The 72,089-nt window shown below is 37.2% G+C and overlaps 2 protein-coding genes, 1 long non-coding RNA gene and 2 other non-coding genes across 6 annotated transcripts; 2 read left to right on the top strand and 3 right to left on the bottom strand.

Annotated features, from left to right (window-relative positions):
- Nucleotides 1-32,564: 32,564 nt before the first annotated feature.
- Nucleotides 32,565-34,071, top strand: LOC145092569 (small ribosomal subunit protein uS7). The gene is made up of 5 exons (XM_079030520.1): nt 32,565-32,719; nt 32,865-32,972; nt 33,179-33,450; nt 33,548-33,751; nt 33,849-34,071. The coding sequence occupies exons 2-5, from the start codon at nt 32,886-32,888 to the stop codon at nt 33,901-33,903; spliced, it is 618 nt and encodes a 205-aa protein (XP_078886646.1). The 5' UTR covers nt 32,565-32,719; nt 32,865-32,885; the 3' UTR covers nt 33,904-34,071.
- Nucleotides 34,072-36,239: 2,168 nt separating this feature from the next.
- On the bottom strand, nt 36,240-39,286 carry LOC145092553 (tubulin alpha-5 chain-like). Of its 2 annotated transcripts, XM_079030508.1 has the most exons (5): nt 38,966-39,286; nt 38,518-38,735; nt 36,857-37,565; nt 36,595-36,715; nt 36,240-36,509 (listed from the first exon to the last, which is right to left on the bottom strand). In XM_079030508.1, exons 1-5 carry the CDS (start codon nt 39,076-39,078, stop codon nt 36,348-36,350), a joined length of 1,323 nt encoding a protein of 440 aa, XP_078886634.1. In that variant the 5' UTR covers nt 39,079-39,286; the 3' UTR covers nt 36,240-36,347. The 2 variants fall into 2 exon arrangements, with proteins under 2 accessions (XP_078886634.1, XP_078886627.1); XM_079030501.1 differs by having other exon boundaries at nt 36,240-36,715.
- A 2,946-nt stretch (nt 39,287-42,232) lies between these two features.
- LOC145080617 (U6 spliceosomal RNA) lies at nt 42,233-42,337 on the top strand. The gene has a single exon (XR_013695216.1). It is a non-coding gene; the product is annotated as a U6 spliceosomal RNA (small nuclear RNA).
- An 11,693-nt stretch (nt 42,338-54,030) lies between these two features.
- Nucleotides 54,031-57,430, bottom strand: LOC145092544 (uncharacterized). The gene is made up of 2 exons (XR_013702570.1): nt 57,127-57,430; nt 54,031-54,192 (listed from the first exon to the last, which is right to left on the bottom strand). It is a non-coding gene; the product is annotated as an uncharacterized LOC145092544 (long non-coding RNA).
- Nucleotides 56,707-56,833, bottom strand: LOC145080868 (small nucleolar RNA snoR138). Its single transcript, XR_013695445.1, has one exon. It is a non-coding gene; the product is annotated as a small nucleolar RNA snoR138 (small nucleolar RNA).
- Nucleotides 57,431-72,089: the final 14,659 nt, after the last annotated feature.

The raw sequence follows: 72,089 nt of genomic DNA, 5'->3' as shown, positions 1-72,089 counted from the left end.
TTATTAACTAATTAAGGTGTTTAATTAAAGAGGTTTAATAAATCCATAAAAGTTTAGGTTTAACATTTAAGTAAATTAAAAGTATAATTGTTAAATTGAACCACCTAATATTTTAAAAGTGTAAAATACACCCTATACTATATATAACATTAAAAGACTAACATTATATATATATATATATATATATATATATATATATATATATATATATATATGTATAACTAAAAGTCAGTCTTACCGTTAGTAGGCCTCATTCACGAAGCTGGTCTATAAGGGGTGTTTAAGGAAATTGCCTATAAAATGGCGATTGAATGGGTATCCACTCTTACCCACCGCACTCTTGACTAGTGGAGGGTCGTTAGCCGAACGGGTAGGATAGGACGAAACCTTCCATTATAAGTATAATGAATTATAAAAGTAACTAAATGTTTTCAAAAATTCCCAATCTTAGTTACTTAGGCAAAAGTGAATTGATGCAATTCCATGAAATTACACTTTGTGCCCTTGCGAAGACGTTAGTGGAGCGTGTGTGGTTAACCGGCACACTAAATGGGTCTAAGCAAAGGTAGCAAAGGGTGACTCAATGTTTGTCATAGTTCGGTGGAGCGTGTGTGGTTTACCGGCACATCGAATAGGTGACTGTAACATGTGAGGGCACCATGTAAGTTTGCATGGTTATTCACACCCGCTTTGTGATCCTCGGCATCCCAGTCACAAACAAGAGGGGCATATCGAGATTTAAACATGCCATTGAAAGTTCAATGAATCTCAAAGGATCTAGGAGTTTTCATAAATTTAAAACTTAAATTTCTTTTTTCGTTTTTCATGGTGGAAATTAGTGAATCGTCATTCACTTACCTTCAAATATTCTGCAACTAGATTACGGCATCCCTTTTCTAGGTTGTAGCGTATTGTGTTGGGTCCTAGCCTTGGAATTTCATTTGGGTGATCTACCAAGGACTCAATCTATCAACTAACTTGAATTCATTTTTCTCCCGTATTGTAGATGTCAAAGTTCGACAACTATGGTCTTCCCAAATCTCGTGGAACAAGCATTCCACATGAAGATGATATTCCACGATTTGATCGAGGATCAAGAAATCATGCTTCACTTCCTCCTCCTCCTCCAATTATTCTCCCTAACCCACAAGATTGTAAAATTGAAAGGTTCAATATCACTCAAGACCTATTGGCAAGTAAACATAAAGAAGGAAAGTCGGTGTGTGCACACGTCCTAGGGATGAAGTCGCGCATTGATAGACTAAGAATGATGGGATCCGTTGTTAGTGAAGAGATGGCTGTTGATTGGGTTCTTCAGTCACTTCCCAACTCATATAGTGAGTTCGTAAGAGAGTACTATATGACGAACCACAACGTGACCCTTATAGATCTCACCTATATGCTTATTGCTGCCGAATTAGCAATGGTTTGGCGCAATAGAAAAGCAAAGTTGATTGGTGAATCTACCTTCAAGACCTCTATGGATATAGACAATGGCAACGAAAGACATACAATGATCGAAAAGTTTGATCATAAGAGAAAGGCAATGTCTGAAGTAGTTCCATGTGTTATTCCAAAAGAGTCAATTTGCTTTTATTGCCAAGAGAAGGGGCATTGGAGACGAAGTTGCCCTAATTACCTAAGAGATCTAAGAGATGGGAGAGTCAAAGGTATGACTGCGCTTTAGGTAAAAATCCACTATCTAACTCCATTAAGTTCCTATTTATTGATTCTTAATACATGATGTAATAAGATTACATTTAAGTGTTTTGTAGGGTCGGTGAAAAGAAAGGAAGCTTGATAAGAGAGCAAGATGAATCTAATCACAAGAGACGGATCTCGATTGCATGGACTTGAAGATTAGATTTTGAGCTTAGAAAGTAATGATAGAGTTGTTAGAAATTTTCTTTTGTACATAGTTTTCAATGGATTTTGCATTGTAAGGACAAATTTTTCCGCTGCTTTTATAAATAAAATAAATTTTGTTCGACTTATTTATTTATTTCCTTACAATGAAATCGTTATGAAAATTGATGTTCGAATATTTCTACAACGAATGGATATGATTCTTAGTTATGTTATTTATGTAAATGTCAAGAATTTACCAAATAGGGAGAGTTTCTCATCGCCCAAAGTTTCAATTGGACAGAAACTTGGAATCATGCAACGTGGATGCACGATGAATGAGAAATTTCGTATTTGGAAATTAGACTGATTCGTTGACAAAGTGTCAAGTGAAGGACTAAGAGACCGAGCACACAAAGTTGCGTGTTGATCAAGTCCACCATAAGAGTAACAAAGATATTCGTCATGATTTACTAAAGGTTTAGTAAATATGATTATACTTACAAGATTAAGTGTAATTCTGAATTGATTAAAGGGTTTAGATCAATAGCAGAACGAATAAGAAGAATCAAGTAGGCAGAAAGATAAAAGTTTCTCCATTCTAAGAAGAAGGGAGAGTAGCTTTTATGCTTTATGATATGTCTTAGTGATTAAGAACCATATCTCAATTGATCCTCTAAGTGAGTCTTAGTACAATTGTATGTCTAAGAAGAGGAATCAAGAATTGAAGAAATGGTTAAATCAATAAGTCAATCATACTTCGTTCCAATAACAAGTCTTAAAGTTAAGATTGTGACAATGAGTGAAAAGTATTAAAGGTTTATAACATTCATCAAATGTGGGAAGTTGTGATGTCTTGAATAAGACAAAGGCCAACTAGTACCAATTTATGAAGTGTTTTAATAAAAGCTACACTAACTCTTGAATAATTGTTTGTCAAGCAATGGTTATTGACAAAAGAATCGTATATGTCAAGGAGTTAGTGGGAGTCTTAATGGTCTTGAAAAGTTTCAAGAACAAATCAAATAAACCTTATCGATCATCACTAGCACACGAGTTGAGTTTTACAACCTATCGTGTTGACATTATTTTGATTCTGTGCCAATCCAATCGAGTTAATTATGTATGTGAGTTCTATGAGTTCTCATTTTGAACGCATAAAAGGCAAAGCACCTTAATCAGTGAAAGGTACATTGATAGGAAAGGGTGAGCTGCCTAACTACTTGGAAGACATGGTGGGCAGCTGTGCTACCATAAAGGCAAGAAATCGAGATCAAGAAAGTTCGATCCATAAGAGTTTGAATTTGTCGTAAACCTTGGTTTTGACAAATTCACATGGATAGGAACACATACACCGATCAAATCTAAGTGTCATAAGATTTCCTCCTTCATGAAAATGATTGTGAGGAAATGCTTTCACTAAGAAAGATTTTAAGAAGATAGTGATTGTAAAATTGCATTCTCGAATTCAATTATGGTTACGGTATCCCTTTCCATAATTTGAATTGTGAGGTTTGGCAATTAGTCTTAATTGGTTAGACACACATATGAACTATCGAAGGCAAAGGTGTATAAGTTCAAGAAGCATTGATAAAGGATTATCAAAGCACTAAGTATTAGAAACATGAACTTAAGGAATTCAATAAGTATTGTTTTCTGAAAGTTAAGATGTTTATGAATACATGTCGAAGCTAGTGGGAGCATAAGTGTTATGTTTTTATAATAATCATCATGATAGTGGGAGCATAAATGTTATGATTGTATGATTATTAAGGAAAGTATTGCAAGGTTAGCAATATTAATTATAGAAAACAAGAGTCATGCTTTGCAAAGTTGTAAGAGTTGAAAGGTTGTTTTGCTATAATTAAGGGAGAGAATATTATGCTTCATTTCAAATCTAAAGGATTAGGTTGAGAAATGTTAATAAATTTAGTCAAAGGTACATAGTGTGTTCTTAAAATTTCGATTATGATTACGGCATCCCTTTTCACAATTCGAATTTTGAGAACATAGCAAATAAAACATTATGCGTCGTGTCCCATACGCTTCGGGTATAGGATCGACTGAAAATGCTTAATGTTTGACCATTCTAAAATTTTCCAAATGTCGAGCGCATTTAGAGGGAAAAGGGACTAGAATTGGTTTTGATTAAAAACAATTAAACAACTATCAAAGGACAATCCAAAGTTCGACGAGGATTGGTCGCTTGTGAATAGTTGGAAGTATAGTATTGGAAAATATGGAAATGTTTCCATATTGGATGGACCGTATCGACATCATTACGAATAGATAAGATTCTATTAAGAAAGAGTTGTCATATGGAACATATGGAAGTGTGTCCATATTGGGAATTGAATATTGAGAAATCTATGATTAGATTAGAAACTTCTATGCAAAAGGATGTTCAAAGAAAGTACTTTGAGTGAGAGACATCACATCTATGGAATTGTCTTGTAACAATCTCCGATATAAGACTTTGTAATATCATTGGCAAAAGTCTTTGTGACTTTGGTGCAGTGACATTACAAAAGAGATCATTGCATAAAATGTTAGAATCTAGCATATTATATAAGTAGCAAGAATTTGATATTCTTTCACTTATGAAAAGGATTTGGAGTTGTGAAATGAGAATGATTGGAAGTGTGTTCAATGTGATCTATTTCACAAAGTAAGAACCATAGGTAAACATTGTGTGCATGCTAGGAGCATGGGACAAGTGTTGTAATTCAAGTAAGAAGTTGATTACCCGAAACGACAAATAATGAGTAATCAATATGGTGATAAATAAAAGGTGTTTTATTTATGCTCAAAGGGTTGAGGCCATATGGGATTAGTATTATTCTTGTGTTTCACTTTGCATGTTTTGACTTCCAGAATAATTGAGTTTATTAAGAATAATCGAATTATTCGAACGGGCCACAGTCGTTCATATGTTGGAAGTAGATATGAATGAAGACTGTCGTGAATTGGTGTGTGGATTGTCTAAAAGAGTATTAGACATAAGCAAATGTTTGTTGCAACGTTCATGAGTGCTTATGAATGTGATTTGAGCATTGGATTAAACCCACGCTCACTTGGATCACTCCATGAAATTGTATCACGAGTGATTGGTGAGACGATAACATCTTATATTCTTGAAACCGAGATGTGTGAGTTGTATCTTGCGAATCGGTTGCACATTGATAATATGTAAACGCACCAGTAACTTGGTGTTATAAAACGTATTGTTGTGTGTAATTCGGTGCGTGAGTGCAAGCGAGCATTGTATCAAAGTTTATCCGTTCCTTTTATCCAAAGTAGGATAAAAGCGATATCTTTGGGCCCCTCGATGGTTTAGTGATGACAAACGTAAATGCTCAGTCGGGCTAGGGCTAATTTGATTTGTTCAATTAGTCAGTCGTCATAAATCGGAATCGAGATATAGTACAAAGAGAATGATTTGAAATCATATCTCATATGATATCTAGAATGGAGGAATATATGATCCCTTATCTAAGGACACGCGTATTTGATATGATCAGAGTTGACAGCGGCTTTGGAAAGCTACGATTGCAGATCGAGATCTGAAGTCATATGCATAATAGTTATTAGACTTATCCAAGTGGGAGACTGTTGGATTAGTGTCTAAGTCCATAACTATTTTGGTATGTACTTGACCCGATGGTGCATGGTCCTTTTGGGTTGCCTTCACCAAAGCAACTTGATTGGAGAAATGAATAAAGAGAGAGAGGATAATATGATTTATTAATATGTTATAAGAATAATATATTAAAGGAGAAATCATATTTGTTTAATTAATATTGGTCGATAATTAGTTTTGTGATCAAATGTAATTAATTAAACTAGAGGGGATGATTTGTAATTATGTGATAGTTACAAAATAAGGTAAGAATTATCTTATAAGTATGGTGGACGAATTTAAGGTTGGAAAGCCTTAGAATTCGAGTATGATAAGGATTCAAGGATTATCTTATTGGTTGCTTAATGGATAATCAACTAGATAAGGATAATGACTGAAACCCTATCTCTACACCTATATAAACAACCCTAAGGTCATGAATTCGTGTATCCCTTCCCAAGAAGTCCTAGATACGAATTCTAACCTCTCTCCTCTCTCCTTATACCTTCTCCACTTGCTTATGGTGTTTGTAAGCCATTAGAGGAGTGACACTTGTGACTCTCAGCTTTTCAAAGTCAATTCAATGAGGAATTGGATTGTTATTGCTATATAACAATTAAGGTATGTTCTTAAACCTATTTACATGTGAATTCTGATTTCCATATGCTAGAATTAGGGTTCAAAGTCTTGGATTCAAAGTATGTACAATAGAGAAACCTAGATCCAAGCATTAGGGTTTGTATGAGCACATAGGATGTCTTATGACCAAAACCCATCAAAAACTTGGGGATTCGCGACTCGACTCGGCGAGTCAGATGAACGACTCACCGAGTCGGCCACATGCAAATACTACACACGCGGTTCTGCTTGGATCCAACTCATGCTATACATAGATCTGGGTTTCTAGGGCATAGATAACACGTAAAGTTTCCAACTTTACGTGTAAATAATCACTAATGAAGGTTTTAGGGTTTCAAATGCACCAAAAGAGTAGATCTAGGGCTTTAATGCAATATGGCTCCATAAAGGCAGTAGATCTAAGCTCCTGGAGCTCAATCATACCCAGATCTAGAGGCTAACAACTTAATACAAACCATAAGGCACAATCAAGGTTGGAGAAAAACTCAAGAAGGACTTCCATGGAGCTAAAAAGGACTATAAGCATGAAAACAGAGGGAAAACGAGCTATACCTCAAGGAAATCACTGAGATCACACAAAGATGCCTGGCCTCCTTCTCTTCTTCTTGATCTACTCTTCTTCCCTCTCCAAATCTTCAAGAAAACACACCAAAATGCTTCAAACTCACAAGGAACAAGGCTTGAACGAAGTATAGGGCTCTGAGGGTGAAGGGGGCAAGCTTGGGGGAAGATAAGAGGGTTTAAAAAGGGTGCAAACCCTTGAAATTTAGGGTTTCATCAGACAGAGGGGACTCGCTGAGTCTAGAATATGGACTCGCCGAGTCGCCAACTTAAACGTGTTGCGGATCCCGTCTCTACTCGGCGAGTCGGACCTACAACTCGCCGAGTCCAAGGCTAAAAAAATGAAAAACACTAGATAAATTTTACGTACCAGGAACCAGGTGCTACAGATCTCCCCCACTTATTTTAGACTTCGTCCTCGAAGTCTGCTGCTCGATCCTGAAACAGCTCGGGGTAATGCTCTATCATTTCTTCCACCGGCTCCCAAGTCCACTCGGACCCCTTTCGGTGCTGCCACTACACCTTCACCAATTCCACCATCTTGTTCCTTAGATCCTTCGACTTTCGGTCGAGGATTGCGACTGGGCACTCAATGCAATTCAGGCTGTCATCAACCTGTATATCCTCTAACGGCACCACCACTGAATCATCCACGAGACACTTCCGCAACTGGGAGACATGGAAGGTGTTGTGGATCTGGCTGAGCTCGGCTGGCAGATCCAACCTATATGCCACCTTGCCCACCCGGGCTACAACCCTGAACGGTCTAATGTATCTCGGGCCCAACTTGCCCCGCTTCCTGAATCGAATGACGTCTTTCCAAGGCGACACTTTCAGGAGGACCATATCCCCGACCTGGAACTCCAGGTCTGATCGACGCTTGTCGGCATAACTTTTCTGCCGACTCTGCGCAGTCTGAAGCCTGCTCCGGACCTGCTGAATTCTCTAGGTATGAATATTTATTTTCGGGTATACCCGAATACCCGAATTCGTTTTTTAAATAATACCAAATATACAATGCAATCATGGACGCACACTTTAAATAAAACAAAACTCTTCATTTCCTTTTTATGAACGACGACTCAACAGTCAATGCAAACTTGCAAAGGGAATACAACGCTGAAGCTGAAGTCCTGTACCGTCATCACAATCCTCAGTTTCTCTCTATCGCATGTAATGGAATTAAAAAAGTACATAAGATATTATAATGATTTGTATTATTATTATTATAGATGTACTTGTTAATTGTATGAAGTATTTTCCTACCCAATTTTTTATTAAACCAAACAACATATAAAAAAGTATATCAATAAGTGTCATTTAAGAAATTTTCGGGTATACCCGATAATTACCCGACCCGACCTCAAACCCGAATACCCGAAACCCGAAAACCCAAATTATAATATTGACCAGGTATCGGGTATTACTTTCTTAAGGAAATACCCGTTCTACCCGAAACCCGAAAATTTTACCCGTTCGACACCCCTAGTATCAATAACGTAATGACCATAACCGTTAACAATGCTAGTGCGAATGACAAAGCAATCGAAATTCTAATGAAAAAGCTACCAAACTTGGACAATGGGGGGAAACAATTACACGTAAGGTGTATGGCCCACATCCTTAACCTTATTGTTAGGGATGGGTTTGATCAACATCAATCTAGTATCAAGTGCATGCAAAAGGCCGTTAAATACATTAGCAATTCTACACAACGGATTCAAAGGTTCAAAGAATGCATGAAAGAGCTAAATGTGGAATCCAAAAAGTTTTTGTGCAATGATAGCCCAACTCGATGCAACTCCACATACGAGTTATTGAAGATTGCGGTGGAGTTAGAAGGTTTTTGGCATGTTTGAAGTCAAAGGTAATTTCATATTCCATTCCTTTTTTTTTAATATTTCAGCATGTTTGCAAATTTTTAGCTAACTTTGAAGTGTCATAACGTCTTCGTTATTTGTCCGATTAGCCCAATTTTTTTTCCAGCTTGTAGTTTACAATTTGAAAAACAGTTTACACTATTTAAACGCGTTATTTGGTTGTATATTCAGTGAGTTACAGGCCTCTAGACATTGGATATTATATTTGAGTTTTTATGTTTCAATATTTTTTCAAATTTTTAGCCAACTTTGAAGAGTCATAACGTCTTCGTTATTTGTCCGATTAACCCGATTTTTTTTCCAGCTTGTAGTTTTCAATTTGAACTACAATTTACACTATTTAAACACGTTATTTGGGTGTATATTCAGTGAGTTACAAGCTCCTAAATAAGGGGTATTAAAGCTGTTTTTTTTTTTACAAAAATAAACACTAACATTTACTTTATTATAATAGATCCTACATTTGTTTGAGACGTTTTGACCCCCTCTGTAGCACCTGGTTCTTGGTACGTATTATCTTCTTTAAAATATTTTGTATTTTGGCCTTGGACTCGGCGAGTTGAAGGACCAACTCGCCGAGTAGAAGTGGGATGAGACCCGAAGTTTAAGCTGTGGACTTGACGAGTCGAGTCCCGGACTCGGCGAGTAGGCCCTGTCTGGCCCTAATACGAGGGTTTGCACCCTATTTAAACACCTTAACTCGGACTCATTCGTCCCATTTTCTCCCAGAAGACCCCCATAGCAAACCCTAGCCGTTATTAAAGCAATATAAGGCACTTGGAGTGATTTTGGTGCTTTTGTGATCCAAGGAAGGAAGGAAAAGCTTGAAGGATCAAGAGGAGGTTTGAGGGATCCGATTTTGAACATCATTTGCAGTCTTCAGAAGGTATAAAGTCTATACCTTGTTTGCTCTTTAGATAGATCCCATTTTGTGCAGTTTTATGGCTTTTCTAAGCCATTTTGGTCACCAACCATGTTTGCAAGCATGGTTGGGGGTTGATGTTTCGGATCTAGGTCCTTAGAGGGGTTATAAGGCAGAAAGATGTGGCTTTTGCACTCAAAGAAGGCCCTATGAATTGTAAGAGCTTGTTTTAGGACCTTTTGAGCCCAAAGTCCCATGCAAGCACGTAAAGGTTGTAACTTTACGTGCTAGATCGATTGTTGAAGCATAAATATATCTTTTGATCAAGGGTTGTACATCAAAAATCGAAGTGTTAGTGAAGGGATGTGACCGACTCGATGAGTCCATTCTTGGACTCGGCGAGTCCAAGGTTTCTGTCCCATTCAGTGAGGGTCAAAAGGACCCAGTTGAGTGTGGAAAGGTTTTAGGGAGTCCTGGGGAGTGACCCAACGTTCTGGACTAAGCCATTGTTCTAGAAATTCATGGGACTCGGTGAGTGCATGAGCAGACTCGGCGAGTCCAAGGCAATCTTCTTAAGGATGAAGAAGAACTCGACGAGTTGTTCATCAACTCGACGAGTCAAGGACAAAACTTGTTCATCAGATGAAGGTGAACTCGACTAGTTGTTCATCAACTCGGCGAGTCAGATGAGTTTTCATATGATGTTTATATGAGAGAAGAACCCGTCGAGTTGACGGCCCAACTCGACGAGTGGGGTCATGGATGAGGACAAGTAAAAGGATAGGGACTCGGCGAGTTGGCGAGCCAACTCAGCAAGTCAGGTCAACTGGAAGTTGACTTTGACTTTGACTTTGTTAGCGGTAAAATGGTCATTTTACCCTAAGAACAATTAGCAGTGTATGACTAAGTGTTTTGTGGGAATTATAACTAGAGGATTTCCGGAGCAGCAGCGGCAACAGTGAGAGGATTCCCACACAGTTCAGCAGCTACTACGAGGTGAGTTACCTTCCAGTAGCGGTGGGTCTACGGCCACAACGCCGGCCCACCAGTTAGGGGTGTTCAAAACCAGATATCCGAAAAATTCGGATAGTTGATTATTGATATCCGAATCCGTATCCAAAATTTCGGATATCCGAAATTTCGGATACGGATTCGGATATTAAACCGGATATCCGAATTTCATTAGTTTTAAATAAAGAAAATAAACCCTCCAAGAACAAGAACGTTTCCATGCATTTGTTAGGTATAATAAGACTTCATTTGGTCCGGTTAAATGCAAGTTACCTCATGATACCTGAAGATCTTGAGAAATCAAACTCAAATTACTAAAATCAACATAAAAAAGGTAACATTTATACCATCCTCACTTTGCGTACCAAGTAAAAATGTTAATAATTTGTCTTTTTGAATTTTAAATGAAAAAACTCAATGCATTAAAACTATTTTTAATAATTTTTTTATATTATATATTTCGGATATCCGAAATATCCGAAATTTTCACATTTTAATATCCGTATCCGAATCCGAAAAACTGGATATCCGAATTTTCGGATATCCGATTTTTCAGGTATTTTCGGATCGGATTTTCTGATTTTTCAGATCGGATGTTCGGATGCGGATATTTTTGACCACCCCTACCACCAGTAGGAATTGTATGTTAGATGATTGTCTTTGTGATATCATATAGGTTTGCTACTACCTGATATGTTATATGCTGGCATGATATGTTATATGTGATAGTAGTAGAGTTCGGTTGTTAGGACCGAAGGGTAGGTCAGACACCCCAGATATGTATAACAGTACGTGATGATATGTTTATATGCTGGCATGATATGTTATATGTGATAGTGGTAGTAGGAGGGGAATAGTCTCCAAGTTCGGTTGTTAGGATCGAAGGGTAGTTTGGGCACCCCAGATATGTCTGATAATATGTTTATGTTATGATATATGTGATAGTAGCAGTAGGGGGTGGAATAGTCCCCAAGGGTCAGTTGTTAGGACCGAAGGGTAGGTCAGCACCCCATAATGGCTTGACACGGGTAGGACGGCACCCCATAATGGCTGCATGGGTAGGTCGGCACCCCAGAATGGCCGTACGGGTAGGTCGGGCACTCCAAAATTGCCCGGCAGTATGTATGTTATGTGATTGTATGGTATGTGGTACGATGGGGAACTCACTAAGCTTCGTGCTTACGGTTTATAGTTTTGGTTTCAAGTACCTCTTCAGCTAAGGGGAAGGAGTTGGCGCGGTAGCGACACATCATACACACACATTGTTTTCCGCACTATGAGTTATTCTGGGATTTGTACTCTGACATTATTATGTTTTTACGATTCGGTTTTCAGACACGATACATGTTTTTATGAAATTATATGGTCGATTGATATTATGTTATAAATATTTTGCAAATCAATTAATCAAAAATGAAATTTTTGGACGTGAAAAAAATTGGGTCGTTACACCCTCAAAATTAGATTTCAACATTTGTAGATCTATGGTTGGGTTTCTTGAGAAATTCAAGGTGAAAACCGATATAGTATCGACGTCAACAAAACCGATGGCACATCGGTTTTTTGGAGAAATATGTGATGTATACAAACACATTAAGGAATGGGCGTCTAGTCCCCAATTTTGTTTGATCGGGAAGGACATGATTGATAAATACGATAAGTATTGGGGCGATCTTGAAAAATTAAATGATTTTTTGTATTTTGCGGTCATATTAGATCCACGGTTCAAGTTTGATTTTCTTCAACAAACTTTTGAGAAGTTGATTAAGTTGAAGAGTCCACAAAAAGATCCTATGCTCAACTCGGAAGTCATTTTGAAGGCTAAGGTCTTAATACGGGGTCTTCAACAAAGATTTGAGAAATTTTTTTATTTCTACAAATCAAAGTTTGACAATACCAACTCTTCTCAAAATCAAACACATGGTCATGAAGATGTAGTTGTGATTGATGATGAGAATGACTTCGTGGGTGATTTAATAGTACAAATTGATTACCCATCGGCATCAGTGGAAACGGAGTTGACACGATACCTAAACGAGCAGTCAGTTAAATACAATAAAGATTTTGATATTCTACTTTGGTGGAAACAAAATGCATCTCGTTACCCTATTGTATCTCGTATGGTGAAAGGTATAACTTTATTGTTTGTATACTTTTTTATATAATTATATTTTAACATTTTCTATGTTTATGCTGATAGATATTTTGGGATTGCAAATCTCTACCGTGGCGTCAGAGGCGGCGTTTAGTACAAGCGGGCGGATATTGGATCCATATAGAACAAATTTGTCTGCAAATATAGTAGAGGCTTTGGTTTGCACTCAAGATTGGGTAAGGAAATCAAGAAAGCAAATTGTGAACAACATTGATGAAATTTTGAAAGACGATGAGGTCGCGAAAGCTTTAGAATAGGCGATAAAGAACGGAGATGGAAAGGGAAAACAACAAATTAATATTCCCGAATAGTTAATTTGTGTTTGAAAAATGTTATTTTGGATATTGGATAAAAACTTACGATTAATATTTTAATTTGGGTGTTGAATGTTTAATGTTTAACTTATATACTTATAGATAGATTTTTGGGTGTTTAGTTTTTAGTGTTTAATTTGTTTCCTTAAAAGATTTGTTACGAAATCATAAGCTACAAAAGTCATACAAAATACAATATTTATTCGGGTTATATACTTATAGATAGATTTTTGGGTTTTTTGGATGTTTAATTTTTAGTGTTTAATTTGTTTCTTTAAAAGATTTGTTACGAAATCATAAGCTACAAAAGTAATGCAAAATATTCGGGTTATTCGGGTTATCGACTTCTTAATCATCTTGTTTATGTTATTTAGGTTATTCGGGTTATATACTTATAGATAGATTTTTGGGTGTTTTGGATGTTTAATTTTTAGTGTTTAATTTGTTTCTTTAAAAGATTTGTTATGAAATCATAAGCTACAAAAGTAATACAAAACATTCGGGTTATTCGACTCCTTAATCATATTGTACATGTTATTTGGGTTATTCGGGCCGGAACCGAACCGAACCGAATAATACCCGAACCGAACCGAATAATACTCGAATCAAACTGAACTTGTATCGCTTATTTGGTTCAGTTTTCGGTTCATACAGTTACCCTTATTCGATTTTCGGTTTATTCGGGTCGGCTCGGTTCGGTTCGGTCCTGACCCAAATAACTTCCCTATTTTGTAGTATGTCTGTTGCGAGGCATTTCTTGTACCGTAAGAGAGTCATTAGTGGGGACTGAGATGGATGAGAACAAGGATATGCCTTAGTTGAGTATAGTAAGGTATATTTTAGCAACAGCTCCAATTAACCAAGAGGAGTATATCGGGGCGACAACCCTCATTGTCTACGTTGTATATCGACTGTGAGAGCGAGGTCTCTTGCTTTTATGATAATTCACGTGATAGAATGTTGGTTGAGGAATCGGAGATGAGGTGTCTGTGATAGTTCATTATTTTCAAGTTGAGAATCGTAACTAATTCGGGACAATTGAGATGTCCAGTGGTGTGTCGGTATGAGATTTTTAGTGCTTAGAGGCAGTCACATTGAGAAGTTTCCAGGGTTTCCATCTGAGATTCGGAATACTTGGAGTTTCTTGGGCTTATTCTGACAGGTCATCGAGTGTTGCGTGGTACGCCCCAAGAGTCGGGTATGGTATAGCAGGGGAGCCCGTTGTAGTGTGGTCTATGGATATGCCAACCGGTGATGGTTCGAACCCTCAGTAGGGGAGAACCGGGTAATCTGTAGAGGATCGTCAATTTGTGTAAGTTGCGGCTTCAAAAGATTTGGTTATAGGGATCTGCGGTCCGAGAATAGAAGACTTGGGTCTAGAGACATACAAGGTAAGTATAGAGCGAGATGATGCATGTTGTATGTGCTTAAGAAAGGATGAGTATATCCACGGCAGGTAGTTGTTGGTCAGGGATCTTAATGTGGTTAGGGTTTCTTCGGGTTTGCTGATGTTCGAGTTTCAAGACGGTTAGGTCGTTGAGGTCAAGTTTTGATTGCTGAGAGATTGATAGTTCGACGTATAGATTGTTATTGTACTCCATGAAGGGCAACAACTGATTTTTCAATCAACTTCAGACTCGGTATGAGTAGTTTCACATGGGTTTTGATCAGTAGAGGATGGGGTTTTGGATTGTCGTCAATGCGTTCTTAGTCATTGACGATTCCTCCGTGCTTCAAATTATGAGATGGAGTACTTCAAGGTTTCGAGTTGTGTAAGTGGAAGATCTGTGGTCGTGGCAATCTATCATGAGATTTTGTGATGGTGTATCGAGGTATCTGATACCCTAAATTGTTGGATTATTATAAGACTTGGGTTTGTCAGACGACGAGTGGGAGCATCAAGCGACTATATTTCCAGTTGTGAAACCATCAGGTAATTATCGTCAGGAGTAGTGAAGCTTAATCTGGGTGGGTGTACGCACTTATCTATGATGGGTCGTGGAGCATGAGTTTAGTGAACTCAGTATATTGATGGCTTGATGACGAGATTGTAGGGTGATAAGAGAGTGGACGGATCCAGGTGGGAGTAGGGATGAGCAACGGGCCGAACCCTGGTGGTTGTCGAGGCCAACAAAATTAATAACTCTAAATATTACACACTAAAATAGTGTATAGTGGTAAAGGGATCGAATCCACGGAGATTGGTTCAATTTTATAACTCTATGAAAAAATCTCTTTGTAAAAATACTTGTAAAATAATAATAAAAATGGGGGGGGTGGTCTTTTGAAATACTTGAAATAAACTAGAATTAAACTAAGATTTAAATAAACAATTTAAACAAAAATATGAGTTTGATGTAAAATCAATAAGAGAAGGATGGTTGACTTAAGGTTTCCTCACTTTAACTTTTGATGAACATATCATTAGAATCCAATGGTGCAATACTTGATTTAAATCCTTAATTTGGATATAGTAATCCAAGAAGATTGAGATTACATAGACTTTTCTTAGTTGTTAAAATAGTTAGAGAAGCTCATAACAATTTCCTTAGTCAAAGTCAAAATTTCCATTAAGCATGTAATTAGTGAAAACCAACTAGCATTACGAACCAAAAAGTCATCAAATCCAAGAGGAGTCAAATGCTTTCACTATCATGTTGGAGGAAATGCTTTTATAATTGTGTGAAGCAAAAACAACACAAAATCATTTGTTGCTAGCTAATTTGAGGATCCCTTACTTAATCAAGAAATTAGCCAAACTAATCACCACAAACACACATTTAAACTCATGAATAAAAACATACAAGTAGTGATAATATGTTAAAACACAAAATATTCCCATCAAGATTTAAGAACAAGTTCACGGATTCTTTAACATTCAACAAAAGTTCAAAGGATTCAACAAAAGTCAACCAATATTTGTTTTGCCAAACATGGCTAAACTCAAGAAAACAAAGTTAGAGAAGACTGTACCAAACATTTAACAAGAATCAAGAGGTAAAAAGATGATGTTCTTGAGGTGTTCTTGGTCTTCAAAAGTCTTCAAAACTCCAGAGAGAATGTTAAAAAATCGGAGGTCCAAGAGTATGGAAAAATGGCACACCAACCTTCCCCATATAGCTCAAAACAAGAAATCCCGGAAATGCCCCTGCAGGGCCTTGCGCGACCCGCATGCTGTTGTGCGGGTGGTGCCTGAAATGGGCTTCTTTGAGTTTTTGGGCCTCCCAGGCATATCCCATTGGCCCAGATCGAGTCCAATAAGCTCCTAGCCCACTTTTCTTCGAGTTTTCTTCAATTTAAGCCCAATTTGGCTTCTCCAAATGATCCAAACTCGCCCGATTAATAATCTATGCATGCTTGAATATACTTCTGCATCTTACAAATTTAAAGTTTATTTCTCTCAAAGCCTTCAAATAATCATCAAGCTCTCTCCATGCATCATCTCCACCACCCATCAAGCCTAAGATCCTTGTTGTCCACCGATTCCCATCGCTTTCCATACCTCCCGAACATACCCGCTGGCCGCTCCACTAGTCTCCACGAAATATGCAATAAAGCTCATGAAACTAGAAAGTACCCGAAATAATCATAAAATAACAAAAAGGAAAATATGCATGGAAATTAACTAGATTATGGATAAAATATGCTAAAATAAACTATAAAAAGAAGTAAATAAAATGAAACTATCAAACCCGGACCGGACCGGCCCGAAGACCGAAAATCATGAATTACCTTACCCAAAACCGGAGCGTTTTTGGGTGTCTCCGGTCCGGGTGCGGTCCGGTCTGGTTTCGAGTACTAAATCAGGTTTTGGACCGAATTAGATTTTTTTTAATGTTGTTTACGGTTGCAAGTTTTGTTTGTCATGTTGTTCTTTAATCTCTAGCATACAATTTTAAATTATAATCTTACTATATAATATCCATCATTTGTATTTTTTGTTTTTTGAACTGTTCGACCAAAAAATACATAAATGAAGGTGAATGTAAAGGTAATAAGTAGCAAACCAAATTTACCAAAATAATAATAACCAAACTATCATTGTACCAAAATAGTAATATCCATGTAGTAAACCAAATTACCATTATACCATATCAAACAATTTATGAAAAAAAAAAAACAATTAAACTTCAATAGGCTTCATTCCTTTCCCTTTATCTTCTTTTTCCTCCATCGTCGCTTTAATCTCTATATATTTAATATCAAAACAAAGTGAGTATCTAAATTTTTTTAACAAACAACAAATAAATAATAAGATAATTTAAAATTACAACCTAACGCTATGCTATCATCCTTTAATATGTCTTCATCATAATCTATAATGAGTTTGCGTGATTTTCTTACCCAATCTTGTGTACATACTAACGCTTCAACAATCGGCGTATTCAAACATGTTCTATATTCATCTAGAATTCGACCGCAAGTACTAAAAGTGGATTTCGATGCCACAGCCTTCACTTGTATGGACAAAATATCTAACAACATACCATCATACAATTATAAGTTTAACAATTTACAACTTCATCAAAAGAAAAGGAAATTAAATAGTAGAATACTTTTTGTCATACGAGCGACGATCGAAAAACGCAATGTGTTTTTTCCACCAATCTAGGATGTCGAAATTTTTATCAAAAATCACTCTAGGATCATTTAAATATATTTTCAATTCGTTTTCAATTGTCGTCAACGTGTCTCCTTGTCCCATTAAGAAATTGTCCAAAAAATCGCTACTTACATCACAACTTACAACTTCTTTTACTTTTTGAGACGAACCAACATTTGCATATTTCTTCATATGTTTTAAATAAAATTTCCATTCTTTTTTCAATTTCCCGCACCGTAGACATCGTCTTCAATTTTATGGTGTTATCATACAATATGTTTTCTTCCATTTTTGTGTTTTTGATCATCTTCTTGATGACAACTGACAAAAAGATAGACTTCATTTGGGGGTCCAATAATAAGGCAAAACACGTGAAATCCATTCAAATTTTCTATTGAACCCCAATACTTGTTGTATTTGGTACCCATGTCCGAGATCATATGACAGATATGCACTATTGTTGAACACATTTCTAGATTTTGGTCAACATCTATAATTTCCCGTAAAACAGTTTGTACTAACGGTTTTGATGAAGCTGACAACATCTCTGCATTACAAGTTTACAACCTCTTCTATCACTTCGAAAATCGGTACGTTGCAGAACTCTACTCGATCTGTAACATCCCAAAATTCAAGACTAAAAATTTCATTTGATAAAACATTACGTTAAGCAAATTCATTGTTTTCAAACATAAACAAAGTGTTACTTTCCAAAATACATATTCGTTATCAGAGTAAACATTCCCAGGCTGTCTAAGCTATGGTGTGTGCCATGCGATCATCCCGAGCTCCATCACCCGCTACCGGAGGTACCTGAAACCAAAACTGAAAACCGTAAGCACGAAGCTTAGTGAGTTCCCCGCCCTACCACATACCATGCATAACCACATACTGCACATACTGGTTGCGCCCGTTATCCTGGGCCTCGCCCCCTACCTCGGGCCTCGCCCGCTACAACGGCCCCGCCGCTCCATGCCCCGCCTGGCTTCGAGCCCCACTCGGATACAGATCTGTTTCACGTAGGCCTCGCCTGTCACATGGCCTCGCCCACTAACATATAATAGCACATAAACATCTCACATAAGCTAAACACATACTAACGGATCTTGTCCTAAGGCCTCGCCTATCTCTGGGCCCCGCCCCTGACCTGTTACTGATGAGTCACGGAACCCCGTCCATGCTCCTACTGGTAGTGAGATACGGGCCCAACCCACACTCACTCTCTTCCTGACTTGGGCCTCGCCCCTGCTCTGCTGCTACTGAGATGTGGAACACCATCCACACTCTGCTATTGGTGAGATACGGGACCTCGCCCACTCTCACCTCCCTACCAGGCACATACAAGTATCACACAGGCAACAAGTATAAACTATCACATAAACCATTCCTTGGGCACCCGCCCGCTAACATTGGACCTCGTCTTGGCCAACATACTAGCATACGATGCCTGGGGCTAACCCCCGGGTCTTCTACTCATGTCTACATGGGCCGACATTGTGGCCATAGACCCATTCACACAAAGGGAAACTCACCTGATACTGCTGAACTGCTGCTGCTATTCCCTTTGACCGCTACCTGACCACTGACTCCAAACTGCTGCTCCACTAGCTCCCCGAGCTACCAAAATCAACATAACATTTAGTCTAACTGACCTTCAAAGGTCAACCAAGTCAACTCTTGCCAAAGTCAAAGTCCTGGTCAAAGTCAACCTTCCAGGTCAACCCTACTCGTCGAGTCCACTTATTGACTCGCCGAGTCCCTATGCTCAAAGTCCTTCCAATCACGACTTGACTCGCCGAGTCTACTGATTCCCGAATCCTGTCCTGTCCAACTCACTGAGTCCTTGCTCGACTCGCTGACTCGAGTCTTAACTCGAAGGGTTTGGGACTACACGACCCGACTTGTCAAGTCCAAGAACAGACTCGCCGAGCACAAGGCAATCTCCAACCAACTCGCCGAGTTGTTCATCCAACTCGCCGAGTTCATGTCCATCTTCATCCGACTCGACGAGTTGTTCATCCCACTCGTCGAGTTCCTCCTCATCTTCAAGCTACTCGTCGAGTCCACTCGAAGGACTCGCCGAGTCCATTAAGATCTACTTACATGCAGAGGACTTTCGAGTCATGCATGGACTCCAAACTGTAGATCTACCCTTCCCAAGCCTATTCCCCATGTAAAGTTGCAAACTTTACGTTCAAAGATGGAGATCTAAGCAAAATACAACATGAACTAGGGTTTAAGACCAAGAGGCTCCAAAATCCACCCAATGGCTGATACTTTACGGGATTCTAAACCAAAACAAGCATGGATCTGAGGTAGCAACCTCAGATCTAGACCTCAAGCTCGAAATTGATCTTAGACATGGCTTAAAAGCCCCAAAACTCATAACCAAAGAAGATCTAAAGGAGAGAAATGAATTAATACCTTCAAATACTCTGAAATGTTCCCCAAACTTCGGATCCAAGGCCACTCCTTGATGCTTCAAAGATTCCCACTTCTTCTTCTTCTTTTAAATCACTCAAAAATGGCTAAAAGCTTGAATGAGCACAATGGAGGCTTAGGGTGCGGCGTTCTGGGTGTGAAAGACAGTAAAGGAGCCCTAGGAAGAAGAATGAGGCGATTAAATAGGCTCCAAGCCCCGGATTTAGGGTTTTCCTCGAACAGACCAGACTCGCCGAGTCACCTTGGCCGACTCGCCGAGTCGGTCACTTACTCCTCGACTCGGATCCCGCTCGGACTCGCCGAGTCCCTCCTTGGACTCGCCGAGTCGACCCCTAAACTTAGGGTTTTCTTTCATTTCTTGGCCTTCAAAACTTTGGGTGTTACAACTCTCCCCCACTTAAATTAAACTTCGTCCTCGAAGTTTGCCATAGCCCACCGCCTGCGATCCGTCTCCAATACCCACCAATTATCCAAACACCAGCCGCCTACCTGCGCTGGTCTTCCACCTGGTCATTATGACTAACATAAACCTCGCGGTTAAACCTAGGGTCAAACCTGACCCTGAACAACTTAGAACCAGAACTTACTCAACCGACAATCCTTCTGGTACTCACTGAGTACTGCACTGAACCCATAGGGGTTCTCCACTTCCTTCCTTGTGCGATTTCCTTGCCTTCCCAAGGCAATGCTCCATAACCAACTATTCCCTCTGCCACTGCGAAGACCCTGTCTTCACCGATTCTATTACTCCCGCTACTTCCAGTACAGGTCATTATCGCCAGTATCCACTAGGCATTTCTTTCTACTACAATTTGGTGTCGAGCACCACATGATCAGCTAACTGAATTCCACCATATGCTGCATACTCGCACTACCACTGACTGGCAATTCTGCTATTCCTTGTTTGACTTCCTGATGAACTGAGACCACCCTGGTCCCTACCAACCTACCAATGACTGGATTACCGGCTCCCACCGGTAGCTAGTCCCAACACCACCAATAGTCGCTCCCAGCGACTTCCAAAGAACTTCGATCACCTATAACTGCTCAATCTACTCTGCCATTCAGGCACTACAAACCTGGGATTCTCGATCCCCTAACTTGACACTAAGGTCCCTACCAGGTCCCACCTGTGCTGCTAAAACTCACGGGCCTCGCCCACGGGTCCTACCCGCATCTATCCTTCTATTCCCACTAGTCTAATCACTCTCGCTCGGGCCTCGCCCACGGGTCTCACCCAACCACACTACTGAGCAACCCTGCTCCCAGGTCTCATCTACACTGCCAATCTCATATGGGCCTCGCCCACGGGTCTCGCCCAACTATATCCTGGAGCGGCCTCTCCCAAGGTCTCACCTCTCTAGGGCTATGCAGGCAACTCCATATCATTCTCATCCACTACCCATTCCTGATCCCTATCTGATCACTAGGAGATAAGGGCCTCGCCCCAACTCCGCTAACAAAACTACTAAGGAATGCTACGGCTTACCCGTAGTCTTACACCACCACCCAATGCTTACTGCTAGAACGAAGGCACCCATGTGCCATTAGCTCTCAAGATCCTCATTCCGACTCCCTCGAGTCCTACGGGCGATCCACAACCTGAATTCTCAACCATAACTAACCATTACCATCACACGCACTAGCTGATGGGGAGTTTCTCAAACTCCCAACCCTGATATCCTCAATCCATCAAACGCTGAACTACTTCTCTTCCTTCTCGGAGGTCACATACTCATTTTGGGTCTGCGTGCTCCTCTCTGGGCACACCCGGAGGATTCTCCCCCACTTCGATCCTGCTTACCCCTTGCTGCTCAATACTCAAAAGAGATCCCGATCTTTGCTACCATTCCATAACCCGTCTACTGAGGAACCCAAGCCCGCCATAGCTAGGGATTTAGCCAATCCATCACAATCACTGCACCACTCTGAACTAGCGAGACGTACCAGATCTCTCCCAAGCATGCTACAGTTACTGCATCATTCGAAACCTTCTTCAATAGAGCACATCCCCTAACTACCATACAAAAATCCAAGGTATGCAGATGACATATAACTCGATCACAATCAACCACTCAAAATAAAACACTTTTACCGATAATGATGCAGAACCATAACAATAAAATTATGCACAAATAAAAGAACTGAAAATGGGAATTTGCATACCTGCAACGTCCGGTGTTGCTCGCGTCTCCAAGGTCGTCATGTGAAAAGCCCTGCTCCCTGCCGCAGGTGCCTCTACCCGGCCCTGACGGCCATCCGTGATCCTCAAAGTTGCAGGGGCGAGTGCCATCACCCGTCCCGCTGAAAACAAACTGGGACACTGGGCCTTCTTGTGGCCCCGCTGGTTGCAGTGAAAACATAGCAAGTCTGATCCCTGCGCGACGGTAACAGTACAATCCCTGCTGAAATGACCAGTCCGACTGTGACATCCCCAAAATCACGGCCAGAAAAGACCGATTTTGTTTATGCTTTATAAAAATCAGAGTACTTCATTTTATAAAAAGGTTGCGGAATTTGTTCCCAGAAAAACATGGTAAATACGTTATTAAAACATTTTCGAAAAAACGTATTTATTTCATTTTAAAATGTTTGGGATGTCATCGTTAATACCGAAACATAAGCATAAGCAGAACTTACAATGATTTACACTAGTGATCTACATCTCTTTTAAATCTCTCAGTGTAATGTCACTTCACTTCGTCACCTGTGATATACATAAACTGAGTGGGTCAGGTTGGGAAACCTGGTGAGTACATAGGGTTTTCAACCCACAATAATATAATTATTATGTTCAATCAAACAATCAACCCAATTACCCATCCCCATTATCTTCTTTACTCTTTAAGGATTTAACCTAAGAGTCATCTATCCTGCATTCGTTTATTCCGAAGTCCCTTACTTCCAGGGTTATAGGACTGGCACTAAATCCATAGCTGCCAATGTTCGTTCATAAAGCACTAATTCCATAGCTGCTATAGTCTATTCATCGGGTACTAAATCCATAGCTACCAGTCTTTATCTAATAGGTACTAAGTCCATAGCTACCAATGTTCAACAGGTACTAAATCCTTAGCTACCAGCGTCTAACTAATAGGTACTAAGTCCATAGCTACCAATTCCCAACAGGTACTAAATCCATAGCTACCAACGTCTAAAAGGTACTAAGTCCATAGCTACCGGTGTTCGTCTCATAGGCACTAAGTCTATAGCTGCCAATATATACTCACGTCATCTTCTATCTCTCATCATTCATCTACCCATCTCGTACCCAACATATTCGTATATATAAAATACGTATACAGTTTAAATCCTTTAAAACATGTATAAAACGTTCATCCAACATAGACAGCAAGTATTCAGATAATATGCACACATAGCACGTAGTTTATATAAAATACTTCATATCTATGTGTAAGATGAAAGGGACCATGCACTCACCTGAGTAGGTGGTGACTCAGTACTCGGACAGCGCTTCGATACTCTCAAAACGATATTCCTTCGATAAAACCTAGTACCAATACCACTAGGGTTTAGTTTAACGATAACCGCGACAAATTCATTAGTCCGAGTATTATTAAGTGTTAATAATACTCGATATAATTCATTTTAATAGCCCAAATAATTATTTTAAGGACCTAATAACATTCCTATAATTATATGAAAGCTATATTAAAAATTGCGTAAGCGTAGCACACTTACAGCGAATTTTATCGAAAACCGGAACTTAATTGGAGCAGCGTTTCGAAACCGAAAAACTCCTTTTTCTCGGGACTCCGGGAGCCTCGGGGCTTCCCTAGGGTGCTAAGGGGCTTAACTAGGGTTTAGGGGTGGTTTGGGGTTGTAGAGAGAGAAAGTAGTGAGAGAAAGAGTTGATTTTTGGTGTGAAAAACCGGCTGCCCTCGCACCCCTTTTATAGGTGCGAGGCTTCGCACTACGCGGGGCGTTCAGAAGGTTACGTGGGGCGTAACTTCGGATAAGGGTGCCAGATGGCGAGACCTCGGTGGTGCGTCGTGGCTTCTTCTGGACCGAGAATGGCTAAGCGAACGCGGCGCGTACGAGACCGAACGCTGGGCGTAGCGAGGGGCGACGCGTCACTCATCCGAGGCGACTTCAGCGATCATCATCGGACGGCTGGGAAAGCGCCACGTCAGCGACTTCGTATTAGATCTCGCAAAATCGAGTACAATCTTTAAAAATTCGTAACTTTTGCGTACGATCTCCGTTTTCGACGTTCTTTATATCCACGCGAAGGTGGGAACGTACTCTACAACTTTCGTTTAGACTCCGTCAGCTAATTTTGGCTCGATTTTAAATTTTATATTATTAACGGGCCGGGACACGATTGGTCCGTTAAATCCTCATAACTTCTTCATCCGACATCCGTTTTCGCCCATCTTTTTCTCGTTACGCTACTCTCAACAAGATCTTCGATTCTCGTTTAGGTCGTGTCGGCTAAAAACCGCTCGATCAAATATTCGAATTTCGGGCTGTACACTGCTAGTCCGAAACTTCGAAAAATCATAACTTCTTCATACGAAGTCAGATTTGGGCGTTCTTTTTATCGATGTTCTTAGTTTAACATATTCTACGACTTCCGTTTAGATCGCTAAGGCTAAATCTCGCTCTATCGTAAATTTACTATTTACGCTTCCCGGTGCCGTGCCGGTTTTGCCGTAAAACTTCGACGGGCCGTAACTTCTTCGTTATAACTCGGATTTCGGCGTTCCTTATATGTACGGAAACCTTGTGACATACTCTACAACTTGGTTAAGATTATTTATTCTAAATAATCTTTTGTCGAAAAGTCATTTTCGACTCCTATTGCCTCTAATTTGATTAGCCCGGATTTGCGGGCGTTACACCGACCGCACTTGAAACAGCCAGACTCACCACCGCTACCACTCCTGCACGCGCCCCCGTGCGCCCTGCCACACTTTCCGCACCGACTGCGGTCCTGATGATCCCTCGATCTCGAATCCGATCCCTTGGGCCTTTTGCCCGAACCCGTAGCTACCTGAACCTCATCCGACTTCCTCTTCCGGATTTGCTCCAAATCAATTTCCCTTTCTCTAGCCCGAGAAATCATATCTTCCAGTGTCTTACAGCTGGACTTGCTCACGAACTCCCTGATGTCATCCCTCAACATCTCATGGTACCGAGCCTTCTTCATCTCCTCATCCGCGACATATTGCGGTACAAGAAGAGCCCTCTCCCTAAACTTGGCGGTGATCTCCACCACAGTCTCAGTGGTCTGCGTCAAATCCTGAAACTCCCGTGCCAACTGCTGCACCTCAATAATTGGCGAAAACTCCACCCTGAACCTGGCTGAGAAATCACTCCAAGTCATCGCGTGGCATCATCCCCCAGAGCATGACCAATCTCCTCCCACCAGTCCCTCGCTCTGTCCTTCAGAAGACAGGAGGCGAGTCTAACCTTGTCCCCCTCGGGACACTTGCTCGTACGAAAAGCGTTGGCAACATCAGCCAACCATCTGCTGCTAGCAATGGGGTCCCTAGCCCCATGATAATCTGGCGTCCCGCAGGCCCTGAACTCTCGAAATGTCAAGGTACGCGCTCCCAACAAAGCCATCATCTCGGTACGGAAGGCTCCCAGCCTCTCATCCAAGATCTCCAGTATACCCTCCTTGACCGTGCCAAATCACAGGAGTCTGAGCTAGAATATTGCGCGTAACCTCAGCTGATATCAACTCTCTCATCCGCTCCTCGAGCTGCTCGGCCCCTGAACCCGAGCCCGATCCCTCTCCGGTGCCTGATCCGCCCGCTGGTCTCTCTCGCAACGTCACCATGCTGAAACATATAACACAACCACTATCAGAAAACTCCTCACTGCTGCGAGACCAAACACACCCCTTACTAGGTTCCCGGTCTTGTCTTGGCCCTTCCCGAATCAAGTATGGATCCTCTGCTTTCAGTAGTACGGGCGCATACTACCTTCCACATCTATCCGTACTTTCCTCAGGAATTGCTTTGACTCCACCAGGTCCCTTATCCACTACTACTGCTCCCAGCACTATCTCATCCTAGGCTTACACTAGGGAAACCTCTGACTCAACTCAAACAGTCCTCAGCTGTTGAAGGTCTCCTTGTGATGCCAATTAGCCATCACCTGGATACCATCACATGTGACGAGGCTCAGATAATCCTTCAAGTAAAAGACTCATCCCTACAACGGTTGGACTCAAACAAGAGCTGCGCAATAGGACCAAATCCAACACTCTGAGATTATTCAACCCTGATCACATGTGACGTGACGTATCCACCTAATGGCTAACTCCCATCACTCAAAATCCCACGATGCACAAAGCAAGCAACATTCGGACAAGGGGAAAATCTAACCACAACATACTCAAGCAATCATATCCAAACAACAAGAATCTGAACTAACATGCAACACAACTCATAAACTCAGGCATAACCTAAACAGGCTATCCTACTACTGTCTAATCAGCACTATCATGCAACTCAAACACATATAATAGGCACATAAGGCATCATTCCTAGATCCTTAGTCCTAATCTAGTATACTGTTCTATCAACTGATAATCATAACATTAACTTGTATGGGTATTTTGGGATACTTACTTGAGCTCAGTTGATTGCATGCACCACACCCTTTTTCTCTTTTCAGAGTTCTTTTCTTTCTGAATTATTTTTGCCTTTCTAAAACTGTTTTATTTCCCAAAACTCTCTTTTTACAAAACTGTCTTTTCATTTTGAAAACTTCTATACCAATCCCTCAGTTTGAGTTCAGACACGCTCGAGAGCATGTCCGAATCCCTCAAACCAAGGCTCTGATACCAACTTGTAACATCCCAAAATTCAAGACTAAAAATTTCATTTGATAAAACATTACGTTAAGCAAATTCATTGTTTTCAAACATAAACAAAGTGTTACTTTCCAAAATACATATTCGTTATCAGAGTAAACATTCCCAGACTGTCTAAGCTATGGTGTGTGCCATGCGATCATCCCGAGCTCCATCACCCGCTACCGGAGGTACCTGAAACCAAAACTGAAAACCGTAAGCACGAAGCTTAGTGAGTTCCCCACCCTACCACATACCATGCATAACCACATACTGCACATACTGGTCGCGCCCGTTATCCTGGGCCTCGCCCCTACCTCGGGCCTCGCCCGCTACAACGGCCCCGCCGCTCCAGGCCCCGCCTTGCTTCGAGCCCCGCTCGGATACAGATCTGTTTCACGTAGGCCTCGCCTGTCACAGGGCCTCGCCCACTAACATATAATAGCACATAAACATCTCACATAAGCTAAACACATACTAACGGATCTTGTCCTGAGGCCTCGCCTATCTCTGGGCCCCGCCCCTGACCTGTTACTGATGAGTCACGGAACCCCGTCCATGCTCCTACTGGTAGTGAGATACGGGCCCAACCCACACTCACTCCCTTCCTGACTTGGGCCTCGCCCTTGCTCTGCTGCTACTGAGATGTGGAACACCATCCACACTCTGCTATTGGTGAGATACGGGACCTCGCCCACTCTCACCTCCCTACCAGGCACATACAAGTATCACACAGACAACAAGTATAAACTATCACATAAACCATTCCTTGGGCACCCGCCCGCTAACATTGGACCTCGTCCTGGCCAACATACTAGCATACGATGCCTAGGGCTAACCCCCGGGTCTTCTACTCATGTCTACATGGGCCGGCATTGTGGCCGAGCACAAGGCAATCTCCAACCAACTCGCCGAGTTTATGCCCATCTTCATCCGACTCGACGAGCTGTTCATCCCACTCGTCGAGTTCCTCCTCATCTTCAAGCTACTCGCCGAGTCCACTCGAAGGACTCGCCGAGTCCATTAAGATCTACTTACATGCAGAGGACTTTCGAGTCATGCATGGACTCCAAACTGTAGATCTACCCTTCCCAAGCCTATTCCCCATGTAAAGTTGCAAACTTTACGTGCAAAGATGGAGATCTAAGCAAAATACAACATGAACTAGGGTTTAAGACCAAGAGGCTCCAAAATCCACCCAATGGCTGATACTTTACGGGATTCTAAACCAAAACAAGCATGGATCTGAGGTAGCAACCTCAGATCTAGACCTCAAGCTCGAAATTGATCTTAGACATGATTTAAAACCCCCAAAACTCATAACCAAAGAAGATCTAAAGGAGAGAAACGAATTAATACCTTCAAATGCTCTGAAATGTTCCCCAAACTTCGGATCCAAGGCCACCCCTTGATGCTTCAAAGATTCCCACTTCTTCTTCTTCTTCTTCTAAATCACTCAAAAATGGCTAAAAGCTTGAATGAGCACAATGGAGGCTTAGGGTGCGGCGTTCTGGGTGTGAAAGACAGTAAAGGAGCCCTCGGAAGAAGAATGAGGCGATTAAATAGGCTCCAAACCCCGGAATTAGGGTTTTCCTCGCACAGACCAGACTCGCCGAGTCACCTTGGCCGACTCGCCGAGTCGGTCACTTACTCCTCGACTCGGATCCCGCTCAGACTCGCCGAGTCCCTCCTTGGACTCGCCGAGTCGACACCTAAACTTAGGGTTTTCTTTCCTTTCTTGGCCTTCAAAACTTTGGGTGTTACACGATCACATGCAAATAAGGTGTCTACAAAAAAAATACGAACGTATTAACATCTAGAACACATAAAAAATGCACTCTTTAACAAAAAAAAATGCACTTAAAACAATTGTATTTTTTTAACAAAAAAACAACAATATTAATAAAATCTCACACTTTAACAACTTTTATTTGTAAAAATCAACAAAAATAGCACCATTTATAAAACCCTGCGATTTATATATATAAAAAAACACTAAAATATCACTATTAATAAAAAGTGCACTTTAACAACTTTAATTTGTAAAAAAACAATAAAAACATCATCATTTAAAAAAAAACAACAATTTTTATATAAAAAACAACATGTTTTAACCATTAAAAAAACATGTTGTAACAAAAAACAACAGTATTTTTATTTTAAAAAAAATTGCACTATTTTTTTAAACTGCACTTTATTTTATAAAAAAACATTTTTAACTTTAATTTCATATTCGAAAAACGCATCTTTTAAGTTCAAAGCACTCTTTAACTACTAGAACGTCGAATTCCACCTCGTTGGACACTCTCCACATAATATCTTATCCCCTTCTAAGTCTGAATCCTTCATATATTTTTTAAACTTCAAAATTCTAGCGGTTGAATGTCTAATGTATTTCACCGCTCTTTGAACACATGACACGTGGGTATTTTGATATTTTAACCCATCTCTCACAACCAAGTTCAAAATATGAGCCACACATCTAACATGAAAATGTTTTCCACCTTCATACAAGTTGGGAAGTCTGTTGATCGAGAATTCCAATGCTTTGTCGTTTTTAGTGGCATTGTCCATGCTTATAGTCATTACATTTTTTATCCCCCACCCATGTATGCATTCAAGTAACAAACGTCCCACGTCTTTCCCCATATGAGTATCTATTGGTCTAAAATTTAAAATCCTTTTATGCATGACCCAATCGTCATCTATGAAGTGTCCCGTAACAACCATGTAATTAGTTTTTTGACACGATGAAGTCCAACTAATAGTCGACAAGTGTATCATGTTGTGTGGATTAGCAAAGAAAGTTAACAATTTTTTCCTTTCTTCAACATAAAACTTGGTAACATCACGACTAATTTTATGTCTAGATGGTATTTTGACTTTCCCGTTTAGAGCATTTGTGTGCTCTATAAAAGCTTCATTTTCCACAAACTTAAACGGGAGTTCACCTACAATAAATAAGTTTATCATAGCTTTTTTAATCCTATCTTCATCGTGTTTCCATATGGTGACACTAGTACCCTCACCAAAAGGTTGTTTTTTAAATTATAAAGTATTTTGCCCTTTAATATTATCCGGATTTTGTTGGCATTTTTTGCATGTCTAAGTAAGCTAGAAGTTCCATTTATGTTTACATCGGAATTAAAGACTTTAAAGAAATGCTTACACTAAGATTTATTGGTTTTCTTTCCATCTTCGTCCATAACCACTTCAATTGATTCCCAACATTTTGATCTTTTTTTGTGGTGCCCATTGTATTTTTTATTTTTTTTCCCTTTGGTAATACGGTATTATCTTCAATCTTTATGTCTCCTACTCTCCTTTGTCAGTATCACGGTCATCATCATCAATAATATATGGAGTGTTATCAACAAATACATCCGTTTTTGTGATGCCAAAAATTAGGGTTTCAGTCAAAGATCTCATCCGGTTGCTTAGGCTCTAAGCAGCCCACAAGAATCTTCCAGAACCTTAGCCCTTGGACAAAATCCTTATGGGCTCCCATAAGATTTCGTCCAACCCCTTTCCAAAGGGCTCCTCAGCCCATTATGCAATTATCTTATAATTACAAGTTCAGTCCCCTTAATTCAATTAAGCTCTTTTGATCACAAAATTAATTATGAATTAATTCTTGACAAATGTTAATTAATTAATATGATTTCTCCTTTAATATATTATTCAAATAATATATTAATAAACCATACTCCATTATTCATCCAGTCAAGTTGTTCTGATGAAGGCAACCCAAAAAGACCATGCTACAACCGGGTCAAGTACATACCAAATATAGTCATGGGCTTAGACACCTAATCCAACAAAAATTCCAACCTTACATGCATTGTCCTTCTGTGATGTTGAGGCTTCAAAGTCACAGAGACTTAGCCAACGATATTACAAAATGTTCCATTGGAACTTTGTTACTAAAAGCAATTTCATGGAAATCAAGTCTTAATTTCAAGGTACACTCCTTTAACACCTTTTTTGCATTAAAGTTTCCAACTTATATGTATATTTTTAATCAACCCCCTGTATGGAAACATTTCCATATTCCAATATGACCATCAATTCTAATCAAGAACCATCTCAATCCAGAATTATGTCAATATGTCACCATGATCCTTTTAAACTATACTATACTTCCAGCTATCTACAAGCTACTAATCCCTTGGTATAACCTCAGAATGTTCTTAACAGTTATTTAACAACTTTAGTCACATAAAGTTCTAGTCCCTTTCCCTCTCAATGCCCAATGCATTTGGAAAAATAAAAAAAGTGAATATTATAACATATGTAATCGATCTTGTATCCAAAACATATGGGTATCGATTAATAATGTCTTACATAAAGACTTGATATCTATTTACATTATTGCTATAATATTTCCATATATGGAATTTCCTATGTTGAATCATTTCAACATGACATTCATATATGTCAAAGACTAAACTTTATTAAACCCTTTGATCTAAACCTTCCCTTTCCCTTAAGTCTAACTATAACGAAACAATTTCCAAACCCTGCAACTTGCACACTGAAAACTTTGTTCCCTACGAATAGTATTGCACACTGAAAACTTGCAATACTAGCATAACAATTATGTTCCCACTAGCTTTGACGTGTACCCAAAAATCAACCAGACTTGATGTATTTGGATGTTTATTGACATACTCTGATTTTACTATGGTTTTAAATGAAATGTTTGGTTGATGGTCTTTGAATTAAATAAAAATGAAATTTTTAGCTCTAATTTTTGGAACGTAACAAGACAAACATTAGTTCCTCATATCTAGTCTCTTTTTCTACTATATTTATATTGATTTTAATTTGCTTTTTGAGGATATGAAAAAACATAAAAAGTTATTTAAACTCTTATTGTCTTTATTCTTGGGAGAATTGTCATCTCAAATCGGTTATCAGTAGATATGTTTTTGAAGCTAATATAGTTTATCGGGTTGATGGGTTGACGTGTAAGCATACATACCAATCCAAACACAATGTATTTATTATAGGAGTAAGACAGGCCAATTTATAATATAGTTTAAACCCGTTTGTAGGGCCGTTCACTATTTGGATAAAACTGAATTGTCCAATTGGACAATTTGGATTGGACTATTTGGTTCGGATATTCGGATTTTTGGATTGGTTTTCAACAAAACCGAATTATTATTTTGGATTTCGGATTGGTTTTGGTTTATAAAATGAGAACCGAATAACAATTTGTTATGTATTTATTTTCAGTATATCTATAATTATTTATTAATTTTATAATTTTTTTTAAATAAGTTCAAAAAGTTTTATCTAATAAAAGACATTAATATGTACTTTCACTCAAAAGTTTTTTATGTATTAAATAACAAACTATAATATGCCTTCTTAGTGGTTGTTTATAAATTTTAAATCACAAGTAAATAATTTGTTTTTGCGTTTTCTGTAAAATTGGATCATATTATACTTCTGTGTCCTTTTAAAATGTTATAGTTTTTAAAAACCGAATTATAAAACCGATCCAACCGAATTGTAATTGGATTAGATCGGATCGGATTTGAATTTAGTTTGGATTATTTGGATCCATATTTTGAAAACCGAAATCAATTTGGATTTAATTAATTAGATCAGATCGAACCAATCCATCCAAACGAACACCCTATCCGTTTTTTTACATATCGATCGGTGTTCCATATTACCACCATACTTGAATCACCATAAAACTAGTTTAATTTTTTTCGCAAGCCCAACGGAAATTCAACTCTACTACTGTCTACTACTATATGGAATGCTCTATTGATCTCCATCTAAAAGCCATGTGATTGGGCCTACAAGTCAAGCCCAATAATCAAGCCTTCACTGACCATAAGCATACTATATACAAGCAATTAGGGTTTTATCACCCCTTTCGTCGTCTGAAGCGGAGCTTAGGTTAGAACCAGCAGCTTTGTTCCTCACACCCGGATTCTAGGTTTGCTAACTCTTTCCCTTCGATCTGTTTAATCCATGTACCTACGACAACACGTTTCACCAAATTTGTTCCATTTTTATCGAGTTAATTAAGTATTTTTCGTGTTCATGTTAACACACTAATCACGAAGGCTTTTGCTTTACAGTTTGAGTAAGAATCGTAAGCAATGGAGGTCGTCGCACCTATTGTTGAAGACGGGAAGGCTCGCAGCGAGGTCCTGCTCTTTAACCGCTGGACTTACGACGACGTTCAGGTTATCTTCTTAACCGATTAAGCCAAATTCACCTGCTTCAATAGATATTCGTGTGTGTAAACTGCTTAAGTATCATCGATTCATTTTAATTTCTTCACCGGTTGTGTCGTGTTAAGCTCATCGTAGTGTACTTCGAGCTCATGAATTTCAATCTCGATCTGGTTGGTTTAGAAATCTTATGCGAGTTAACTATGTCATGTGAACAGGTTCCTGATCTTTCTGTTGAGGATTACATCACTGCTACCGCATCAAAGCACCCAATTTACATGCCTCACACAGCTGGAAGGTACCAAGCAAGGAGGTTCAGGAAGGCTCAATGCCCAATCGTTGAACGATTAACCAACTCTCTCATGATGCACGGGAGAAACAATGGTAAAAAGCTTATGGCTGTTCGCATTGTCAAACACGCAATGGAAATCATCCATCTGTTAACCGATGCTAATCCCATTCAAATCATCGTTGATGCTGTCATCAACAGGTACACAATCAATCACCTTCTACTGTTTCACTCTACTTCTTTTCAACCGTTCTTACATATTCATGGTTTTTGATTGATTGTAACTGATGATGTTCAGTGGACCAAGAGAAGATGCCACAAGAATCGGTTCTGCTGGTGTTGTGAGGCGTCAAGCTGTTGATATCTCACCTCTAAGACGTGTGAATCAAGCTATCTATCTTCTTACCACCGGTGCACGCGAGAGTGCTTTCAGAAATGTCAAGACCATTGCTGAGTGTCTTGCTGATGAGCTCATCAATGCTGCTAAGGGCTCTTCAAACAGGTATGTATCGAGTATTTGAATCCCCCGAACAAAAAATTACTTTTTAGTTATTTTATCTTTATTTTATGTATTCATTGTTTATCTTTTCTTGTTGTAGCTATGCGATTAAGAAGAAAGATGAGATTGAGAGAGTTGCCAAGGCCAATCGTTGAGGAAGTATTATCATCGTCATCATCATACTCTTTCTGGTTAGTGTTATTCACATTTTTATCAGGAAAAAAACTATGAAAACAAGTGTTTAATCATGGATCTTGCATTAGATTTTATGTATTTTTTTGCTTCATGCTTAATCAATTACTATATGTTAGAGATTTTGCTTCTTTTATGTTGCATAATTTTGTTATGTTGTTTAAAATATTATTTCAAACCAAACTTTGGGTTGTTTCTTCGACTTACCTATTTGGCAACATGAATGGTTCTGTAGCATGAATGATTATAAGGCTCTGAATGAATGAAAACATGTTTTGTTGATAAAAATAACCATTTACCCTTCTAAAGTAGTTTCTGCTGAAAGAAATGTTTCTTTTTGATAAAATACCCCAACCAATATGCTGAATAATTATAAAATTACTAGATTTTATAATTTGTTCATCCATTTTCACATGTCCGATGTGTAATATCAACAAAGTGTGCTTAAAAAACAATGTACTCTAGTTTCAATACAAAAAAGAAAACACATTACAATTATTCACCGACAATCAAGTTCACAATCGTACTAAAACATAACAAAGAAACCAGTTTGAAATCCAACAAGACATTATCATCCAATTCCTCAACTACAAATGATCTTCGAATTCTTCTTGGTTTGTATTTAGCTGCGAAGATAAACTACAATAATCATGCAGAAGAAAAGTTCATTAAAAGTGTATCTGTGGGGCCTGAAACCTTTGGCACCGATCCGGCTAAAACCCTAAACGAACATGGATAAACTTAATAACTGGTCTCAGTTCAGTCCAACCGAGGCATGACAAGGAAACCTTGTTTTTAAGTTTGATTCCCAAATTATGAACTATGCCGGCCATGTTATTAAGTAGGCCCTAGATTTTATAAGTTATAAAAATATAAAACTAATTTTCTAGTTTTTTTATTTCTTCTCGTAATATTCTTTTATGACAATTTCACTTCAAAAATTATACAAAATATAAACTTGCTTCATTTTTATTTTTATTTTTAATTCCAGAAGGCATGCGAATCGCTAATTGCTAAATCCAGAAGGCAAGTTAACTGATAAATATCGCAAATTCTTAATGTAAAGTAAAATTCTGCTCTTGAGTAACCAAGCCTGAAATGTAAAAATCTTCATTAGAGAGAAATAATTTAGAAATTAGTCAATTATAATTTAGAACCATTGAATTAGAGAAAGAAATTAGAATAGAAACATAACTATTTAGTGATTTAAAAAAGACTACTCAGTTGAATTTTGATTAATATTAAAGAAGATTAGAAGAGTCAAAGATAAAAGCAGATGATTGTATCTTTTTAAGGTTGAAGGGTAAAGACAAGAACCGAGAACAAGGTTTCTGAATTCGTGATTATGACTATAAATTTTGGATTGCGATTGTGATTCTTAAATCCAAATGAGAGTATGAGGCATTTAGACCGAGATGATTACCGGTTAGTCACTTATCAAGGATGTGAATCGTTGCCATTAGTTTCATGTGTATTACCATTTGGCAATTGCTCATCAAGAAACTCAAGCTACATTCCTGTTTTCCAATTTCAAGATTAACCTAATGAGACTTCGGCCTAAATGACCCGTATCAAAGTGGATAAACAAGCTGGCCCCTAAAGAAGAATGAGCCCTGTTTAAAGGCAAATGCACCTTCTGAACTCCCCTTGGGCTGGCCTGCTAAGAACCTAACTATTGTAAGAACTAGATAAATGAAAAGATTTGCAGTGCAATAAAACAGTATAATATAACATATAAGTAAAACAAGAAGTGTTATAAAGCATCCCAAAAACCAAAAACTTGTGATTACTGATTCAAATTTAACAAACCATACATATTTGAGGTCAAAGAAAGAAGAAACTCAACAAACGGTGAGAAAATGAGATATCTACCGCAAATCACCACCAAAACTATAGGTAAAAGGGTTTAAAGAGAAGAAATTGGAACATCCGGGTGATTGATTGAGCACAATGAGGATTGGAAACTTGAATCAATCAATCCCTGAAGACGAAGATGGCGATGGTTGGTGAGAGAGGCATATCGATGGTTATGAAGGAGGCTTCGATGATAATGTCACACAAAGACACAGACGATGGTGGCGAGGGATGACACCAACAAATGAGAACTCAAGACTTCATGGTGGGAAGGGCACATACTTCTATTTTTGTTGAATGATGATTAAGAGCCTTTAGTCTCTCTTTTAAGTCCTAATCACACCTACACTTTGCCTATCTGTACTCTTTTTTTTTTCTCATTCTTTATAGAAAATAAATATATTAAGTCTAAAAAAACAATAGATTTTATGTATACAACATGATATGGAGACAAACATCATTACTCATCAGCCACATTACTCGTGGGAAAAAAGAATACAATGTTAGAACTTGATTTATATTTTGTGCATATTTGAACTCTAAAATATAAAATTTAATCAACAAATACAATATATATAGTTTTGAAAGGTGGGGGCCACATGGGATGATTACTCCTCTTCTTCCTCTCCTCCTTCCTCCTCGGCATCTTGACCAACTTCTTCATAATCTTTCTCAAGAGCAGCAAGATCCTCACGTGCTTCTGAAAACTCACCTTCTTCCATGCCTTCACCCACATACCAATGCACAAAGGCTCTTTTTGCAAACATAAGGTCAAACTTATGGTCAATCCGGTTGAACACTTCAGCCACTGCCGTGTTGTTGCTTATCATAGCCACTGCCCGCCTTGTCTTTGCAAGATCACCGCCAGGAACCACTGTCGGTGCCTGGTAGTTGATTCCACACTTGAAACCCGTTGGGCACCTTAAAATAATAATAAAATAATCACAATTTACGTATAGAAATAAAAATCAAGAATATTGTTATATTGCTTAATTTTTTTCATTTAATGCGCTTGTTTTTTGCTTTAAATAGTTAATAGTTAATACGAAAAAAAAAACTTACCAGTCTACAAACTGAACAGTACGTTTGTTCTTGATGGACCCCACAGCAGTGTTAACATCTTTCGGGACCACTTCACCACGATACATCAAACAACACGCCATATATTTCCCATGTCTTGGGTCACATTTAGCCATCATATTAGATGGCTCAAACACCGCAGTCGTGATCTCAGACACTGTGTTATGCTCATGGTGGGCCCTGACAGCTGAGATCACGGGTGCATATGAAGAAAGCATAAAATGTATCCTAGGATACGGAACCAGATTCGTTTGAAACTCTGTAATATCAACATTAATTGCACCATCGAACCTTAATGAAGTAGTCAATGATGAAATTATTTGAGAAATCAAACGGTTTAAATTCGTGTAAGATGGCCTTTCGATGTCCAATGCTCGCCTACAAATATCATATATTGCTTCATTGTCAAGTAATGCAACAACGTCTGTATGTTCGAGTAGTGAGTGAGTTGATAACACACTGTTAAAAGGCTCGACAACTGCAGTTGAAACTTGGGGAGATGGAAAGATTGAGAAACCGAGTTTGGGTTTTTTGCCATATTCAACGGATAAACGTTCTAGAAGTAATGACCCCAAACCCGAACCGGTCCCACCACCCACTGCATTGAAAACCATAAATCCTTGCAGACCGGTGCAGTTGTCTGCTAACTTTCGAACTCGATCGAGACATAGATCAACAAGTTCTTTTCCCACTGCAAACAAATTTGTTTTCACATTGATCAATTATGTCATAATTGTGATTAATTTGAACACTTTGTTTTCACGTTGATTCAATGTCTTCTTGGTTGGATGGATTTGAATTACATATGACTGAAATCAATGCTTATATTTCATTATCATGTTTAGTTGTTTGTAAAAGTGTAATGAGTGTCCATATATTTTTTGTATAGAATAAATTACATTTTTGGTACTAGAATACAATTTTTTTTTTTTTTTTTTTTTTTTTTTTTTTTAAATGTGGTCATCTTTTGAGATTTTTGTAAGATAATGATTATTTTTGGTTCCGAATAGCATTTTTACAATTTTGGTTGAAAAAATATAGTTTTGTTGGAACATTGACAATATTATTATTATGACAAAGGTCAACAAATTAAAAAAAATAACTACAAAAGAGTTTTTTATGACCAAAATTAAAAAAAAAATCAATAGAATCAACCATAAGCTCATACATCCAAAATCCAAATAACTGAATATGTTATAATAAAACAATATTTTCAGTTACTAATAAAAATAAAAATCCACTTCAATCAAAATAATGAATCTTTAAATTTTTTGTTGTATCATTAAAGTGACATAAATAAATTAAAAAAAAAAAAACTTTTTTCTTCCATGATATTCCCTCCGTCCCAAAATAATAGTCCACAGACAAAAAACACACAGTTTAAGAAAACATTAATTACCATTAACTTTATTAAAGAAAATGACAGTCTTACCCTTCTGTTGCATTTAATTCTATGGTAGTTGCATTTAACTTTATGGTAATTTAACTAATAATGAGGGGTATTATGGTAAAAGACATATTTATTTTTAAAAATAGACAATTATTTTGGGACAAACCAAAAAAGAAACATGCACTATTAATATTAACATGGGAGGGAGGGAGTAAACGTATATTTGAAATAGTAGGAACGGATAAAGAGTTACCTGTATAATGTCCTCTGGCGAAATTATTAGCGGCGTCCTCCTTGCCGGTAATAAGTTGTTCAGGGTGGAAGAGTTGCCGGTAGCTACCGGAGCGGATTTCATCAATCACAGTCGGTTCCAGATCCACAAATACAGCTCTCGGAACGTTTTTTCCAGAACTTGTTTCGCTGAAGAACGTGTTGAACGAATCGTCGCCTGTGCTATGCTGCGACTCACCGCTGCCAATAATCTCACAAAAAATTCAGTAACAAACCCTAATTTTAAACACAAATTAACATATGATACCCATGGATTTCAAGGATACATTCATCGATTTAGAAAAAGAAATAACAAATCGAATCAATCTATACAAATACAGTAAGAAAGCCTAATTTTATGATCACGGAAATCGTTGATTTTAGTTTCTGTGTATCAACAGATTTGATGATTTTGAAGAAAAACGAGAAACCTGGTCATGAAGCCATCGGGTTGAATCTCGTGTTCGAGGCAATAAAGCTCCCAGCAGGAATTGCCGACCTGAATTCCGGCTTGGCCGATGTGTATGCTTACAATCTCTCTCATATTTCTGGAAATTCGTTAGATTATGTTGTGAATGGAAGGATTGATAAAAGAAGAAATGAAGAACATTTATTAGATTTGAGATGATTAATTTAGGAAAATGGTAAGTGTAAATATGAATTGAGAATTGAAATTTGTTTGGGCTAGAGATTCTTGCGGGATCAACATCCATCCTTTGGTTAGTTTCTAATTTTAGATCGTGAGTCTAAGGTCTACGATTCATAATGATTGGAATTTGGAACACAACACATTCATAATTTCATAAAAACAAAATTGCAAAAATGGTCCCTGATTTTTTATTTTATGTGGTTATGGTCAAAACGTTTGAAAAGTTACAGATTTAGTCCTTTTCAATAAGTTTTATTGTGGTTTTGGTCCCTCATCCGTTAAGTTTAACTGGTTGGCTGTTAACTTTTTTAAAATGACAATTTTACCCTCAGGGACCATTTTTGCAGTTTTGTCTTTTACCATACCATAAGGACCATTTTTGCATAAGTTATTTTTTATTTTATTGAAGTATTATATATTAATAAATATTATTTTTAATATATAATATTATATATTAATAAATAATTTTTTATGAGATTATTAGTTTATTATAGTTGTTTTTTTGGGGGAACGACTATAGTTGATTTTTTTTTAATTTTTTTTTTTTGAGTAATTCTTTTTATTGAGCTATTATATATAAATACATATAGTTTTTAATATATATAATTTATATCATAATAAATATTATATTATTGGATTATTAATTTCTTTTAGTTAATATTTTTAATTCTTTTTTAATTATTTTTATTGGATTATTTCTTTTAATTTATTATTTTCTTCATATACTAAATATTGTTTTATTGGATTATTAATTTATTTTAGTTAATTCTTTTTAAAAAAAATCGACGTAATTATTTTTTATTGAATTATTGTATATCAATACATATAGTTTTTAATATATAATATTTATATCATAATAAATATTATATTATTGTATTATTATTATCTTCTAGTTAATTTTTGTAATTTGTTTTTTTTAAACTACTTTTTGTTGGATTATTACTTTTAATTTATTATTTTCTTCATATACTAAATATTATTTTATCGGATTATAATAGTAGTTCTTGTAAATTTTATTGGTTCCACCACAAAGTCATGGGATACGCAAAATCGTGGTCTCTCATCATCGAAATCGTTAGGATCGTTGCCAAACACTTTCATTTCATCTAGCTTATGATGAGAAACCATTGTGAAAATACCACCACCATCACTCGGTCACCACCACCACTTATAAATGTTATCGGGGTTTGTTGCGCATTATGTGGGATATGAAGGATTCCATTGGATTATGAAGAGGTTGTCGCAGGTGGCTACCAACAACCCTGGGTGGAATAGGGTATAATATCTATGGAACCTCCGATGAGGGTGTTTGGAGGTGATCCTGCTAATTTTTGACGATGATAATCGACACTTTTACGTATTTCGGCGACTTTGTGGTGAAACTAATAAATTTAAAAACAGTTAATAGTATACATTCAAAATAAAATAATAATCCAATAAGATAATATTTATTATATTAAAAAAATAATAAATTAAAAGTAATATTTCAATAAATTAATAATTCAAAAAAAATTACAATAATTAATAATCCAATAATGTATTATTTACTATGATGTAAATATTATATATTAAAAATAATATTTGTTGATATATAATAATCTAATAAAAAAGAATTGTTCCAACTAAATGAAATTATAAAAAGAGTCAACTAAAAGAAATTAATAATCCAATAAAATATTGTTTCGTAATATGTAATAATCCCATAATATAATATTTATTATGATATAAATATTATATATTAAAAACTATATGTACTGATACATAATAATTCAATAAAAAAGAATTACTTCGACAAAAAAAAAATTAAAAAAAATAATTAGCTAAAATAAATTAATAATCCAATAAAACAACATTTAGTATATGAAGAAAATAATAAATTAAACGTAATAATACAATGAAAAATGTTTAAAAATTATAAAAATTAACTAAAAAATTAATAATCCAATAATATAATATTTATTACGATATAAATATTATATAATAAAAACTATATGTATTGATATATAATAATTTAATAAAAAAGAATTACTCCAACAATTTTTTTTAAAAAAAAACCAACTAAAATAAATTAATAATCCAATAAAAAATATTTATTAATATATAATATTATATATTAAAAATAATATCTATTAATATATAATACTTTATTAAAATAAAAAAGAATATATGCAAAAATGGTCCTTATAGTATAGTAAAAGACAAAACTGTGAAAATGGTCCCTGGGGGTAAAATTGTCATTTTAAGGAACTTAACGGATGATGGACCAAAACCACAACAAAACTTGTTGAAAAGGACCAAATCTGCAACTTTTCAAACGTTTGGACCATAACCACATAAAATAAGAAACCACAAGGACCATTTTTGCAGTTTTGTCTTTCATAAATTATAAATATAAATACAACATTTTCATTATAAGTAAGTATCGGATATTAATTCTAAAAATGTTTTTTTTTTCTTTGTTAATGTACATATATAACAAGTTTAAATTTTGAACATGTTTATGAAACATTTGATGTGCCATTCAAAATAGAATATTTCTCAACTCTCAAGTTCAATCCTATCAAAGTTTTTAGTTTTAACAAAGTAAAATCTGAGTCTGAGTCAAAATTTCAAATTCCGTACATATATTACGAGCAACACTAACTTATGTTTTAATTAGGGATAATGACTTGGGAGAGTAATAAGGTTTCCAGTTTGTCCGTATTAGGTCACTAAGGTTTTTTTTTTTTTTTTTTTTTTTTTTTTTTTTTGTGTATTAGACAAATATGGTTGTTATTACCGTTTAGAAATAGTCATTTTACCGGTTTTAACGGGTAAAAATGACTATTTCTAAACGGTAATAACAACCATATTGGTCTAATACGCACAAAAAAACCTTAGTGACCTAATACGGACAAACTGGAAACCTTATTACCCTCCTAAGTCATTAACCCTAATTTTAAAGACATTGAGAATATATGACCATCAACAGTAAACTACTTCGTTTAGAACTCGCGTCGTCCCATATAACCTGCTACTCCTCTATATGGTGAAGCTCTTCATCTTAGTCGTCCCTTTGGGGACATCCGATAAAATTGGAACGATACAGAGAAGATTAGCATGGCCCCTGCGCAAGGATGACACACACACAAATCAAGAAATGGTCCAATTTTTTTTAACCCTAATTCCCTTTTCAAATGCTAATAGAGTTCAATTGCAATTCTTACGTTTCAGTAGTTCATCTACTAAAGTCATAATCAGACAACATGTAGATTCTATGGTCAGATTGATCTTCTTGTTGATGTCTTCAACCATTTGTGGCAAGAGTGATCTTTCTTTCTATAAAGTCTCATTTAAGTTTTTTACTTTCCCTGTCATTAAGTTTCATGCTTTATAAACTTCCGTTTATGTGTTGTATATAGTTTGTATGTGTTTGTTCATGTGCTGATTTTGATTAATTGTGCAACTTCAATTTCTTAGTTCATGTTGTGGTTTTGCTTTTTATAAAATAATTGATAATAGGCATCATCTGCAAGTCCCTGTTGGTTTTACATTTCCATTCGTTATCAAATGTAGACATTGATGGGAGGTATCAAAGTGAGATTTTGTTTTTGTACATATGGATGTGTTCATGTAAACATTTAAATGACAAAAAAGAAGTTATTGATAAAATGTTGCATATTTATGTAATGAAGATCATCAATCATATGAGTTTCTGGACTTAGAAGTTCTGAAAGGGTTGTGAGATAAGTTTAAATGGAAGCAACTAGTTTCAGTCAAACAAATCAGTCACATTGATTAGTAAGCATGTTTTCTAAATAATTAGGGTTAATGACTTAGGAGGGTAATAATGTTTCCAGTTTGTCCGTATTAGGTCACTAAGGTTTTTTTATGCGTATTAGACCAATATGGTTGTTATTACCGTTTAGAAATAGTCATTTTTACCCGTTAAAACCAAGAACCCCCAATGCATTTTTTTTTCTACCTATTAGAAACCAAAAAAAAAAATATAAAAAAAATAATAATAATAATAATAATAATAAAAACCTATGTAGCTACAATGTCATTAAAAATGTGAGAGTTTTGTTAGATGCCCACGAAAGAAGACAAATACTCCATCGAATAAACGTATCCACCGAACAAACTAAAAACTTAAGTTCCTAAAGGCTTTTAAAACCTCGAAACATACCCATTGTCATTCTACGTTTTGGATATTTTTTTAATTGTTCATTTTATCATTATTCATAATAAATACGATTCAAATTGATCTATTTTATTTTAAATAGATCAATCAAACTTGTCATGACTATTTGATCCCTAACTTTTCAGTAGAATCAATCGAAACAACCACAAATCTTTTAAAACTTCACATGCATAACTAATTTTTATTCATAGCAATCGAATATACCAACATTAATAAGCTTCAAAAATTATGAACAAATCCATTGACACTTGCATGTTTGAGCATCCGAACATGTTCCCCATGAGTATTTCTTCCTCCAGAAATGACAATAATTGTTGCATTTTTCTTTCCAACAACCGGTTGTCCATGTCAGATTCACATCACATAACTGGACTACCATCTTCGTCTCTTTTTTCCCATCACCTAAACCAAGTGACAACATATATTACATAACTTATGTTATAAAAAAAATACATTCAAGTAAAAGAAAATTATATATGTAAATTACTTGTTGATGTCGTTGTTGCAATTGATGTTGTGACAAGTAATAGAACTGTAGCAAAGCCATATATGTTAAAAAGCTTCATTGCTTTGCTCGTATTTTATCTTCAAGACTTCAACAATGAGTCATACGACCGTTTACAAAATTATGTGTTTGTGATATATTTGGAGCAAGATTTATAGGATTTATAGGTGACTACCTGAGATATTCCATCATAAATTAACAACAATATATGTTAACAAATATTTGTATTAAATGCCATTAGTGCAATTAAATGCATCAAAGATTACTTTTTCTTTATTCATTACTATATTAATCATATTAGTATTAATTGAAAACTCTTTATTAAAAGAACATTTTGTTGACACAATTTTTTATTTTCAGTTATTTTAACCATTAAAATTATCTTACACATTAATTACATTATACATGGTCGCTATTAATTCATGTATTATTATTATTATTATTATTATTATTATTATTATTATGTAATATGTCTTTTTTCTTTATCACGTCTGTTTTTGTTTCTTATTGTTGCTGTATTGTTGTTTTTGTATCTTCTCTTGCCTAGCACCTTGCTAGGTTTGACTTTTAATATCATATTTGTTGGTTAAAAAATATTTATTTAAAAAGTTTTCTAATATATCTTTAACAACACCTTTTATATTTTAATATTTTGTATTTCAGTTTTCAGTAATATTTATTTAAGGTATTGTTGTAAAAGTTATGTTATAATTAATTATTTTATTTTTATAACCTTTATAGTCTTTATTATAAACTTAAACAAATAATAAGTAAAATGTTATCTAGAAAATATTATATAATAACTACTTAATAAAGTACTCCAAAAATTAAAAGAAAACGATATAAGTGCTGGGGATAGCAATCATAATATAGTATTAAACCATTTCCAACTCATTTTTATTTTATCCTAAAAATAGTGTAAACAAATAATTATTATTTTACTCCAAAAATAGTGTAAAAAAAAATAAGATAAATAATGTTTCATCTCCATCTCTATTTTATTTTATTTCAAAAATATATTTCTATTATATTTTATTTTTGTAACTTACATAGATTGTCAAACATATTTTTACTAATTAACTTTTAAAAAATATATATAAGTCATGTTATCGTAAAACCATGACAAATTAACTTGTTTGTATATAATGAATTTGTATAAAACCTATTTATTGAAAAAAAAATCTTAAATAAATAATATTATAATTATAATACATCTTAAAATAATCATTATACATGCAGTTTATAGAAATATTACCCTAACATTTGAAAAAACTAATACATATTATGCATTGAAATAATTTCATATAAATGATCAAGTTATACATTTTGTAGACTGAAGCGAGTTACTTTATCTTTAATACGTTTTATTTCATAACAAGAAGTTGTTGGAAATGACTGGTTTATCCATCATCGTTTAAATCTCTATCGATGTTACTGCTTTTGCAACTTTAACCAGCGTATCAAAATAATCTTCATCCTCGAACTTATTGCCGTTCCTACCTAGCACCTTGCTAGGTTTGGCTTTTTAATATCATACTTGTTGGTTCAAAAAAATTAATTAAAAAGTTTTATAATATATCTTTAACAACACTTTTTATATTTTATGTTTCAGTTTTTAGTAATATTTATTTAAGGTATTGTTGTAAAAGTTATGATATAGTTAATTATTTTAATTTTATAACTTTTATAGTCTTTATCTTAAACTTAAACAGACAATAAGTAAAATGTTATCTAGGAAATATTATATAATAACTACTAAATAAAATACTTTAAAAATTAAAAGAAAACATTATAAGTGCAGAGGATAGTAATCATGATATCGTATTAGACCATTTTCAATTCATTTTTATTTTATCCTAAAAATAGTGTAAAAAACCAGATGAGGTTCAGTGGTCCACATGTTCGGGCAAAAAAACCAAAGTGCCGAGTTCGAGATCGGGAGACTTCCAGGGCCGCAGCCGATGCGGTAAGTGTGGCAGGACGCACGGGGGTACATGTAGGAGTAGCAGAGGTGGTGATCCTGGCTGTTTCAAGTGCGGCCAGACTGATCATTTTAACAGAGATTGTACTACTACCATCGCTCAGGGGATTGATCCGATATGTTTCCGTTGTATTCAGAGGGGCAACAAGAAGGCCCACTATCCGAGTTTGAATACAGCAGGGCAGGTGCCAGCTCCTGCCCTTGGGACTTCGAGAACCGCTAGCAGACATCAGGGTCGGGCAAGGGCGCCCACGGCTCGGAGCAGAGTATTTCGGTTGATTTCAACAAGGATTCGAGTAGCACTAGATGTAGGGGGTACGTATCTTTTACCTTCCTGTCAATTATGATTTATGATGTTGTTGTTATGTTACTACACCGATTTAGTAAGTACTTATATTGGAATATTATATTACCTATTTGGGATTGAGTCATATGCCATATGCATACCTTGGAATCTAGAATGATAGTTGAGGACGTTCCCCGTAAGCAGGTCAGTTCGGATGCAGTAACTGTAGCATGTATATGTAAGGTTGGAAGTGTCTCACTACTTTCGAGAAGGTGTCATTCGAGTATAGACCTGTTATAACCCCAACAGTGGTAAGCTGGAGTTTCCAGCGAAGTAACTAGAGGACGATAGGGTTGCGGTTCGAAGACATTTCCCCCTTAAGCGTAGGTTCTCAGTATGCAGTCACTGAAGCAAATGCAATCGGAGATTTAAAGGTGCTTCATTAGTTGGCAAGAATGGTTCAAGTCTAGTAATGGGTTATTTGGAGCGCCTACAGAGGTAAATGTGGTTGATAGCAAATCGAACCGTTAGATGATAGGAAGGATTGGAAATCCTTTTTTTAACTATGATTTGTAAAGGAATTAGCTAGATCGAAGTGGGGGAGAACCCTTCAAGTATTCGGGGCGGTAGTATGATAAACTTATAAAGGGTTAGTAATCTTTGAGAAGGAAGGGAAATCAGTCTGATGGGTTGTGTGGGTAAAGAAGTACAGGAGTTGGGTGCTTGGGAACTTCCCAACGTTGAGTTCATGTAATTGATATTAGTGGGCGATTGGGTTTGGAAACCCAACGGTATATTATCTCGACAGAACACTAAGGTAGCAGGGATGTAAGCCTACGGGACAGTTGTAGCATTTTTTTTCTGAGGGTTGGTTTGGGAAATCGGGTTGGAGGATCGCCAACAGGACTCGAGTAAGTTGGGATGCCCTCGGAATGGTAGTTAGTGATAGAGTCAGATAGTATTACAGTGTTGTAAGTCTGTGAGTGTAGCCGTAGCATTCACTAGCAGCCAGATAGTGATATAGTGTTGTAAGTCTGCGGGTGTAGCCATAGCATTCACTAGCAGCCAAATAGTATTAAAGTGTTGTAAGTCTACGGGTGTAGCCGTAGCATTCACTAGCAGCCAGATAGTATTAGAGTGTTGTAAGTCTGCGGGTGTAGCCGTAGCATTCACTAGCATCCAGATAGTATTTGAGTGTTGTAAGTCTACGGGTGTAGCCGTAGCATTCACTAGCAACCAGATAGTATTAGAGTGTTGTAAATCTGCGGGTGTATCCGTAGCATTCACTAGCAGCCAGATAGTATTAGAGTGTTGTAAGTCTGCAGGTGTAGCCGTAGCTGTAACACCCGAAATTAGAAAGGTCAAGAAAGGAAAGGAAAAACCCTAAGTTAAAGAGGGTTGACTCGTCGAGTCCAGGGAGGAACTCGGCGAGTCGGAGCGGGATCCGGGTGTAAAGCAAGTGACCGACTCGGCGAGTCGGCAAGTGGACTCGGCGAGTCAGGTCTGGGTTGGGAAACCCTAATTTCGGGACTTGGTACCCTATTTAAGCATCTTAATCTCTTCCCTAGGGCTCATTTGCGGCCCTATAGTCCAGAACCAGAAACCCTAAGCCTCCATTGTTGCTCAATCAAGCTTTCTTGCCAATTTGGGTGATTTGAAGGAAGAAGGAGGAAGGCACACATTGGGGATTCAAGAATTGGCAGTAGATCCAGAGTTGGTGAGGTCTTCCAGAGCTTTTGAAGGTAATGAGTCGCTACCTTCCCTCTTTTGCATATAGATCAACCTTTATCATGGGATTTGGGGCTTTTAGGACAAGTTTATGAACCATTTCGAGTTAGAAGCCCGGATCTGAAGTTGCTACTTCAGATCTATGTGTATCTTGGCCTGGAGAATCATAAAGCATCAGTCTATGGGTTGATTGTTGAGCCCCTTTGTCTCAAACCCTAGTTTATAGTGATTTGAGCCTAGATCTCATTAGCTACACATAAAGTTTGCCACTTTACGTAAGGAATAGGCTTTAGAAGAGTGGATCTACAGTTTGGAGTCCATGCATGACTCAAAAGTCCTCTGCATGTATGTAGATCTGAATGGACTCGGCGAGTCCTTCGAGTGGACTCGGCGAGTAGCATGAAGATGAGGAGGAACTCGACGAGTGGGATGAATAACTCGTCGAGTCGGATGAAGTTAAGCATGAACTCGGCGAGTTGGAAGAACAACTCGACGAGTTGGTTGAAGATTGCCTTGGACTCAGCGAGTCTATTAGTGGACTCGGCGAGTCAGGTCGCGAAACCCCAATCCCTTCGAGTTGAGATTCGAATTAGTGAGTCGGGTGGAGACTCAGCGAGTTGGACAGGTCAGGACTCGGAAATAGTTGGACTCGGCGAGTCATGGACTGACTCGGCGAGTCGAGTCGCGAATAGAAAAACCCTGAGCATATGAACTCGGCGAGTCATTAGGTGGACTCGGCGAGTAGGGTTGACCTAGAAGGTTGACTTTGACCAGGACTTTGACTTTGACCAGAGTTGACCTTGTTGACTTTTAGAGGACTATCAGATTAAGTGTCATATTGATATTGGTAGCTCGGAGAGCTGGAGGAGCAACGACTCAGGGGATTGTCGATCAGCAGCCAGAGGACTATCGGCGGAGCTCAGCAGTTCAGGTGAGTTTCCTTCCAGTAGGAACGGGTCTAAGGCCACAATGCCGGCCCATTTAGCTAGCAGTAGTTTCCGGATTTTGATATGATGCAGTAGTTAGTATGTTTGATGCCTTCGTGGCTCAGACAGGATTTATGTGTTATGTGTTCCCGGCTACGGCCCGATTTAGTATGCAGTATATCTGTGTTCATGCTAGTTGATATGTTTATGTTATGTGATATTCAGTTAGTTCCGGACTTTGGTCCGATGCAGGGGGCAAGGCCCCAGTTAGTCCGGACTTCGGTCCGATGCAGTGGGCAAGGCCCAGTATGTGCTTTATATGTTATTGCATGGTATGTGGTAGATTGGGGGAGCTCACTAAGCTTCGTGCTTACGGTTTTCAGTTTTGGTTTCAAGTACTCATTTTTCAAAAGAGGAGCTCGGGAAGATTGCAGTGCACACACCATAGTCAGTTAGCCTGGGAATGTTTGACTCTGATAATGAGATTATGTTTTGAATTAATACTCTAAAAATTATGTTATGACTTATGATACAGTTTTGTAAATATGGTTTTAGTAATGTTTTAAAAGAAATTTTTAGTCGTGATTTTTGGGTCGTTACAGTAGCATTCACTAGCAGCCAGATAGTGATAGAGTGTTGTAGGTCTGCGGGTGTAGCCGTAGCATTCACTAGCAGCCAGATAGTGATAGAGTGTTGTAGGTATGTGGGTGTAGTCGTAGCATCCACCAGGTTGGTAGATAGCATGAGTACGTTGTTAGGATGTGGAAGAAACATTAGCTCCCAGATCGGGCACAGCAGTAAGGATGTGGAAATCCACGAATTGGATTTCAGAATTATCTGGATGGATTAGACCTAGTTGAGCCAGTGATAAGACTGTAAGAATGTCACTACAGTTTGAGATCGAGGAAGCAATGGAATGCCTCGGGTACAATTGGTCTGGTAGCAGTCACGTTTAGCCACAATTTGGTAACATCAGGTTTCGACGCTCAAACCCGATCGGTTGGATCAGGAGATGTTAGAGCCTTAGTAACATGGTAACTAGTTCCAGAGAAGGGTTTTGTTCAGAAGTCGTGTAAGACGACAAAAATAGGGAGTCCTTTGGCTCCGCAGCCGGGTTGGAACCCAATATTTCAGATGACTGTCGAGGGAATTGAGACCAGGAAGGTCTTGAGAGATATAGGAAAGCAGCCATATAGCAACATGCTGTTTTAGGCAGTTCAGTGTTTCAGGCGGTTAGTGTTTCAGGCGGTTCAGTGTTTCAGGCAGTTCAGCGTTTCAGACAGTTAGTATTTCAGGCAGTCAGTGTTCAAGCAGTTCAGTGTTTCAGGCAGTCAGTGATCAGACAGTTCAGTGTTTTCAGGAAGTTCAGTGTTTTCAGAAAGTCTTGGGTCTCCAGCGGTGATGGTATTTTGGACTTTTATGGATAGTTTGTGGAGTGGCAAGCCACTCATAGCACGATTATTTGATTTATGGCCAAGTATAAGTGAATCACTGGGATAAGTGGATCTGTGGATTCTGTTGTTCTAGCGAGAACCTGGGGTAGTTAGCATGAAAGGAATGGATTCATGAAGAGGACAGAATGAGTTCCAAACTAGCGAGTTGCTCGGGTTATCGGCAAATATGGAAAAAAGGGAGGATAGTTTGGCACCAGAAGAGGACCCAGTGAATTATTGTGGTATATAACTTTCGCAAGTCATGAAAGTGTGTTCCTGCCAGGAAGGGGACAGTATCCTCGGGTGATACTTGGTTGTTAGGTAATGACATTGAGGCCGGTGGTCGACATGGAGTTTTGGCAAGGCTGCCACGCGAGGAGAAGTTATTTTAAATAGGGGTGCAGTGGTAGGGTTTGGAAGGACCTGAGTTATTTAGGAATTCGGAATTTTTTGTGCAAGTGGTTAGTTCGGAAGCGTATCCTGCAGTAGGCTTTGAGGAAGAAGCCTAATTTAAGTGGGGGAAAGATGTATCACCCAGAATCAGGAAGACCAGGAAAGGAAAGAAAAGCCCTAAGTCAAAGGAGTCAACTCGTCGAGTCCAAGGAGGAACTCGACGAGTCGGAGCGTGACCCGTGTCGCGGATTAAGTGACCGACTCGGCGAACCAGGGAGACTGACTCGGCGAGTCTGGTCTGAGTTGGGAAACCCTAATTTTCGGACTTGGCACCCTATTTAAGTATCATTTTAGGCCTCCACCCCAACCTCCATCACTCCCTTTACCTACTCTCGAAACCCTAAGCCTCCATTGTAGTGCTCTCAAGCTTTCTTTGCCATTTTTGGGTGCTTTGAAGCTAGAATGAGGAAAGGAACCTTTGGTGATTCAAGAATTGGCAGTAGATTCTGAGTTGGTGTGATATTTCAGATCATTTGAAGGTATGAAGCTCATACCTTGGCTGTTATTCATTTAGATCCCCTTTCCTAGTTATATTTTATCATTTTTGGGGCCATTTCCAAGGCCAATTCGTGTATTGTGCCTTGGTGAGCAAAGAGAACTTCATATCTAGGTTTGTCTTGGCCCAGAAACCCATAAAGTATCAGTCTTTGGTGTATTGGTGAAGCATGTTTGTCTCAAACCCTATCCCTAGAGTGTTTCAAGCCTATAACTCCTTGGTTTCACATAAAGTTTGCAACTTTACGTGAAGGGTGGGCCTTAGAAGTGTGGATCTACAGTTTGGAGCCTTTGCATGGCTCAAAAAGTCACTGTATGGATTAAGAACTAAAGCGACTCGGCGAGTCACATGGGTGGACTCGGCGAGTTGTATGAAGAAGGGCAGGAACTCGACGAGTTGGAAGAACAACTCGGCGAGTCTGTTGAAGGTTGCCTTGGACTCGACGAGTCTGTTCTTGGACTCGGCGAGTTTGGTCGTAGAACCCCAATCTTCTCTGGTTAAGACGCAGATCAGTGAGTTGAGTGGTGACTCGGTGGGTTTGGTCAGGATGGGACTCGGAGATCGTTGAACTCGACGAGTCTTGGGGTGACTCGGCGAGTTGAGTGGTATTTTGAAGGATTATGAGTTTAAGAACTCGGCGAGTTTACGGGTTGACTCGGCAAGTAGAGTCAACTGGAAGGTTGACTTTGACCAGGACTTTGACTTTGACCATAATTGACTTAGTTAGACTTCTAGAGTCTAGTTTAGGCTAAGTGTTATTACTGGTATTGGTAGCTCAGGGAGCTAGAGGAGCAACATTTCGGAGAGTCGTCGGATAGCAGCCAGAGGGTTATCGGCCGAGTTCAACAGCTTAGGTGAGTTTTCCCTCCAGTAGGAACGGGTTTATGGCCACAATGCCGACCCGTCTAGTTAGCAGTAGTTTCCGGACTTTGGTCCGATGCAGTAGTTCAGTGTGCTTGATGTCTTTGTGATTCAAGCATGTTTTTGTGTTATGTGTTCCGGACTCCGGTCCGATGCAGTATGCAGTATATGTGTTTATGCTAGTAGTTATTATTATGTTATGCCATGTTCAGCAGTTAGTTCGGACTTCGGTCCGATGCAGGGGCAAGGCCCCAGTTAGTCGGACTTCGGTCCGATGCAGTTAGTCGGATTTCAGTCCGATGCAGGGGGCAAGGCCCCATTTGTAACGACCCAAAAATCATGACTAAAAATTTTTGTTTTAATATTACTAAAAATCGCAACATCAACTATTAGATAATAAAACTTCAACTCTATTTTTTTCAGAAATGAATAGTATTGTTTTATATTTTGGGGAATACTATTAATATATAGAGAAATATTATAGAAATAAGGTAGGATCGGATGAAAATGAAGAAAAATTAGAATAAATTAAAATTTAGGTGTGGGTTGAAGATGTTCAAAGACACCGAATGTGTTTCTAGCCATCACTAAAATAAAATAAGATTATTTGAAATTAACTTTCATTAATTTTATCACAAAAAAAAATCATGGTTGAAAATATTATTCATAAATATATAATTTATTTAATATTTTTATTGAAATAATATAATATACAAAATATTAAAATTTTAACAATATTATAATAAAATATTAGAAATATTATTTATTAGAAATAATATTTTTGTTAAAATATTCCACTAAATGATGTTTTTTTAGTATACAAATAATGTGATTAACTAAGATACATATAAAGCAAAAAAGAATTTATGCACAATCAACTCATCATATGAGTACGAAAAGATTTGTTTTCGTATATCTTTTGGTTCTCAAAATTACTCAACCCTTAATTAAGATACATATAAAACAAAAAAGATTCTACTCATTGTTCTTCTTCCTAGTTCTAAAAAACTAAAAATAAACTACACACAAATACATGCAAATTAGTTACGTACATATTTCATACTCATATCACATATGTAACATAAAGGACGAAAACATCCAAATCAAACTCATATGATTTGTTTGGATGCGTAATTTCCTTGTGACTTTAACAAAGAGGATGATGAATTCCAATTTGAAGAGCCACAACACAAAGACTTCAATGAAAAAAATCACCATAACTCTTCTTAGAACAATATTAACGGGTACAACAAGTGCTAAAGATTTTTTTTTCTGAATTTACCGAACTTAGCAGTTTTGACAAAAAAGATGTCGGAGAGAGAAGACAATAAACGACATCAATCACAACTAGAGGAGCTCAAGGAAGATAAATTTTGCAACATGGAGGAGGAAAAACAAAAGAAATTACGCATCATGTAGGAGTTGTGCATGATGCAGGAAAAACTAATAGGTAAAGATATTTGATTCTATGTAACGACAAATGATTATTTAATTTAGTTGAGCTTGAATGAAGAACTCGGACAATATGAATTTAACTAGTCTTATATGATTTTAATAAAAGATTTTAATTATTATTTAGTCTTGGAATTTTTTTTATTAATGAAATATTTAATTACAAAATTTATAATTTTATATTTAGTTCTCAATCATTTTAAATAATTTAATAAAAAATGTGAAATAAACAGGATGAAAATAGTTGACAATCCCTATGGTTAATAGATGTTTTAAATATGTTGATATAAAGTGTGGGATGAGTAAGGCCATTCTTGTTGCCTTTTGTTTAAAATGCAATCATAATGACATAATCTACATCTTAATTACACCTACGTCTCAAATAAGACTTAACCCTTAATCTAATGGAGGAAGAACACTTCATTATAACCATACCGCAAGATCAAAAGTTTTTTGGTTTCACCACCCGTACGCGTTTCTTTTAACATTTTTAAATAAAGATTTAGGAAACTTTTAATATCATACAAAGCTACCAAAACCTGGTTTGTAAAAAATCCCAATTTTCATTCCTAAAAACATAACGGGTGTATAAATTACATCAATAAACCGTAGAAAAAACAAAATATATATAAATAAAAAGAACTAAGTCCCGTCTCCATCCGTCTTGTTGTTATCACAAGTCACCCTATAACTTTGCACCTGATCCTAGAATACATGACAACAATAAAACACATATTAGACAACTTTATTTGGTGGGTTATAAGAGAGTTCAAACAAAACAACCTCATAACCATTCTCTTTAAACGTACTATTATTGCGCCCGAAATTTGGCTCAGTCACATTATTTGGCATAGGACGCTTATCTTTACTATGGAGTGACCATTCATAACGAGTCCTCATAAATACAACCCTAATTGTGCGCAGTCACATCACGTGACCCAAGACACTGACCTTTTACTAAAGAACAAATCATCCGAACAAGACCCATAGTAGGTCCCCGTAGGAACCCAAGACATGCGGTAAATTACTTTCACTTTATCACATTGAGTAATATGATAATCACATAAGCATAATTTGCTATAAGTCATGTACTTAAGTTATTAAGTACTAAGCCATGTATTCCTCATATATATATATATATATATATATATATATATATATATATATATATATATATATATATATATATATATATATATATATCACTTAGGGAGTCTAGGTAGCATATGTTCTCTAATCATATTCTCTTTGCAATCCAAATCTTGCTTCATACTTAAGCATTCATTTCCAAATCCTTTAATCATTACATATGCTACTTTTCACATCTTAGCAACATACTTTTAAAATTTGCATAATACTCTACTAATTACATTTAGTATAATTTAGTCTCATTATAACACTAAACTAATCATATAGTTTAGATTTCCATGTATCACATACCCTTTATGTGTCAAAATTTTCACATATAGCAACTTATTTTCGTTTGACCATTTCACTTTATTTCGTTATATGCTTCAATTCTTATAACTATCTAATGACCATATTAACCTAGTCCTTCTAATATCATTTAGAATCCATTTTAATACCTACATATACTTTATAAAAGCAAATGCTCATTTTGGAAACTTTTGCCATTTTTGTCCCTTTTTTACATTTTATTTCAAATATCATGCATTATTGTGTTTACTTTATGTTAGGGAGTAACAATTGATGACACGTCACGACACGAAATAAAATTGGGATGAAACTAAAATTTGAATTCGTATTCATGTCAAGTGTAAAAAGCACGACATCGTGTTGTATAGTGTTCGTGTTCGAAATATGTTTTCTAAATTTTCAGCATGAATTAGAGTATGTTTTGCTTACTAGCTGAAAATGTAGTTGTTATCTAAAAAACTAGATGTGAAATAAAAAGCTAGTTGATAGTTGAAAAATTAGCTGATAAAAAATATAATTTTGTAAAACTAACTGAAAAATATAAAATGACTTAAAATGGCATTTAAATATATTTGTTTCTATAATTTATTAAGGAGTATATTTGAAGTTTTTTTAAAAACTCCTAAGAACTTAGTCTAAATAGCTTTTTAAAAAGCTAACTTATAAAATATATTTTGGTTTGCCAAACATAATAATTTAAAAAGTTCGAATTCGAAAAATAAGCTAAACTATCAGCTGTGACACGCCAATAACAATCATAATATCTTTATGGTCTTAACATTTTTCAAAACAATAGATATCAACTTATATTTTATTGTCCTTTTGTCATTTCAACAATTTTATTTCTTTTTACAATTAAGTAAATTTCTAATTTTCTCTGACCAAAACTCGCAAGATTTTGTTTAAAACTTATATCTCATATTTTATTAACTTATTCTAAGTTAATTCTATTCAAAATCTAAAATTGTCAAATAATCAACAAAATGTGACTGATCTTTTTGATCGCACAAAAAGTTAGCATGCAACTTTAATCTATCACAACTTTTTGGAATGGCCTCTAACGAGTTGAAGCAGCTTGCTGCAAGTTCCTCACATTCTCTGCTTCATTGCTTCATTTTTGGCTCAAGAATGAATTGATTTGAATATGTACAACTCATCTTATGCAGCTCTAAATACTTTAAATTTCCAAACTTAGAATCATTTCAACATTCAAGCTTTGTGCTGATATTATACTCAACTTTGACCAAACATATCTCAATCATACAAAGTGGGATGAGTTGGATTTTTATTTATTTGTGTTCTTTGTTGTAGGATTATCTACTGATTTACTGTTTTTGGAGTTTCATTCCAATGGCTTAAACAATTGCATATGTTCTAAACTTGTCTGTCATATAATATTTGTTGAAGTTCTAATAACTCTTTCATGACCATTAAAAGTTCTAACGATTAGTTTTCACTTTTTTTTTTAGTTTTCACTTTTTTTAATACAAGTACAACGTATTTTTAGTTAGTTTTCACTTTTTTTTTAGAAATTTAGTTTTAAAAAAATTAGGTTCAGAGAATGAATAGAAACTCGCAACAACTAGTTTTTCATGTGTTTATAAAAGTCAGGAGACGAATAAGAAAAAAAAATGGTGATGAGAGTAGCTTCAGGGAATGATGCAATGAACAGAATAACATAACTTTATCATGTACGTTTGTGTATGCAAAGAGATATATCATGTATAATGTATGATTGAATGTAGGTTGATGGAACAATGTTTACAAAATAAACAAAGTTCCATAACATCAAACTTAATTCAGAAGATCAAAAATCATCAAATCTGAATAACAAGCTCGAAACCATTGTTGTATGCCCCTGTCTGAACCGAACGAAATTGAATTAAACATCCGATTATTCGAGGGCAATTTCAAAAATAAAAACAAAGCATAGACATTTTTTAATCGAAAATTATCCGAGGCTGCTTGGAAGAACATTGATGGTAACACATATGATCGATCCAAGTTGCCCCGGTGGTTTAAATATTCAAATTAAAAAGTTAATCGATGAAGATAAAACCTTTTAATCTGTAAATAAACGTATTTGATATAAGCCTCTTAACTAAGCTCGATATGAAATCTAAATGTATTCATACGGCTACTCTATAGAGGCGTTGATTCGAAAAATAAATACCAGCAAACTGTTAAACGTTACGAACTTACGATTCACATGATTGAGATGCATTGAATTGAAATCGGAGCACATTCAATCCAAATTACGAAGCAAACGAGCTCTGATTTCATCTTCGTAATTCGATGTGATGCTATCAGAGGATAACTACGATGACCGAAGTAAATCAAGATTGAAAGAAAGTTTGTAGATTTACAGAGACATCCGTTGCTGAAATAGATGAAGAACTTAGGTTGAGCTTCAATGGAGATGGGGTTTTGAGGAGGAGGCTAGTGATTTTAGGGTTACTTTGCAACAGCGATTTTTATTTTCTGGACTCTTGAAGCCCAAAGTAAAGAGGCTCATCCACCATGTTCGTTTTTTTTAGGCCCATCTCATTATGTTGGTTAAATTATAGTTTAATTGAGTCGCTTTGATATTTTCTACTCAACTTAGTTTTCAAGGTGTGAACCAATGAAATGGTAGATTTGGATGTATAGCAATTCTTTTCTTAAACGGTAGATTTGGATGTATAGCAATTCTTTTCTTAAACGTTTCTATAATTCTTTTACTAGGTGTGAGATCCATGTATTACATGGGTTTATTTAAAAAAAATAAATTTAAAATTTTAACAATTTGAAAATTTTTAATTTATAAGAAAAATAAGAATTTTTTTGAATTATTAAATTTAATGAGGCTTTAATGTATTGAATACATTACATATATAAACCCTTTCTAATAAATACATTACATATATATTACTTTATATATTAAATGTAGAACTTTAATTTAATAAAATGAAAAATACAATAAAATGACAAGTGGAAAATAGAAAATTTAAAAATTCTAGAAAATGACATGTATCTAAATGAATAAGAAGAGGACATGTGGCAAAAAACCTTCATTTATTATAATAGATTCCTCGAGGAGAGCTTTCAATTTTTATGTTTAACAAACTATATTATTCGTCATATGGATATGGATGTTGTAAATTATTTTGGAATTGTACTTTCCATATTTAACCAGTACGGTTTAAAAATAGATGGACGGATAGGTTGAATAACAAGGGACTTTTAAATGTGATCTAAATAGATTCACTGGATACATCAAAACTATTTTGTTTGATTTCTTATTTCTATGTAATAAGATGATCAACTAAAAATTATACTTAAAAAATAACTATACTTAAAAAATATTAATTTAAATAACATGATATATATATATATATATATATATATATATATATATATATATATATATATATATATAACTTTTATTTCATATAAGTTTGGGCCCACAATAACCACTCATACCACATCCATCCCCTCCGTCTCTAGGTTTCGATTTCTAGAGGATTGTGATGCTAGTATGGTGGTGGTGTCATGTACTGATGTTGAAACACAAACTAATGTTACAGTTGCTACCAATGATTATGTCGTCGTTGTTGACCTTCCTTAAGATGGAAGTTATGGACAATTATTGGTGGCACATTTAAGCCTCCTGACCTACTTGTCGCATGAACCCCAGCGTGATTGAAGTCGGTTGAGTCCCAACACCCAAGGACATTGATGCTATCTGGATTGAATAGTTGAGCCTCTAATATACCAAATAATGAAATTTTATGTTGGGCCTTTAATCTTTTAACCCAAGCCACCTTGTGATCCTCTCGAATTTCCTTTGATGTTTAGTGATATACAATTCATTGGGTCGTGTTAATTCCCCCATCCTCACCCATGAATTCTTCCAATATTAGGTTCCTAACTTCAATCTCAAACCCTAATTGTTAGCTAACCTTGGTTGTTTAGATCAATTCCATTGTGGAAGAGTTGCAATCATTGGACAGGTATCGACTTCATGGTCAAATAGCACAAAGTCTATCACAATGACCCTACCCAATGTAGCGAGTCCATATAGCAACTCAGTGTTACAGTTGGTATTAATTGATGGCGTTTACATGCAATAACGCGGATAAATCCTTATACACTTAAGGGTGCATGCAACCTATTAGATCTAATCATAACACTATTGTAGTAACATAGTATTGAACAACAAAACCCCTATAATCCTAGCTAATTTCATAATCCAAAGAAGATGTTACATACCATTTAGTTATTGTAGTAAATAACTAATCAAATCCTTCTTCAAAAACTATTGAAAGCTAGCACCAGAAATCTCGTGCCTCTGACGGTTCACACCCAAACCCTAACAGCTAGGAAACTTGAAGTGGGAGGAGAAAAGAGGGGAATTTTCGGCTATGCTCTTAGCAAATGGAGTTTGCCGAAATTTAGAGGATTTAAGGCCTTATTTATAGTTGATAAGAAAACCCTAGATAACCCTTACTTGATTAAAATAATAATATTTCAAATCAGGTAATTATCTGGTTTCCTAATTATCTTCAAGGGATATTCTAGAAGTCCTAGAACCATCCTCCAAACCGTTCACCCTATAGGGAAGGTTCTGGAAGCCAGAAGCCTTTTGTTCAACTATTGAACAATTACAACTTAGGTCCTTGCACTATTAATTAATTCAATTAATCTAAAAATTAATTCTACTTAATTTTTGATTAATTCTTAATTTAATAATAATAGCTCTAATTAATATATTATTCTCATAATCTATTAACAAAACATTTATTTCTATTTATCAATCATATAATAAATCAATAGATCCGTCCCTTTCTCTAAAATTCATCATATTCAATTGGTAGGTTTGAGGGCAATCCAAAATGAATTTGTTAATAATTCAAGTATATATCAATTTAGTTATTAACTTAGACGCCTAATCCAACAGTCTTTTACTTGGATAAGTCTACAACTACAACTGCCTATATATCTTCTAAATTATCAGCAAATGGTGCTTCCAAAAGCAACTCTAGCCGCTGATCTGATCAAACATTGGTCATAAGATAAGTGATCAAATATTCCTTCGTTCTACCAGGTATCGTATGAACACGAGACATGGATTAGAATCAATCTCATTGTCCAAAATCTTGTTTCCCAATTTCCTGATTTGTGATGACACCATAAGACTTCTAATTGAACACATCAGTTTAGTCCTGGTTGGGCCCATCACTATGAGTCAACACCAAATCACCGAGGGACCCAAAGATATCGTTTTTCCCATTAGGGAGAAAGGAACGAAAAAACTTTAACTCATATGATTGTATCATTTACTCACCAAATCATACATGACACTACGTTTTATAACACCAAGTTACTAATGCGTTTTCGCAACACCAATGTACAACCGACTTGTAAATTACAACTCATATATCTCCATTTTAAGAATATAAGATATTATCGTATCAAAATTACCCGTGATAGAATCCATGAAGTAATTCTATGAGTGTGGGTTTACCCAACACTCAAATCTCCATTTTCTAAGTACTCATGAATGTTGTAGCAACACAACTGTTATGTCTAAACTCCTTAGACAATCTACAATCCAATTCATGACAGTCTTCATTCACTGTTTACTTCCTAAAGTATGAGTGACTGTGGAGCTTCGAATAATTAAATTATTCAGGAAGTAAAACATGCAAAATGAAACACAATAATATATAATTAACAAAGGCAGTAAACAAACTCATAAATAATCTCTATTTAGATATATTTGAAAGGTATTGAAGAGCCCCATAATATTATCTAGACATCTTGGAATAAAAACATCTCGAACAAAAATCCATATTTCATGCAAGACCCTGACCCATGATTTTCCTTTTTTACCCTTTGGCCCATAACATAATTCAAAGGTTAAGATCTCGCAACCATCATTACCACCTTCCACAAGGACTAAAATTTGCCTCCTTAAGGCCCAAAGCCTTTACACAATCGACTTCCGACCCACGACCCTGAATCACAGAATGATCCAGAATAGGGTGTTACATAAAGAATAATGTGTGTTTTCATGAATTAACATACTTTTCATATTTTTTTCTAAAGTAACTGAAGTGAGATTTTAAAATAAGGTTCTAGTACTTTATAGATTATAATTTTAATCTAATTATGTCATATCGAACCCGTTCAACTAATGACCATCTAACACACAGGAGAGCGGTGGGTGAAAAGGACACTCATTTAGTGGTCATTTTATAGGTCGTTTCCTTATATCCTTTTTATAGCATGGCTTCGTGAATGAGGCTTACTAGCGATTCGACTGCCTTTATCTTATACATTTAGTAATTAACGTTTAATATAATATATAACGTGTATTTTAAAACTTTTCAAAATACAAGGTTTAAATATTAATTATTTGTATTAAACATTCAATTAATTAAATTTAAACAATTATGATTTAATCTTTATCTTTTAATCAAACAATTAATTAAATCATTTAGGGGATTAAATAATTATTTTCAATTATACTATTAATTAAATAATTCAAATTTAATCCTATAGTCTTCTAATTTTAAAAAATTAGGGGATAAGGTTACCAAGTTTTAAATTATTCAAATTTTAAGGCATTTAAAATCATTAAGAAAACTAGAAACCCTAAGAAGCCCTAAGGCTTTTTTCGAAAATAAGGGGTGGAGGCTAGGGGTTCATGAAACCCTAGCTAAGTCAAAATTTTCAAGGTTTAAGGTTTATTTTCGATAAACCCTATTTCTTGAATCCATTCAGATAATGCACAATCAAATAGAAAACAATGGTTCTGATACCACTAATGAGTTTTATAGGCTATTAAAATATATATGAAGTAAAAATCTTAACCCTTAAGTTCAAATGCAACCTATAAATGATGTATGTTTTCTCTAATTGATAACAATAAACATAGAATATCAAGAACCCTAAATAACTCTAGGTATTTCGAAAATAAAAGAGGGATTAGGGTTTATATACCTTTAGATTTATTATAGTAAATATATCTTGAATCCTTTCCTTTTCTTCTTCTGAAAGCTAGCATCAAAAACTTAGTGCCTCTAATGACTTGTACCCAAACCCTAGCAACTAGAAGACAATAGGAGAGAGGAGACGGAGGAGCAAAATTTTGGATCTTCTTAAGAGAATGAAGTTGACGCAAATAGGGAACCAAGGAGCCATATTTATAGGTGATAGGAAAACCCTAGAAACTCTAATTTGAAATAAAATAATATTATTTCAAATATGGTATTTATCTAGCTTCCTAATTATCCAAAAGGAATATTTTGGATCCCATCCAAACCGTCCAACCTATTCGAAGGTTATGGAATTCCCTCTTTTTCAACTATTAAACAATTAGAACCCAGTCCTTGCACTAACAATTAATCTAATTAATCTCAAAATTAATTCCAATTAATCTCTTGTTAATTCTTAATTAATTAACAATATTTCCAATTAATGTATTAATCACATAATATATTAACAAACTATTTATAACAATTTATTAATCATATAATAAATCAATAAATCAACTTCTCTCTCCAAATGTCATTCTATTCAGTTACTAGTTATGAGGGCAACCCAAAAATGACTTTGTTTCTAATTCAAGTATATACCAATTTAGTTATGAGCTTAGACACATTAATCAAAAAGTGATTATGATACAAAGTTATGTAAAGAAAGGAGTTGTTTCATGAGGTGATTTTACCCTAAAACTGGTCTGTTCACCTTTGGTCATATGGTATGTCCACAGAGTGAAGGCTTAAAAGAAGGTGGACACTTCATCACAAAATCATTTCACTATGTTTTGGGATGGTGTTTACTAGTGAAGAAGAAGAGAGAAGGGGAAAAAAGAAAGTGAAAATGACATTTTTTTCTCTCTTAGATTGGACAGAGAGGCTTTGGTTTGAGGATCGACGACCTCGGTGAACACTGGGCTGACCCCTCGGCAAGCCCAGGTCGGTTCGGCAATTCGGTGGAAATCTACCGAGTTTGACCTAGTGTAGTGGACTAATGGGGCAACGACTCTTTTTGGTTTAATTTTGTTTTTTAAATTCCTATAAATACAACCTAACACTCATTCATTTAACACATAAAAACCATTTTCTACTTCTTAAAAAAGTCTTTTTAAAAATGTCATATTCATCGTCTTCATCGGGCATGTTTGATGCATTGCTTGAAACAACCATAGAGGTGTAACGCCCTGTTCCGAATCGATTCATAGTCTAAGGTTGTGGCCTGAAGATCAATATTAATAAGGATTAGGGCTTTTGGAAAAGGTATGATCTAGGCCCATTTGGGTGCAGGCGATGTATTAGAAGTGATCTGGGTGTTCGGTTTGTGTTTTAGAGCCTAAGGGTATTTCTGTAAAGTGTCAGTTCGGGCTTTCGTGGAAAATGGATTTTTGTTTGGAAGCTCTTAAGAAATTTTTGAGTTTTTAAAAGTGTTAGGCTTCTCGTTACCTTTCTGTTGATATACGGATCGTTGGAATCGGGCTTATAACGAAGAAGTTATGGCCTTCGGAAGTTTGGTGGGTTTCAGGCTTAGCCGAGTACACAGGGCATACTAGTGAAGAAGGCAGTACGTGGGGCATACCTTGGAGTACGTTGGACGTACTGACCAGGATGGTCGCGAATGTTCCTCGGAGTACGCTGGGCGTACCATATGTACGTTGGGCATACGCCAGTCATATGAGAACCCTATTTTAGGGTTTTGGACCCTATTTAAACTCCTTATCTCATAACCTAACCCTAATATCTTTAGCCCCCATCCCTCTAAACCCTAGAAATCAACCCATAGCCCCCATTTGAGTGATTGTAGAGCTTCAAAGTGATTTTTGTGTGTTCTGGTGCTTGAGGAGGAAGAAGACACTTCTTGAAGAGTCATTGTTCGACTTGGAGCTTTTGGATCCAAGCTTTGTGCACCTAGATCTATATTCTGGAGGTATAAAGTCTTAACCTTGACAACCTTTTCATTTAGATCTAGCTAAGTCGTACATTGTTATGGTTTTGGTCCCTTGAGGTTGTTCTTGTGAGTAAATGTAACATCCCAAAATTACAGGCCAAAAATTTCATTTTCAAATACGTCATTATAAAACCAACAGCGTAATAAAACATTTGTAATATCATGTCATGTCAAAACCAAAGTAGAAACAATCAAACATGTTATCATAAAACAATATCAGAGTGTAATCCCAAAGATCTCATGTGCGGAAAACCATAGTGTGATGTGGTGCGATCAAGCCGGCTCCTTTCCTTTAAACACGAGGTACCTGAAACCAAAACTGAAAACCGTAAGCACGAAGCTTAGTGAGTTCCCCCATCATACCACATACCATATAATCACATATCATACATACTGTCGGGCAATTATGGGGTGCCCGACCTACCCGTGTCAAGCCATTATGGGGTGCTGACCTACCCGTGTCAAGCCATTCTGGGGTGCTGACCTACCCGTCGGTCCTAACAACCGACCCTAGGGGACTATTCCACCCCCTACTGCTACTATCACATATATCATAACATAAACATACTATCAGACATATCTGGGGTGCCTGAACTACCCTTCGGTCCTAACAACCGAACACGGGGACTGGTCCCCTCATACTACCTCTATCGCATATAACATAACAAGCTAGCATGCAAACATATCATCACATACTGTCAGACGTATCTGGGGTGTCTGACTACCCTTCGGTCCTAACAACCGAACTCTACTACTATCACATACAACATATCATGCTAGCATATAACATATCAAGTAGTAGCAATCCTAGAGGATATCACAGAGACAATCATCTATCATACGAACCCTACTGGTGGGCCGGCATTGTGGCCGTAGACCCATCGCTACTGGAAGGTAACTCACCTCACACTGCTGAAGTCCCGTAGACACAATCCCACACTGCTGAAGTCCCGCAGACTCAACCCCAGCTGCTGGATGACAGATTCCCGATCTGTCAATATCAAAACATCACCCAATTAATAATTGGGTCCCACTACATAACCATAAACACTTACTTTGGATAATTACATTACCCCAAGCTTGGCTTATTCAAGCCCAAGGCCCAATCCGTAGGCCCAAAGTCAACTAGGAATCAAAGCCCAACACATGGCCCAATTTCCCAAATTGGGCCTAGGCCTAAACATGGTCTCATTCTAAGGCCCAACACCATATAATCATTAAGGCCCAAACTATGGCCCATCTAAGGCCTAATTTTCCAAATTGGGCCCAAGCCCCTTACATGGGCCTTACCCCAAGCCCATTAAATTATTCTAATTCATTGGCTTGACTTTGGATGGTTCATTACTATCTCAATCATTTAGGCCCAACATAAAGGCCCAATAATATACCCAAGTGAAAATTAGGGTTTCTCATAAAATGATGATTAGGGTTAAGTTTCCTACTTAACCTATTAAGGACTTAATTCATTAAGTCCAATATTGCTTAGATTAATTCCCGCCAATGATTATTTTTTAATATCTCAAGTTATTAAATAATTCTCGTGTGTGACCCGATTAATTCTTAAAGTTAGATTTTCATTGGCATTAGGGTTTTCCAATCCAAATATTAGCCCACTTATCAATCTGTTGGCCTTTTATATCAATTAGGGCTTTATTGGGCCTATTAAGCCCACTAAAATCTTAATAAGCTCATTAGGGTTTTATTGGGTCCATTAGAGTCCATTAAGCTTCATTGGGCCCATTAGAGCTCCTTTGAGCCCATTACGGTTTCAGTCCCTTGTCCAAACATCCCAACCAAATCACAACACAACTAAGCACACCGCCACCCGACACGGCGGCCGGTGGCGGTAGGAGGCGGCAGCCACCACCCTAAGGTGGTGGTTTGATTTTCCTTTCATTATTCCAATTTTACAATTTACAAGAACTCACGAAAAACACACACACTATACTAAATGAACACACACCCGCAACCACCCTTGTGGTGGTCGGTGGTGGTACACGGTGGTGGTGGTGGTGCCTTGAACCTAGAATTCCGGCCAAACACACACTAAGGAAATAAACACACACACGAAATTAACCCATACATCAGCATACACAACCACTATGACGGTCCTTGAGGTGGCAGCCACCATGGCCGACTGCCATGGTGGTTCTTCACAGCAACCATTCGACAGAACCCACACACAAACATGATGGAACGGTGATTCACACGCCATGATAGCATACGAACCACACACACACACCCATATCTCTTACTCGAAAAAGAATCCAACCACCCACCTGGTGGCTAAATGCGACGACAACGATTTGAGAAGGTGGCACCAGCAATGGCTAACGGCGGCGAACGAAGGCGGCAAAGTCACGCCAGGAGCAAGGGCAGTTGAGGCGCCGACGACCACCATAAGCGAATACGAACGAGGACAGAACAGAAGAGGAAGAAGAAGAAGGGTAGAGGTGCGGCAGCAACGGTCATCGACCTCTCTCCCTCACCGGTAGCGGAACGGAGATAGCGCTTCGACTGGTGGTTCCCGACTCCGACGACAATGGTGGCTGGACACGAGGTTGGCGGCTGGAAGATCACCCAACGGCTGCTCCTTAGGTTTAAGGTTTCAGCGTATAGCGGGTTTATATATCCCACATCATCCAAACTCCCCTCCCATGTTTACACAAACAGTCCCTCTAACCCCATTTCTTACAAAACAGACCCAAGATTTACCTTTTTAACCCCTGATTCCATAAATCTTCACAATATAAATCCAGAATTTACCTTTTACCCCTTGCTTCCATAATTCCTTTCATATTGAGTCCTAAATGTTACCAAGCAGCCCCTGTCTTCAGTATTACTTACAATTTAAGTCCAAAATTTACACTTTAATCCCCGCCTTCTAAAATTATGACAATTAACTCCTCAAGACCATCACCTTGCTATATAATTATTTATTTTAGGGCTTCAGTTCGTTCATTAATTTATTTATTTATTTAATAAATAAACAGGGCTTTACAGTAAAAGTTACTCCAGAACCTTTGAGCTTCATATTTGGCCCTTATTGAGGTTATGGAGTCATAAAGTTTGGATCTAGATGGGTATAAACCTTCCATGCATGATTTGGTAGTAAGTTGATGAAGTTTGGGACTTAGGGTTTTGATTTAGGCCCCATTGAGTTATGCTAAGTCATAAAGTTGGAAACTTTATGACTTAAGAAGTCCCTTGAAATCATATTTGGAAGTTTGGACTAAGGTCTTAAGGTATTAAGAAGTTTTAAGACATTTTGGGAGTGATTTTGACCTTTTGGAATTCATCTTTGGTGTTTGGGCTTCATTAAGCCATGCAAAGGCTTAAAGCATTTGACTTTATGGATCAAGTCACTTATATTTGGCTATTCTAACATGTTGGACGTCTTGACTAAATGGATTAAGAGCTAGAATTGAAGGTTGGTCATTAGGTGGAGTACGGTGGGCGTACAAGCCTGTACGCACAGCGTACAAGCTCTTAAGCAAGTACACTTAGCGTACAAGCTGAGTACGCCCCGCGTACTTAGCATAGTGGGATTTCGGGTTTTGGGCTTCAGTTTGGGCCATCTGTTTGGGCCTTGATGCTTCGGCCCTAATGGACTATCTGAGTAGTTGTATTCTGGACTAATTTGAGGATTAGACCTTAGGATAAGGCCCATGAAAGGGTTTGGGGCCAATTTGGAAAATTGGGGCATTAGTGGGATTTTATGGATTTTAGAGTTTTGGGTTGATTGGTTTTGGGCTTGGTCCTTAGTTATGTATCTTGTTGGGCCAGAGGTAAAATGGTCATTTTACCCCAAGTATGAATTATGGATCATGGTATAGAACCCAATTGCTAATTGGGTAATATTTTGGTATTGATAGCTCGAGGAGTTTCCAGGACAACAACTAAGGATTTCTTGATGTGGACTTCAACAGTTCGAGGTGAGTTACCTTCCAGTAGAAGTGGGACTAAGGCCACAATGCCGACCCGCTGGTAGGAGTTGTTGTTAGATAATTGTCTTTGTGATAATTATCTAGGTTTGCTATTGTTTGATATGTTTTATATGCTAGTATAATATGATGTTATGTGATAGTAGTAGTAAGGGGAATAGTCCCCGGTAATCGGTCGATAGGGCCGAAGGGGTAGTATAGTACCCAACCATGCTAGACAGTATGATTATATTTTGTTATCATGTGGTAGTAGTAGGGGTGAAATAGTCCCCATAGTTGGTTGAGATAAACCGGAGGGGTAGGTCGGACACCCCGGTATGTCTGACAGGGGTAGGTTAGACATCCTGGTGTGCCTAGCAGGGTAGGTCAGGCACCCAGATATGCCTGACAGTATGTTTAATGTATGGTATGTGGTATGACGGGGGAACTTACTACGATTCGTGATTACGGTTTACAATTTTGGTTTCAGGTACTCGTTTTCAAAGGAAAGGAGTAAGCTTGATTGCAACGCATCACACTATGTTTTCCGCACATGGGATCTTTGGGATTACACTCTGATATGGTTTTATGATAATATGTTTTGATTATTGACACATTGTTTTTTACATGAGATATTGTTATGAATGTTTTTATACTATTGGTTTTATATAATAACTTAATTAAAATGAAATTTTTGGTCTTGAATTTTGGGATGTTACAAGTTGGTATCAAAGCCCTGGTTTGAGGGATTCAGACACACTCTCAGGTGTTTCTGGACTCAAATCCAAGGTTTGAAAATTTTTTATAACAAATTAATTTTCTAAAATTAAAATAAATATTTTTTATAAAGAACAAGGAATGTGATGCGTGCAATCAGCCGAGCTCAAGTAAGTTTTCCCCAAGATACCCATACATGTTATGTTATGTTATGATATAAAGTGAGAATATGTGAACTGCATGCTAGATTAGGGCTAAGGATCTAGGTAGGATGCCTTATATGCCTATTATATGTGCTTGTAGACTTGCATGCTAGTATTGATTAGTCAATGATAGGATGGCCTGTTTAGGTTATGCCTGATTGTATGAGCCTTTGAATTGCATGTACAGATTCCTGATTAGAGGATAGAATTGTTTGATTGGATCATGCTGGTTAGAATTTCCATTGTCTTAATGTTGCTTGCTTTATGCTTTGTGGCACTCTTAGTGATGTGATTTAGCTACTAAGTGAATATGCTATGTCACATGGGACACAGACCGGATAATCTCAGAGTGATGGACTTGAACCTATTACCGTTCCAGGGATGAATGTTTTACTCGAAGGATTATTTGATATTTATTGCATGTGGCTATATTCATAAGGTAGCTAGCTGACATTATTAGGAATCTTTCAGCAGCTGAGGATCGGGTGGGTTCGGGAACCTAGGGAAAGTCTAGGATAAGATTAGTGTTGGGAAGGGTATTAGTGTAAGGGACTTGGTGGAATCGAGGAAATCTTTGAGGAAAGTACGGATAAATGTGGAAGGTAGTAGGGGCCCATACTATTGAAAGAAGAGGATCTGTACCCGATTCAAGGAAGGCTGAGATAAGACCAGGGAGCTTGTAGTGTTTGTGATCCCTTGATATGTAACGAGTATTCAGATGGTTTTTATGGTATGTTTTCAGCATGGAGACGCTACGTGAGATACCAATTGGCAGTTCAGGTGCCGGTAAGGGATGTGGCTCAGGCTCTGGAGTCGGGCAGCTTGGTGATCAGATGAGAGAGTTTATTTCAGCTGAGATTATGCACAACATCATTGATAAGACTCCTATGATTTTCGGTTTGGTCAAGGAGGGGATTTTGGAACTTTTGGATGGTCGCCTAGAGGCCTTTCGGGCCGAGATCGTTGCGGAGCAGTTGGGGGCTCTTCTGGAGCCCAATGCTTACGGATCCCTGAGATCCTTCAGGAAGGAGGACCCTATTGTTAACTCTGATCATTTGGGACTGGGGGTGGGTTATGCACCTTGTCTTCAGGAGAGTCTACCACATGATTGGATCACTATGGAGGTTTCGCGAGCCCTACGAGAGGAGTTACCAGACATCATTGGGCGTGTCACTGATAGAGTGGTCGTTAGACTCAAGGGGCGGACCTCAGTTATATAGGCGATTGATGGGATGGTCGAGGTAACTCTGGAGAAAAAGATTGGTTTGGATGGATAGCTGGGGAAGAGGAAGCGGGAACATGGTATGAGTTAAAAAATCGAGCAGTTGGGTGCGGCGACATCAAGTGTCAGAGATCCGAGGGGTCATGGCGGTTGCACAGAGGACGAAGGGGTACAAAAGGATGTTCGTAGTAGGTCTAAGTGCGGCAGGTGCGGGTGGAAGGGTCACAATCGCCAAGAATGCACGTTAGAGGTAGTGTTGTGCCATCGTTGTAATCAACCTGGTCATATCAGGGTGAATTTTCCCCGTATAGAGGTTAGGGATGCTCATGATTCATCGCAGGTACTTCCACATGAAGTCAAGATCGAGCCGCAATAGATCGTTGATATGTAATTTGAAATTCCCCTTTTTGTAATGAAATTATGGTTTAAATACTCTTAATCAGCAGTTGTATTTGCTCTGAAATCTCACTAAGTTTTGGGTAAGTGTATCCATGGGTTTATTTCTCTACTTGTATGTGGATTATAATTTCAAGAAATATCATATGCCAATTGCATACTGTAACGCCCGCAGATCCGGGCTACCCAATTTAGAGACAATGAGCGTCAAAAATGAGTTTTTAATGGAAGATTATTTAGAAGGATTAATCTTAACCAGCTTTTAGAATATGTCTCAAGGGTTCCGTACATATAAAGAACGCCAAAAATCCGAGTTATAATGAAGAAGTTATGGCCCGTCGAAGTTTTACGGCAAAATCGGCACGACACTGGGAGACGTAAATAGTGATTTTTTGATAAAGTACTTTTTATCCTTAGTGATCTAAACAAAATTTGTAGTATACGTTAAACCGAGAACATACAAAAAAAGAACTCCCAAATCTGACTTCGTATGAGGAAGTTATGAATTTTCTAAGATTTGACATAACAGTGCACGCCCCGAAACTCGAATTTTAGATCTAGCAGTTTTTGGCCTACGTGACCTAAATTAGAATTGAATATCTCATTAATAGGAACTCAACAGTAAAAAGACGGACAGAAACAGAGTCCGTATGTAGAAGTTATGAATTTTACGCGAACATTTAACAGTATAATCTCCTTGTACTGTTAAATTTAATATCGGTCACGAATTAGCCGACGGAGTCAAAATGAAAGTTGTAGATCTTATTTTTACCTACGCGTGGATATAAAGAACGTCAAAAACGGAGGTTGTATGTGAAAGTTACGAATTTTAGAAGTCGGAAGTGTGTTATGCGAAAATGGGTGATGTGGCACAATCTTGGCCATTGCTTTCTCCCCAAGTCTTGCCACTAGATGGTGACATGTGGCACCAAGTTCATCCATTTTCACCCTATAAATAGAACCTCTCCCACCCTCATTTTCTTCACACCTTTCCCATTCTTTCTTCTCTTTACTCTCTCTCCAGAACCTCTCTCTAGCCCCCCCCCCCCCCCCGAAAAGCCTAGGGAACCTCCCTAGCACGAGGAGGAAGCCCCGGAGTGCTCGACGGCTCCGAGAAGAAGAGCTTTTCGGCTCGGGAACACTGCTCCAAGCAAATCCCAGTTTTCTATAAAACCCGTTGTTTTGTCGAAGGAAATTATTTTTAAGAAGCGAAGCGTTGTATGAGTTCGGAATCACCACATTTTCAAGTGATTGCATGGTCCCTTTCATCTTACACACAAATATGAAGTGTTTTATATAAACTACGTGTTATGTGTGCATATTATCTGTATACCTGCTATCTATGCTAGATGAACGATTTTATACAAGTTATATATGATTTAAACTGTATATGTATTTATATCTACATAATATGTTGGGTAAAATATGGGTAGATGAAATATGAGTTGGATGACGAGTTGAGACGTGATATAGACCATGTGGTAAAGGTGAGAGGTGGACGATGTGAGAAGCCTTGTTCCCAAATGTTGGCCCCGTCATCTAGCAGAGTATGGATCACAACCACGGACTATTCTAGACAGTCCAGTGGAACACTAACAGGATCGCAACCTATAGGTGTTGTGAACGATGTGTTCACCGGTGTACTCTAAAAAACCCATTGACATGTATTGCGAGTGGGCTCTCGAAAACGATATTGTCAATAAAACCCTGGCAGATGCGCCTAAAGGACTCTAC

Source organism: Lactuca serriola, chromosome 1 (genome assembly GCF_051521515.1).
Source record: "Lactuca serriola cultivar US96UC23 chromosome 1, Lser_US96UC23_V15, whole genome shotgun sequence".
NCBI lineage: Eukaryota > Viridiplantae > Streptophyta > Magnoliopsida > Asterales > Asteraceae > Lactuca > Lactuca serriola.
Note: the sequence above shows the minus strand (reverse complement) of the source record. Positions and strands in the feature narration are given on the sequence as shown.

What these genes read in the sequence shown, in the direction of transcription:
- LOC145092569 (XM_079030520.1), top strand. Translation starts at nt 32,886, where the DNA reads ATGGAGGTCGTCGCACCTATTGTTGAAGACGGGAAGGCTCGCAGCGAG. An exon ending in GGACTTACGACGACGTTCAG is followed by an intron (nt 32,973 to 33,178) that starts GTTATCTTCTTA and finishes TCATGTGAACAG; the next exon opens with GTTCCTGATCTTTCTGTTGA. An exon ending in GCTAAGGGCTCTTCAAACAG is followed by an intron (nt 33,752 to 33,848) that starts GTATGTATCGAG and finishes TTCTTGTTGTAG; the next exon opens with CTATGCGATTAAGAAGAAAG.
- LOC145092553 (XM_079030501.1), bottom strand. Translation starts at nt 39,078, where the DNA reads ATGAGAGAGATTGTAAGCATACACATCGGCCAAGCCGGAATTCAGGTC. An exon ending in CGCCAGAGGACATTATACAG is followed by an intron (nt 37,566 to 38,517) that starts GTAACTCTTTAT and finishes ATTTGTTTGCAG; the next exon opens with TGGGAAAAGAACTTGTTGAT. An exon ending in ACTGTTCAGTTTGTAGACTG is followed by an intron (nt 36,716 to 36,856) that starts GTAAGTTTTTTT and finishes TATTATTTTAAG; the next exon opens with GTGCCCAACGGGTTTCAAGT.